The sequence below is a fragment of the Nestor notabilis genome, unplaced genomic scaffold (genome assembly GCF_000696875.1).
Source record: "Nestor notabilis isolate BGI_N333 unplaced genomic scaffold, ASM69687v1 scaffold11219, whole genome shotgun sequence".
In the NCBI taxonomy this organism is placed as follows: domain Eukaryota; kingdom Metazoa; phylum Chordata; class Aves; order Psittaciformes; family Psittacidae; genus Nestor; species Nestor notabilis.
This window is the reverse complement of record NW_009945060.1, coordinates 1-68,646: the sequence shown is the minus strand read 5'-3', so window position 1 is coordinate 68,646 and position 68,646 is coordinate 1. Positions and strand designations below refer to the sequence as shown.

General features: G+C 37.4%; 1 protein-coding gene across 1 annotated transcript; it reads right to left on the bottom strand.

The window, feature by feature from the left end:
- Positions 1-16,037: 16,037 nt before the first annotated feature.
- On the bottom strand, positions 16,038-61,010 carry LOC104401492 (gamma-aminobutyric acid receptor subunit gamma-3; the record flags this gene model as incomplete). The annotated part of the gene is made up of 5 exons (XM_010022713.1): positions 16,038-16,316; positions 19,724-19,753; positions 21,245-21,441; positions 28,761-28,913; positions 60,873-61,010. Coding segments are annotated over 5 exons (797 nt in total), but the record flags the coding sequence as incomplete, so codon positions are not given.
- Between the last annotated feature and the right edge of the window lie 7,636 nt (positions 61,011-68,646).

Sequence of the window (68,646 nt, the reverse complement as noted above, 5' to 3'; positions counted from 1 at the left end):
TATTTATATATTTATATTTATTTAGCCAACATATAAGAACTGAAGAACGACAGTGAAAATTCCCCATATGACTCCAGCTATGTGGCTCAAGTTTGACTTGAAGAACCTAAAGCAGAAGCGTAGAAGCCCTGGATATCCCTGTTGACTCAGGCAAGAAACATACCATTGATGCTGCTACCCACCTGTCAGGTGGCAGAAACAAGTACTTACACTCTCTCGCCTTTGCCTATCAATCAGGTTAATTTTGTGTAGAGAACGTGCAAATATTGACAAGAAGAGGGATTCAGTCCCTCCAGGGAAATGCATGAAAAAATATTTTTATTAATCCTTAAGGATCACTACTTAAACAAGGAATTTTACTCTTTTCCAAAAAGAGGAACGTCGTTCTTAATCCGTTTACTCCAGAGGACTGTCAAATTAAGTGTTGTGGTCTCCTCACATTATGAAGAAGAGGGAAACGAAAGTAGAAAACAGTCCTGCTGCAGCTGGATGTGGGAACAGTTACACTAGAGCTGGAGAACACGCACGGAGTGGGCACCCTTTTCGCAGGTGAGCTTTAGTGGGATAAATTAAAGTCACAAATTGCCACTGGTGAGTCACACTGAACCAGCATTTAAGCAGCAACATCCATTGTCTCTCTTATATAATTTATGTAGCAACTACGGCCAGACAGAAGTGCAGTGCTACTCCCTGTTATGCCGATAACAATGGTCACAGCCCTGTTTGTGAATGGAGGCCAGTGTCTGTCAAAAGACTGTTGTATGGTGTGTGAGAGAAGTATGAAAAACCATTCCAGCTAGGATTCACATTCATGTGGCTCTCCCAGCTCTGAGTTATTCTTCATTTGGCCAAGTACAGGATGCAATGCAAGTCAAAAAAAGAGGATGGCTTACCTCTCACAATAGGCCATATGGATGTGAGAATCTGCATGTTCTGTGGCTGTGCATGCTGATCACTTTGCCTCCATACTTCATTGGCAAGTGTTTTTCACGCTTGTATTCACAACACACAGGCATACCCTGTTATCCATTGACAATATGTTCCTGGAAAGTGTGATGGTTTGTTATTCTATAGGAGGGGAGACTGTATGCAGGGATTTGTGAAATACAGATGATTTAACCACACGGGGACAGTAATACACAGGGACAGTATGTCAGTATGTTGTGGCAATAAGGTCTTTCCCCTCATTCCAGTAATATTACTCCAAAAAGCAAGATCTCAATGGCATAAGTGAATGACAAAGACAAGAGGGATCCAGCTGTATAACCACACAGAAGGTTCTCAACTTAATTCTGGTAGTGTTTGTGTGATACACAAACAAAACTTCATTGAACTATTTAAAATACTGTGTCTATTTTCTCAGCAGTTATTTTAACACAAGCAGGTATTTGGCAGGAACACTTCAGTATGACTGGATGGCTCAGAGTATTCTTCATGGAAGGAAAAACAGTTATGATAGCATTTAGCAGAGCACAATATAAAATGATTGATGATGGACCTCCAAAATGACTGTAAAAAAATGACAGAATCTGGATTTGCTCCCCTGAAGTCTGATACATACTTAGGTGTGCTCTATGACATTCAGTACCTCACCCTACTTGAGTGCTTCTCATCTAAAAGAGCTCATTGCAACTCCAGTAAGTTACACTAAGTGCACAAGGTTGTGCATTTTCTCCAGAATATTACTTCCTATTCCATGTCATTTTGTTCTCCTACTTCTTATTGTCTTTTGACCCTCACTCTGTCTAGAAAGGCTAGAGGTCACTTACAACCTAACTGGAAAATGAGTTGGGACACTTGGTTGCTGTGTTACAGAGAACCAAACATGACTTTTTGAGAACACTGTGCTATATATTTCCTTATAGAGGTACCTTTGGGTATGAAAGTGCTGCATGTTGTGGTGAAATTTAGAAATATTTGAGCTGATTTTCTTCAGATGGCTTGAACTGGAGAAATAGTCCAAATCCATTAGCCCAGAGCTCCCTGCACAGTAGAGTGAGTTATCCCCCACACAGTTCCATGCTACCAGAGCAAAAAGGCTCCTTGTAGTAGTGGTATTGCAAGAAGGCTGTGCTGTGGTACTGCAGGTGCACAATGTGTACAATATAATATAGCAGGTACTGCAGACATATTTGCGATGGTATTTCCCTTTAGCCCTAGCAAGAACAGGGAAATCCCCACATTCAGCTCTGTTCCTTGTACCTGCAGTATTGCTTACCTGTCCTTCTTATGCTATTATTGTTCTGCATCCCTTGGTGTAGCATTCCTGTTCCTGCTGTTTAAAAGATAACATGGGTGGAATTCATCTTCCATAATTGTAAATGCTTATGGCTGGACTAGACTCCCTTTAGACTCCCTTTATAGATGCTGAAAAATAAATGAACTCGTTTGGAGTATGGTTTATGTGACTCCAATTTCAGATGTCTACTTTATGGTAAGATCAATTGTGTTCCAGAAGTGTCTGTGCCTCTCCATCAGCTGAAAAGGGAATTTAGATTGCTAACTGAGTGACAGTGTCTACAATATTTACATCTATATTTGGACAGATGAACTTTGCTTTGTGTATATTACTGACTTATAGGTTCGGGGGTTGGGTGTTTGGTTTTTTTTTCCATTGAGATTTGATTTACTGGACTCTTGCAATATATAGGGATTTATTTTTGCCTGATAGCCACCTTCAGTAAAAGTAACTCAAGCAACAGATTGCTTGGAATGGTCTTCTGGATCTATTCTCACACCATGGAAAGAGTTGTGAGGTTTCAGTTTTTGATGGAGGAAGGCTGAAGTGGTAGTGATACCTGTGGGCTTATAGAATAGGTAGAAAAGCCTGTGAATTTGCAGATTATCTCCCAGGATTACCAATGTCTTGGACATTTGACACTTCTAAGCCTGAAGGCCTTCTTTTCTGTCTAGGGTGCATTGTTCTCTATCAGCTGGCATTTCGGGTGGTGGAAGAACTGCACTCTCAGTTGCCTACATAGAGCTGTAGCAAGCAGTTCTCACCTGTGATTGATAGCACTTCATGTCTACAATCTACAGTTCGAGGTCTTCCTGGTTTTTGCATTTCTGGGAGCGATGTCTCGTGTAAGTGCTGGAATTCACTCCGTGACTCTAATCTGCTTTTCAGTACCCTAAATACAACGTAGATGAACTCATGCTGTGAATTCAACTCTCATTTGGATATATTCTGCATTAGCTTATTTGTGCAGAAGCCACCCCTCACTGCCTCATCTGAGATTCAGTGCCATGTGATGAGAACATTGAACAGTCCTATGGCCCAAAGCCTTCCACCCTGATATTTCCAGTACCTCTTCCCTGGAATGAACTATGTAAACCATCCCCTTCCTAGAATGAGTTGCATAGCAGGTGCTACTGTGATCTTATTTGCACAAAGCTGAGATTGTCTGTTTCAGTAGGTTTCTCTACATATGTATGAAATTCATACCTGTACTGGATAGTTCTTCATATGATCATTAGTTTCAATCTGGCTTTGTTGCACACATGCAGAACTAATGAGCTCAATGTCTCTATTAAGCAAGGGAGTGTACATACATAGCGCAGATACAGTAGCAACCTTTAGGCCAAAGACACTAGCTAGAAATATGCTCACTAACGAGCTCCTTAATCTTCCTATCAGCTTTCCATGTTCACCTATCCATACAGTCTCCCATTTGTGAATTGTTGGTATTTTACATGGCCAAAGGAGAAGAAAGAAGAAGAACTTTGTAGAAAACCCATCTTTTTCACCCTTTTGGATATAACTGCATACTACACATTATTTACAAAACAAGCAGAGAGAGGTTATTTTATTTGTATATGTAACATATATAAAGAGGTTAAAAATATATAGCTGTTGTCTATCAGTTGCTGAAATGGCTGCAGCTATTACCTTTGGATGATTTAGTGCAAACCACACTACAATAAGGGCTAAAAATGTCATTAATTTATTAGGGGGGTTGTTTGGTTTTTTGTTGTTTCTTTGTTTGGTTTTAAGTACATTGAAGTATCTTCCTACATTTACAAACACAGTTGAATCACACTGTAGATCCTTTGGAACAGTGAGCCTGTTACTCAATCACACATTTCAATGTTCAAAGTTAATACTTTCGCCTATTGCAGCCTGGGTTTGTATAGAAATGTAGCATGTAGGTTGCCAACTAAAAGCAGCTAGGGATTTTCCCTCATGCAACGTAATATGGAAATAATACAATCTACCAGTTTGCAAGGGAAAAATAAAATTGGGATTGTATCAGATGTTTCTTTTAAGAAGTTGCACAATAAACACATTTTTTTAATTTGACAAAACTGGGGCAGTAATGTACATTAAAAGAATTCATTGACACAAATGACATGTTCAAACTGGGGCTTCGCATAGTCATAAAAAAGAATCCATTTCTCCAGATGGCATTAAGAGGTCTCACTAGGAAAGCATAATTTGATTCTTGACATGGCTTATGTGCTATATAAAAAGAGAAATTGTTCAGAGAATGAACATTAGCAGCAATGCCAAAGCAGTTAGCTTGTATGTTGGTTTTAGTTATGTCATTGCTCACTATGTTTCTAGTTGAACATTTGTGGAAGACGTAACTGGTGAAAAATTCCTTTCACAAAATCACACAGATGTTGATTAGAGATTAGATGTTGATTAGTTTTTTTGGAGGTCATGTGGTTCAACTTTGTGTTTGAAGGGGGACTACCACTGACACCACATCAGGCTCTGTCCAGCCAGATCTTGAGAGCCCCTATGAAGGAAGCTCCCACAGCCCTCAGAGGCAGCCCCTTTCCTGCAGCACTGCATTGTGGAAAAGTTGTTCCTCATCTCCAGCCTGATCCTCCCAAGATGAAACTTGTTCCTCCTGCTATACTGTAGCAATAGTGAGAAGAGATTGAGTTTTTGGCTCTAATGTTTTTCTAACTCCCCTTCAAGTAACAGTAGTTTCCAGCTAGAACATCCCCTAGCCTCAGCTCCAAATGAGCTGTTTCCATGACTCCTCTAGTTCATCTGGGCCCCTGACCATCTTAGCAGCTGCCTAACGGTCCCCTCTAGTTTCTCAGTATCCCCCTTGACCTTGTGGATGGGGTCAACATGCCAAAACCAGTATATTTGTTCCTGCCCTGTACTCACCAGTGCTGAGCATAGGACAGTAAGAAATCCTTTTTATCTGCAGGACACAGCCATAGCATAGCACATTATATAGCTGCATTAGCTGTGATAAGCACACATTGTTACCTTACATACCTGGCAGTTGCAGCACTCTTCACTGGCTTCTCATGCTGCTCTTTTAGCTGATTACCAGCCTGTATTGCTGCATGGGGTTTGCCTGCTCTCATAGTGGTGTGCTTCTTCTTACTGAACTCTATGAGGTTTCTGTCTGTTTAATCCTAAGTGTAAGTGCCAGGAGTGGACCATTAAATAGTTTCTAGTTAATGGATTTGAAGGATATTCAGAGATACGTTGTCAATTGTATTGTTAATGTGTACTAATGACAGCATACACATAGTACGAATCCTGTAAGTCCTTGGGTGATTCTGAGTTAGATCCTCTGTGTAATCAATGAAGAAGTGTTACAGCTTTCATTTGCATTTTATCTAGCATTTATTCTAGAAAATAGGAGAGAGGATGGGAATTTTGCATTTAACTTTTCTAGCTGTCATTGTCTTGGCTGGTGAATTCTATGAAAAAGTGTTGATCAAAAAACATTGGTCCAGCTTGGTTGGACCAAGTTTTTGCCAAGATTTTACCAAGGTTTTTTTCTGGTGGAAAATGCATGAGTATCTTTAAACCAACAGTATTTCACAGTAAAAAATATTGGAAATAGAATGTTTCAGGCTTTGGGAGAGGTCAAGTTTTGGTTATGAACTTTGCCAATTCAGTTTCTATTGGGTTCTGTAGTGCCCTGACTAGACGTATTCAAATCTACTATTTTTTGACTAATCTTTCATTAATGTATTAATGCTTGCTTTCACTGAAGATGCCATATGGATGAACTATCACTGCCTTCACTTGTGTGCGTCTTACAGTCTGCTCCTTCCTGTATTTCACGACCATCAGACTAAGCTCTATAGGATTCAATGCTCTTTCCCCTCCTGGCTGTTAGGCATACGGGACCATGGTGCAAAGGCTTGTACAGGCTGCAGTGCCCTCACTCCTGTGAAGGTACATAGCAGCAATGCTCTGACTTACTTGACTCAAGCAGTGCAATTTAGATGTGGAAGGGAAAAAATGGATGTTCGAGGCAAAAAACCACACAAGACAGCAAGGACTGTTTACCGAGGAAAGGCAAGAGTTTCCTTTTTTCTTGATTTTTCTTATTTGTCTTATTTTTGATTCTTATCTGACAACTACAAGACCCCAGGAAACTTAACCTTATCAAAGGGTATCTTTTCAGCTTTACTATGATCCATGATGCTGTTAGACTATGACTTGCTCTATAAAAATCTGACTTCTAACAATTCTTTAGAATCTAGAGCCACTATAGTGTGTAAAAATGTGCACTGGTTGCGCAAAACTAGAAGGCAGGCTAATGAAGCTCCCATTAGCACAGATTTTACTTACATGACAAATTATTTCTTTTAAGGATAATTCTGTGGTAGTCTGGAGGAACATAAACTATGATAATATGGAGCCAAGTAATAAATAAAAAAACCACTGGCACATGTTGCTGCATGTGAAACTTCAGCATATATCAATTGTTTTGCATCGCTAGTGCAGATGCCTTCTATTTATAAACCAACTTTAAAAATGTGAGGGTTTTTTACTATGGCTATCAAGTGACAGTGGTCTTCTAATATCAGTCAGTAGGAACACTTTATTCCTTTTATTCCTTACTTTCTAGATAGCTTCCTGATGTTCAGCTTTGCACATTTTCCATTTCACAGACTGAGTTTACTTCAACTTAAACTGTCAAGCAGTAATTCAGTTCTTAACTAGATTTGTGGCGGTGAGACAGAGGGTAACATAAAAAGGCAGAACTTACTGGCACGATTCATCATCATACTTTATTGCACACTCAAGCCAACTGGGCAGGAAATGTTACTAAATCGGAAGATGTATCAGAGCCTTCTGAACTGGGCAGGATGAACACCTTAAGTCTCTGGAAGGACTGACGTGCTCAACTTACAGCCAGTCCCCATGAATGGTCTCAAGAATATAGGTGGTGTCACAGGTTAAGCTTTGCAAGGGAGAACAGCTGGCAGTGTTCACACTGAGACAATGTATGAGTTAAGGACTATTGTGTAACAGGCAAATAGTCATGGCAACAGTTACGCTTACCTGTTATTCTGAGGAGTGGGGCATAATCACATCAACTTGGTTACTGTGTGTCATAAGCTGTTATAACAAACATCAGGTCCTGTTAGGGAAGTCCAGAATCCATGCTTATTTTTGAGTAGACAGGTACTAGTAACTAATTGTATCAAACCACAAACGGGGGCAAACAGTGGAATTACATGTCAAACCAAGAAGTGAAAACACGAGCTTGTGAAGGGAAAAAGAGATTTTTTAGTGAAAGTTTAATGAAATAGTATGAAAGAGTTAGGTGTAATTGGGTTTTTTTGTGAAATAAAACATATTTTGGAAAAAAATGCCTTATTGGTAGGAACATACAGAAAGTATAAATATCACAAGCTCAGACAGGGAAATCTGTGAGATGATTGTGAGAAATCTGGGGAGTTTCTGCATTATCTGTGGCTCAGCTGTCAGCTCCAGTATTACCATGGACTGCAATCCTGAAAAGGAGTAGGGATTTCATAGTCAAACTGAATCAAGATTGGCAACTCTGTGGTCATGAATGTACAGAGGCAAAATTAAATTGCATTCAAAGAAGATAAACCAAGAAGACACTCTCTTTAAAATAAATGGCTGCCGAAGAAATTATAATTGTAAAAATGCAGAGTATAGTTGTATCAGTAAATTTCATTTTGTAAGCAGATCCAAAGAACTAGCTTTCAGTGTACTGAAAAGGTTGGGATTGGGAAAATTTTGAAAACAAATTTGATTGCAATTTTTAAATGATGAAGTCTTTATATTCATGCAGTTTATTCAAAAGACACATCTTATTCCTGGATTTCTCTTTGGATTTTGTACAATATTCTTACCACTTCATGTTAGCTCCACAAATCAACCTCAGTCTCAAATCTTTTAGTTTACTGGCTGCTCATACTGACTGTTGAAAATATTTTAAAGACTCTTCTAAAATTCCGCTGCAGAACACCCATCAGAAAGGTAATATGCTGTGTCTCTTTTCTTAGGCAAACTTTCAGATATCTGTTTCTATTTTGTTAAGCTCACAACTTCAGTAAGAAAATACAACCACCAACATATGCACACAATACTTGCATTTTCTGATAATGTGTATTTATTTGTATCCAGAAATACAAATGTTGGGATCAAAATACGAATATAAATAGTATTCTAGACGCACAGCCCTACTCCTTAACACAAAGTAAACTGGAATGGATGTGATCAATAAGGGAAAGTTGTTGTCTGAGAACTTGAGGAGATGAAGCACACGTGTGTTTGATTTTTCTGGTTAGGTCAGTCTGGGAGATCACTAGGATGGCTATCTAACTTAGAATGACATACTGGTACTAGTGCTACCTGTAGTATTCAAGGCACATTGGGCACAGAATTGTACTTTCATTTCACTATGACATCACAAGCTGCACTGCTAGCAAAGAAATCACACACCCCTAAGAAAAACTTGGGAAAGAAGGATAGTTAGAAATCTAAAATTTTTTGTGGTCTATAAGAAAGTTCAATTTGGCACATAGTTGGCAGTTTTATGTGATTCCTAAAATTGCACTAAAAAAAAAATCTGTACGTTGTCATGTTGTGAAAAAATGTTTTGAGAACCGTATCTGGAGAGTTTAAAACAGGATTATATGAGGTGTTTGATGATTGCCTTTGATAGCCTCTGACAGGGCTCAGAATCTCTCCAGCCTAGTGTTCCTACTTGCAACAGACACATGCTGGCCCATGATTTAGGTTAGTATTGCATGTGAGTAGAGATGACATTAAAGTCACAAGACTCTTTAGAGACTACAAAAGAGAATATAGGGGACTGATACTGTAATCTCTCTGCACAAGGTTTCCCACTATTGTTCAGAGGAGTACTCTTTTGTGGAAGCTTATTTCTTTTGGAACACTCCAGCAATGGCATACTTCCCTGGTTTGCCTGTGCAATAGTGTCAGATGCAATTATTTAACCAGTTTTCAGCGAGTTCAACAGCAGCTCAAATTTTAAGGATCCCATGTCACCTGTGAGTATCAGTGGACTCTAGTATGCTTTGTTCCACATTCATTTGTCAGCAGTTAAAGTATATTAGCAATATTGTTCTCTTCATCCATTTTCTATGTGCAATTTAGAAATTTTGGCATTTACCTATTTTAGATAAATAGATCATAAATCACAAATCTCACCTTAAGTACTTAAGTTACAAATCTGCTCTCCACAAGCTTTTAAGCCAGTCAACAGATAGTCAACACTTCAGAACATGACCTGATCAAGTGGAGGGTGTCCCCGCCCATGGCAGTGGGTTGGAAGTAGATGACCTTTAAGGTCCCTTTCAACTCTAACCATTCTGTGATTTTGTGATTCTGTGATTCTATGATCCAAAGCTCCTCCTGTCTGCTTGTAAGAATATTGTAACTTAAATCCCTCTTCTGGTCAATGGTCTTGATTGATGAGGGAGCTTTTGACTCAGACCTAGAGGCCTTTTCTTGAAAACTTGAAATCATAACATATTCTCAATAGTAAGCCACAGTGAAGCCATAACCAGCTTCACTCTGGATATTTTATTCTTCGTATTTTGTAATACAATATGTCCATACAGCTTCATTTCTCCCAAGCACTGCCATAGACTATAAGAAGGTAAAGAGACACGAGGAGACTATTTAGTGCTGTATTAAACACTAAATGAAGCACCTGGATTTCTCTATAAGAAGCTCCACAGGCTGGCTGAGGCCTCCAAGTAAAGCTAAGTTATGTGAGTGCATGACAGCAAAGAGGCTGTTCTGGCTCCTCTGGCTAGTGTCATTCATTACCTAGGTAAAAGAATGTCTGGCAAATAAGTGACTGTATCAGTGCCTTGTTTGCCTGGTTCAGTCCTAGAGCGAGTCTACCTCCAGACATGAATAAACATAACCACGTCTTCTGCTGTCTTACTTTGTCCTTCATAAATAGCAAATGATTAGAAGATCAAAATGCATGTTTTGATAGAAAGTAGAGAATTCTCAGGTGTCCAACTCTGAGGCACTGAACTTCATGATGAATTTTGATTTTTTAATTTCACATATATTCTAGGAAAGCCCTTGAGTACTCCAAATGCATATAGGCACTGTCTTGAGAACCCACAACAAAAGAGAAAAAATAAAATAAAGTAAAACTTGTAGGAATACATCATCACAGACCTTCAGTATCTCCCTTGAGGAATGTCAGTGGTCACTAAGCAAGTGCTTGAAGTCAGTCACAATCCGAAGTCAGTCACAATCCAAAGTCATTTAAAGAAACAGCTGCTAGGTAAATTGGATTATTAGGGCAACATTTATCCCTAATACAGGACTTTTTGTCCTAGACAGGTTTCTAGGATAGCATAAGCACTTTAAGTTACATCACAGGTATGGTGAACAAAAAAATTATTGTCAGAGCAATGCAATTCAAATGAAGATGATTTTTTTTTTCCTATTAAAACATCATTTCCTTTTAGTTATAAAATACATGGGTTTTTTTAGCATCAAATCCAGTGGTCTAAATGATAAAGAAAGTAGATTCTCTGTTTGCTTTCTGGGCAGACCATGGATCCCAGGGGAAAAGATAAAACTATTAAGGCAACTGAGTCTTGAAGGAAGGCTTTCATTTTCACATGCATACTAGAACCCTTTAAGAAGACAATCTGGTGAATCATAAGAAACTTTTAGACATATAAATATAGTATAAGATGATACTATTCTTTTTTTTCTGTATTTAAGTGTAAGTTTCAATGTAAGTTTTCAGTATGTGAGTGATTTTGTTCTTGCTAATTTTATAGGTGAAGGGAGAGAGGGAGGAAGATTGTAAAATTAACTCAGGAAAAAAAGTAAATCCATAAAGGAACAAGAACTTCACCTTTCAGCTGTGGAAATGCATTCCCAATGCATAGTTTCTTTTTCTGCCTGTTTTAAACAGTCTTCTGTGAAGTGACCTGGATGAAGTAAACATTAGCCTTGAGTATATGCTCTGCATCTCTTGGTGGAATGAAGCTGCTAAGTGAAGAAGGAAGGATTCTGCTAAACTGCTGAAATACCACTGGAGTTTCCTTGCTACGTGGAAATTAAGAAACCTACAGACTGCTTAAAAAAATAAATAAAAATTGGACAAATGCTCAAGGTAAACACTCAGTGTTTAAGTTGAAGACATCTTGAATATTGGTCACTCACTGTAGTGCTCAGGAAGAAGTCCAGCAAGGTCATTGTCCCTTTTTCTAACTCTTAGGCTGGGAATAATATATCCTTCGATATCAAGAAAAGCTAAAGGCACTAGTATAAGAGGCACAAAGATTTCACTGTAAGCAAGAAGAAGAAGAATATCCCTTGAAAAAAGTAATTTAATTGGGTAGGCAGCTAAGATTGTGGGGTATGGCTTGCCTTTTCTTAGTGCTTTATGGAAACCCAGTAAGAGCAGCCAATGGGGAAAGTACAGTCTGTTATGGACAGCCCTTATAAATTGTAGTGGGTGCTTTGTTTTACAGCTTAGAAGGTAACATCAACCTTCCAGATTGTTAGGCTAGTGAAATCTGTCTTAGATATGGAGTTCCCCCTGCCCACAAAGCAGTACAGCAACTAGGTCTTTTCAGAGCTGCACTTGATCACTTGGAGCACGGGCTGGGCAGAGCCACTTTCCTAGATGTATGGTGAAATTTGGTGTAAAAAGGAGGCAAGCATCCTTCCCTTCATGAAATGATCAAGTAAGGCGAGCTGTGATAAATTCATGCAGCAACATGAGGTGCTAGACTGAGACACATTAGGGCTGCAAAAGCGTTTGAGATAGCTATCTATCTATCTGAGCTATTTGGCATGATGCCTCCAGTTCCAGAAATATCATTTCCTATCAGCTAAAGGCTCATGTGTCACTGCTGTTCCAGCTGATGAATGCACAAACCACCAGTTGGATGATTTGGAATTAGCTGTGGGTAGTGCGTGGGAAGAATAAGAGGAGTAGGACAGATAAGAACTGCACAGCAATAAGAAATAATTTCTGCCTCCTCTTTTAGCTTCACTACTCATTGCTGTCTCTATGAAGACAGTTCTGGCTTTTTTGATTCTTCCTGCTGTGATTTTTAGCATTTTTATTGGTATGTACAATACGCCAACATGCAGGTGAGAATCAGTGGAGGAGAAAATTAGCATCTGAAAGAGAAGAAAAGTTATCAAAGTGCCTGAGGTGTTTTGTAATCTACAACCGTACTTCTTGATTAGAAAGTTACATTAAAATTGTGTGGTGTGTGGTGTACTCCAGTTCCACATTACTGCTGGAAATGGACACAGCATAAACTAGCTGCAAGTTTTCATACACTTATTCTTGGAAGAATCACTGTAAAGGAAGAAGTTGTCAATACGCTAGGCATCAGGCCGGGAGAACTGAAAAGACTAAATTAAGCAGACCAATATTTTTATAAATTTTTCACTATCTTGAAAATGCTGCTCTCAATGATGGAAAACATTGTCCATCAACTTTTAATTGAAGAGCGAGAATAAGAGGTTTGACTTTAGATCTTCCTAGGAAAGCTGGTTAGCTAAACAAATCCTTCACAATCTTTTCTGTAACTTCAAACAGGAAGGAGTCTAATGTGAAGACACTTGATTTGTGGTTTTACGTCCATATCCAAATTCATTCATTCTACTAGTAATTCCATTTTGTCTTTCTCTATTCCTTCCCTTCCTTGAAAGGCTAAAAAAAAGTACTAAATAACAAAAAGAAGTAATTGAATAAATGTAAGTCTTGAAAATGAAATTATCTTAGAAGAAAATGTTCCAAAATGCTAACAGGTGGTTCTTGCATTTCTTGGTGCACAGTGCACAGAACTGTTGACTTTTTTCAATTTGCAAAAGAATATCTGGAGGTTAATAAGGACATTCTTACTATTACAGAAGGATATGGCACATAGATATATGCAGACCACATTATCTAGGTGTCTAGAATAACAGCATTTTGAATGATGCAGAGCCTAGAAAGCTTATCTTCCCTGATCTCTGGTTTTTCAGTGGCTGCCAAAGACAGAGCAGTGAAGCAGAGAGAGTAAACCAAGCAACTAGGAATAAGCAGAGGAATGCATTCTGGAACCTGCCAGCCTGTAGCTGCTCACCTTCCATATATATCAATTTTTTGCACATGACCCTAGAATAGAATGTATTACACTGTAGACTATGTCCTCTGCTGCCAGTAAAAGAGCAGAAGCCTGCAGTGTCTGCACATTCTTTCTTCGTTAGGACCACGGCAAATAGAACTATATACTTCCAACTTCTGTTTATGAAAGCACCCACAAAACAGAGGCAGTATGAATAGACTTAGCAGAATCAGTCTTCCAAGGAAGGATCTGATGGGATTGCATGCTTTTAGCAAGAACAGATAGCCATGAGCAGAAGTGTAAGAAAAGTATATGCTCATCATTTAAAATGAGAACATTCCACTTCCACACTTACTCCCAGGACATTCACTCAAGTATGCAACTATTAAATAAACCTCGCATTAGCTTTTCAAGACCTAATGGTGGAAAGTATCTTCTGGTGTCTCATCTGTTTCAATACTTTCACCAAAATCAACTGATTGTGCAGAGGGTTTGCAGGATCAGGTCCCTAAAGGATACGATTCAATCCTTTTATTTAGTTTTGAAATATTTCTAGTATTCTTTCAAAATATGGCTGAAGGTGGTTGTTAGAGTAGACTAATTCATAAATAGAGACCAGAATATTCAACTTCAATTCTATGACCTTCTTGCACTGATGAAAATATAACCCACATTCTTAAATAAAATGCATACTTCCAAGTGCAGGATGCAGAGGTTTACAGGGTAATAGATTTTACACAGTAACTTGCTACTGAGAGTTAGCAAAATCTTAAACATGTATTTTTAAATTAGAAGGTTATCATGGATTTAGAAGACATCAGATGGGGCAGATTTTGCTAATAAACCCAACCCAAGTATTTATTCTCTGCGCTTCTAATTCGAATTTTTTTGGTCCTTAGAAAGGACTACCCCACTTAAATAAATTTCTGTCTGGTATTTTAGACAAGGGAAAAACAGAAGGATGTATTTTGAATAACTACAATTAACTTTAGCGTAATCATTTTTCAATTCAACCTCACTGGAAGCACAGAGCAACAGCAATAACAGACACTGATGTTTCAAAGAACACAACAGAATTTCTGTTCTTTTAGAATTACCACTGCATTAGTTTTTGCTTGTTTGCAGGATTTTCCTTCTGATGAGAGAAAGAACTGCTCTTTGATCACATCTGCTACTCGTTTTTTATCAAATACTGTGTGAAAGAGACACACATTTTTCTGAGAAGATACAAAAATTATCAGGTCCTTCAGAAGTGGAAAAAAATTAAGAATGTTGGGTTTAGGTATGTTTTAACTCTAGTCATTTGTAACCATTTGTCATACAAATGGTAGTAACAAGCCATTGCTATTTAGTTTTGAATCTGCTTTGTTTGCTTAATAACAATCATTAAGACTGTCTGTAAAAGATGTAATCTAGTTTAACACTGTAAAACTAGTTTTTGAAAAATGGGTAGTTTAAGAATTTAATGCTTGAAAGCTTAGAAAATACAAAACAGCTTTTTAGGTTAGTTGGTAGTTAAGGAAAAAGTGAAAACGACATTTTCCTACATGTGGTTAGTATTCCATGATTATTCCAAGTGAATTCTCATAATGCCCTTTTTAAGTGAAATGAAAAGTGTTCAGTCTTCAGCTCAGACCCAGAGAACAACTGCTGTGAGTAAGGACTGTAATATTTAATTTTATGGAAGGAACAAAAAATGTCCTTTGGCACACATGTTTTTCAATTTTGTAAAATAACTTTGAGAGAAAAAATAAGAATGCATGAGAGCACTTCTTAGCAAATTGTAATCTGAAGAAAGTCACATATTCCTAGTGCTATTATATAGTGATTTTTACTCATGGCCTATCAACTATGATCTGCTACAATGACACAAACAAGCAGGAATCTTGTCCTGCTTCAAGTACGTTAAAAATCAATGACCATCCTGTGTTTAACCAGTCATAAAAAAGACAGTTAAAAGCTTGAAAAATTTTAGAAGTTATGCCTACAGCTGCCTCAGTGATAGGCAAGTCTTTTATTTATATCAAAATAATAGCTTTCTCATAACTCTACCTTTTCACCTTAAGTTAAAACCAATACGTGTAGGTAAGTGGTTAATTCCATGAATCCCAGATCTTTGAAGAAAGTGACATCCATGTTTTGATCCCACCAGACACATTTCCTACTGTCATTTGGTGGTTTCTCTATAGCAAGGAGATCACCAATGAAACATTTCCCAAAATCTATGGGACATAGCTCAAGCAAGATTAAATACAAATGAATGGTTTCACCAGCTTTGGCTTATTTGCCAATGCCAGTGCATGTTGCTCTGAGCCTCAGGAATACGGCAGCATTCTGAAGAAGGTATGGGAATGAAAACCAAAAATTACATTTTTAACCTTTGCCTGAACTGTATATAACTTCTATGCCAAGGGAGAACAGTAGACATTCTAATATACAATAGTTATTCATAAACATCGCTTACACTACAAATTCAATTGAATTTTGTAAGGATCTTTTCTTTAAAATGAACAGCAGTAAGGAGAGAAATTCTTCCACGCTTTTCTTTTTCAGGCAATTACATCTTAAAATTCTTCATTGGGCTTTGTGATGGTGAAGGTTAATGTAGCTTTTATAATTTGAGATGAAACTGACAGTGTCCTTCACTTTTTCTCCACTTTCACCATCCCTCCGCAGTGTGAAAACATAGTAGTCTTCACCACTACAGGCAACATTTAAAGATAGAGGTATCCAACCCAGTAGACCAGGTTAAACAGCAGGAAGGATGTAGGAAAAAAGACCCTAGAGTAAGAGTCCAGTTCTAAGATGTCTATGTGAATCCGTCCTCTCCTCCATGAGCCTGATCTACACTCTTCGTAACAACAGAAAAAGCTCTGGCAGTCTTTCCCATCCAGACATTCATAGACACACGCATCTTCAAATTCTTGCCAATACATGGCATTGTTCAATGTGATGACTGTAGTTGGTGGTCTCATATCAAGTACAGAATAATTCTGAGGAGAGAAAAAGAAACCAGCAGTTTAATAATCTTCCATGGATAATGCAGATCAAAATTAAGAATCACAAGAAAAAAATCACAGGAGCTGAGAATAAGAGGTTGATACTGTAGGAATTCTAGATCGAGGGAGCATCTTTCCCTCAAAAGATGGCTTTTCAGCTGAAATTTCCATCGAGACATTAAGGAGTAGAAAGTTAAATAATTCTAGGTGTATTTCCTACTTGGGTAACTCAATCATTTTTTTTCACACTTAAGAGTTCATTTGCCTGTCAGAATGCTATTTTCAAGTTTCCTTAACCACTTGTAGCTACTACATTTAAGAGTGGATTCTGAAAAATAAGGAATGTCTCCCCTCATCATTTAATTAAAGAACAATCTCCACCTAGTGTAGTTCCATTTACTGCCTTTGAACTTTACCATAATTTATAAAAACAGATATGGTCAGTAACAGATAGTGATTATTTCAGTAGAGGATTTCAAAATGCCATCCCTAGGCATTCTCCCCTTAGTGCTTGTGGCACTAACCATCCTCAGAAATAGGACACTGATAGCACGCATCCTCACAGCATCACTCACTCCTACAGACTTTTCCTTCTTCAGTGTATACCCTATTTGCACTTTGTCAGCTTTTCTGTCACACCATTTCCTTTTCATGAAAGGTGCATTCTTACAACAGTCTCCTCTCTCATCAAGCCACCCGTTCCATCCTCACAAATGTCACCTCCTCTGCTGGCATCACTAGGAAAGGTCCCATCAGATTCACTGCCTGACAAAGCAGACTTCAGCCCTGCCAGTGCAGTTTTTTCCACCTCAGGGGACCTTCCTCTCCCTATGATTGCACTGAGCATTGCATGTGCCTGCAGAAGCATGCTGGGCATCCATTAACAAGCTAGTCATACCTCTGCTTCATGCCTGCTTGCATTCTGGAGGACGATCTGGGCCCTTGCTTCCACACTTACTATACAAAGTACTCAACATTTCCTGTTGAAGGTGTTGGGGTGTATCTGAAAACTTTCACTCTGGATGTAAAACAGATCAGAGATAGGACTGATGTGCCTTGGTGGAAATTTTCCTTTTTCCGTTGACTTCATTTTCTTTCTACAAGCCCTTCATTTGGCGCACAATAGTATTACCCATCTCATTAAAAATGCTGGTCCCTGAGCTAAGAATTTGTTGTGGCATCCTTCTGCTTAGATGTTGGCATCTCCAACGCAATTAACCACATCTGAACAACTGCCCTATGGTATCCAGCCAATTACTTCTAGGACTCAATTCATCTCATCATAAGTAAATGGCTAAAATCTCTCAGGTGCATTGTGCTGTGGACTGTAAACATATTGCTATTTAGAAGCAGCTTATTCCAAATCTATTTGTTGTGAATGACTTTATATCTGAGATTAGATGACAGAAATTACACCCTTATGGTCTTCTCTCTCATTTGTAAAGTTTCAGGTGGCTGGTTTCAGAGGTTTACAGTGTGCTGTACATGGAAAAAGGCTAAGATTTCTGTACAAGCAATCATTTTTTTACTAGCACTTTGGAGAGAGAAAAAGCTATGACTAAAGAGTACATGGAGTTCTGCTATACCACTGTGACACATACTGTTCATTTATTTCAGCCCTTTATGAAAGTTTTCTACCCAGGGACTGAAATTTTCTATGCTTGGCTACAATATTTATGTTAAAAATAGTAAGGTTAGGTTAGACCTCACCAGATGATTTTGGTAAGTGAAGATGATTTTGGTAAGTGAAGTGTCCTGTGTGACCTGCTGAGCTGGGGTTGGGAGGAAAGGGGTCCACAGACAGTGGGCACCATCCTAGTACCTAGCACTGAAATAAAATTATTTCAGACAAAATATAAGTGTGGAGGTTCCTCTAGGATTAAAACAAGGGATGGGATTACCTGAATATGGATTTACTAAGATTAATAAATTTCACCTTTTAGGTGGCATCACTACAAGGCTGGAAAAGAAAAGATGATATCTTGAGGGTCAGAGACACACATGCAGGTTGAGCTACAGCTTGAACACAGAAGTTGTTTATGTATAGGACAGGGCCCTGCTCAGTATCTGTCTTATACTGAAAAAAAAAGATAGAGGAAGAGGAAGAGGAAGAGGAAGAGGAAGAGGGAGAAGGATACAGAAAGAGAGCGGAGGGAAAAGGAGAAAGAAGAGGGTTTGGAGAGGGATAGGGAAAGGGAGAAGGAAAAGGGAGAAGGAAAAGGAAAAAGAGGGAGAGGGAGAGAAAGAGGGGGAAAGAAAGGGGAAAGGGAAGGGGAAGGATTTGCAAAGGCTGCAGATACCTTCCAAGGAGATCAAATTGACTAGATCTAAACAAAGACTAAGTGTTAAACCCTAGTGTCATTTTAATTGCGTATCTTTTTTTTTTTTAATTGGAAAAAGGGAAGTACCACTACCCAGTCAATGTGCCTTATTAACTTAATCTTTCAGATAAGTCTGTCCATGGAGTGACAGCAGTAGTGAGTGTACAAATGCAATACTTGCTGTAAAACCACTCATTGTCAATAAGCAGATTTTCAGTGCTATAGAGCTCTTTAAATACATCAGAAAACTCATGGTAAAAAAAACAACCAAAACTGAAAACAAAGTCTGTAACATTATTTGTTATGAAGCAAGTAGTTGTAAATGAAAAATTGCAGTATACTCCAACCAAGAAATGAAAAACCAATGTTTCTGTTCTGTCCCTGTTCTTATTTGGATCTGATAGCTGGGAATCAGGCCACCCAAGCAGCTAAATAAATGGCCATCTATATGCTTGTATATATATTAGTATATATTACAGTTTCACATTTCATGCAACTTGGAGACACAATTTTGTGCTCAGTTTCAATTTTATCACTTCTGTATGTATACATACAGTTATACAGAGGTTTCAGGAATAGAATTTATTTCATTTATAGATATAGTACAACTAACTGTGTTAAAGTTGTGTGCCTACATAATTTGAAAATCCACCTGAAAGCTTACTAAAGATTTTACAGATACGCATAACTGAATTATTTGTCATGAACCTTAGTTAAAACTCCATATAAGTTTGTGACAAAACTTATGCTTATTACATTTTTTATAAAACGTAGTGAGAAACTGTGGTATCGTATAAAGCAGACACACAGAATTTCTGGGGTAAGAAGAACAGACAATATTCTACACTTGACCCTTCCCCCTCCCAAATCATTTGATAAGTCCTTATCGAAAGAGGCAGCTATGTTCCTCTGCCACAGCCAAAACCAAACTGACCTTTTAACAAAAAAGCAAAGCAATTTACAGAAAAGTCAGGGTAAAGCACAACATAGCATTACAGCTTTCTCAGGAATTACTGCAAGTAAATGTCAACCATAAATTCATGCCTCCATTGCTTTCACTGAATAAAATAATTTACTTACCATCACATGGCCAAAACTGACATCAGGTAGCTTAAATAAACATAACAAAAGAATTATTCAGAAGGAAAAATTGCTTCATGTGCATCTAATGTTCAATAACATTCTTTAAACCAAACGTTTAGATGCATTTGTCCATAAAACAAATTTCAGGGTATTATCAGGGTATCAGATATTCAGGGTAATATCTATACACTTAAAAACTTCATGAAACTTCAGCAGAATGCACACTTAGTTTCCACCCATTTTAAATCCTTATTCTACTCATTAGATTTATTATTTAGCAAACAATAGCTAAGTATGTATTGATTCTTATGTTAATTTAAATCTTGTCAGTGTTGTATGCTTTCCCTCATCATTCACATGTCTAGGAATACATCCTGCTCACAAAGAGGCTCATGACTTTTTCATTCAGTCTTTCTATAATTTTAGTTTCATCATTAGCAAGTTCATTTTGATGGTCTCATACTTTTGGTAACAGTCTTTTACCTTTTGTGTGCAATGCATTTTTACATGAACCTGTTAGAGGTTTAATGTAGATTTCATTGACTAAATCAATGGTTTTCTAGGCTTTCTCTAATTCCACATTTATTTCAGCTTTCCTTCATTAGTTCTTCATTCAATTCCTTTGTACAGCTCTTCATTCAACCCCTTTTACTTCATGACCTATTCCCTGAAATTAGCCTTCTCTCTCTTCGATTTCCACCTTCACATTTTTCCTGATTCAAATGTCCTTATTTCCTCCATTACACAAAATGGCATCCAACGTCTCCCATTACTGATCTCAAACACATAATAGATTCCACTGCTCTTGAGTGGACAACTCGCTTCCCCTTCCCTATGTTTTCACTGAGACTTTTTTCTCCATTATCCTGTCCCCTCTCACTCTCGTAGTCAATTTTAAAGTACACCAGGCAATTCTTTCTGCATGATTGTTTTAACTGATTCTAAATAAACAGCATTTTGGGGGTGTCTGGGTGTTACTCCTGGAAGTGTCTTTTTGGCCCAAAATGCAGTTACTTATAAAATCTTCTTAAGTGGCCTCTGTTTCTACACTTGGGAATAAGCTCCTTTGTGTATAGGGCTAAAAATAAGTGCTGGTTCCCAGTGGAGATATTGAAATGCTGTTTGCAAAGTTCATAAATATTTCTAGACCTCTTAAGCCATGAAATAGCGGATGCATTTGAATATACATTGATCTGCATGTGTCTGTATAACAAGCGATGCAATCTCTTTCGGTGGGAGCCCTTTATGACTTCCGGATAAAAGACTTGTAGGCAGGGTTGCTGCCTCATGGTCAGCAGGTTGCTTCATTTAGGAACAGACCTCACTCAATTGGCATATAACTGATTCTGCTGTTACTGTGGGTAACTATTTTCTACCAGCTTTCAGGGCAGATCACACAACAAACTGAGAAGAGCTCGGAGCAGCAGAGTATCACGGGATCACAGGCTGTCATTGAATGGTTATCTGTTCTCTGAGCCATGCACATATTAGAAAAGAAATTTAATGCGACCATCTTACCGACTTTTTCTTCTTAGTACAGTTTGGTTTCCTGCAACTTGAGTAGTAGTTGAGGGCTGCATACTCCATCAGAGCAGCAAACACAAATAGAAAGCATACAGTAACAAACAAATCCATCGCAGTGACATAGGACACACGGGGTAATGACTTTCTTGCAATGGTGCTCAAAGTTGTCATGGTCAACACAGTGGTGATGCCTGCAGAGAGAAACCAGATTTAGTTGTATGCAACATCATTTTTCCATGTCGCAGACAAATCTTTGGAAACAAACAAAAATCCCCAGAAATCCAAACTGAATCCAAAGAATTCATTAATTTCATTTGGTAGTATGAAAAATAACATCAGTAGAGGCAGTAGTATTTTGTAAACAAAATTCTCCTCAGCTGTTTCTATTCATTTTTATAAAAGTGACATTCCCGTGCCTCTCAATGAGCTTTTCTTTATCTCTTCCTTTTTCTGACTCCGGTTAGGTTACAGGGAGGGGTGAGAGAAAAAGGAGACAATGAAGAAATTTTTGAAGAAAAACGTGAAGCAGAAAAGATACTAAATCCAGGGAAAAAGAAATTCCAAAAAAACAACCTAAAAACCAATGAGGGAAACATGGTCTTTTGCACAGCAGTACTGCTCTCGTGAAAAATCTTGTGCTCAAAATATTAAAAAGGAGGGAGGGCAGAGATAAGAAATTTTGCTGCAAGGTTCTGACCTGACTTTTGAAAATGTTTACACACTGCTGCTTCCTTGGGAGTCCTCCACTGCTATTTTCCTTCTGAGTAAGGGAATACAAACTCTCTTACAAACTTCGGGTGTAACCTTAATGGAAACAGCCTTTTTAATTCATAAAAAGCATCACATTTTATATTGACTTAGTCATAATAAATATAATCAGAATTACTTAGTGTGAAATATCCTGAAAAAATATAACCAGTCCTAGAATGAAATCTATAGGATGTTGGTTATTTGGCTGCTGGTACTTCATATCATTTCTCTTCATTCCTGAGAAATAGAAGTATTTTCATTCCCCCTTCGGACTGATACTTCATCATTTGTTATGAATGGCAAGCCTTCTGGTAGAAAAAAAAAAACAGAATTCCTCAATGGCTCAGGAAGAAAAATAAAGCTCTCACTCAAATATGTCTCAAGACAGATCCTGCTCTAAAACCAACATAACTGTAAGATAATCCTTCTATTTACAGTTAAAGTGATATTTTGCAACGATACAGAGTGTTTGAAATGACAGGGGATAACTGAAATTATGCCTTATAGTAAAATTACTTCCCACAAACAGCACTCTGGAGAGAAAAAAGTACCTGTGTATTACTTTTGACTACTTTATGTTTATGAAGGAATGCCCACCTCTGATTTGTAGTGTTTGATATAAACTACAGCGATTCACATGAATAACCCTCCCCATTAAAAATCTCAGAAAGTCCCTGAAAAAGGCAAAAGACAGATTATTGCCTGGGCCTCAATCTTCTTCTTCAATGATTAATAATTAATTGTAATTAATTGTAAACAAAACCCCAAACGAAGAAACAACAACAACAAAAAAAGTTGCTGCAAAAACCCACAACCAAGATGAAAGCAATGCTGACAGGAAGTAGGAAATGTGGACTTTGAATGTACTCTAAACTTTAAACACGTTTCCTGTTATCTGTACTACTTTCCAATATAAGCACATGTGGCTTTCATGATCAGGTATCCTCTCCAGACACCTCAACATCAGTTATGCCACTAGCTGATGCTTTGAAAAAGCTTCAGAGGCAAAGCCCCTGCTTAGACACTCATAGTAGTCACCTGAAAAGATGTCCAGGTGAAAAATGTGTTGACTCGCTAGCCTTGATTTGGCCTTTGCTAACTATAGGTCAATTTCAGTTAGTCATTCTGTATGACCCTGACTCAGGCCTTGGGAGTCACTAACTTCAGAAAAACTCTATCTAGACTATGACATAATCTACAATATGAAATTAAGTTCTTTAACACTTTCTAACACATATACATCCTTTTCAGAGCCGTGTGTACATTCACCTGCTCTCAGGTATTTCACTACCTCAAAAAAATTCCTCAAAACCTTTAGTTTTCTTCCAGCACAATATACAGTGTCTTTTTTATCTGGTCTCAAGGGAAAGCTTTTGTTTCCTGTTCATCCCATCATAGGCTCTCGTATTACTTTAGGACACTATTTTAATTAAAAGATTTACAAAGATCTACAATTTTTTACTGAATGCTACATTGACATTTAGTACTTTTCTGGAGGTATAACTTTGTATTATTTATGACAAGAAGTATTGTGCAGGTATCTGTAATGATGACCAGCTCCCAAAGTGACTATGGACAGAAAGGCAGAGAAGTGAAATAAAAATTACCATTAGTCTCTGTGCTTAAGTATAGAAGACATCAATGAGTCCTACTCCTGTGCCTTAAGCCTGAATATGAATGCCTGCCTGAATCATGCTTGAGAATGTGAATGTGTTTTAAACAAAACCAGCCCAGTAAGTCATGTTTTAAATGCCTCACTGATACAGAATCTAGGAGGTTTGAGTGGCTCTGACTAATTTTGGCTGATTGAAACAAAGTAGGTTCTATTAAATTTATAGAAACAACAATGGTATAAGATTTATTTTGGTTTTAAGATATTAATAGTGTCCATCCTCAGTGTCTTTGACAGCAAAACATATTTGCTACAAGAATATAAAACCTTGGGGAAAGAAAAGTTTAGCATTATCACAACCATTGTAGTTTCTGGACTATAAATCACATTTTGAATTATGGCAAGGGCATGAGATAAGATAGGTGAACACATTGTCAGAAACATCCAAGAAGCAAAGAGCAAAGAGAAAGAAGGTGCACCAGTTGGTAGATTTTTATTCCTATACATTTACCAGTTGGAATATAGATATGCATTTATGAATAAAATGCAGCACCCATTATTTCCAAAAAGAATATCTACATTCCATAACTGTAGCTCATTTTTTCTCTGATGCTAAAAGAATTCAGTTTGTTCAGTGGTTTCAAATGCAATAAACCTTGCCAGATGAAATTGTTAAGTCTCTCACCTTGGGGAGGCCTGTATAGCAAAGTGAGCTTTGTGTCTGTTACTGAAGTTTGCAGTGATCATGAACTGTCTCTTTCAACAGAATTTTAATATCAGCCAAGCACGGCTTTGAAGTAACCTGGCTTCAAAATTTTCAGGTAGACAAGTGTAAGTGGGAGCTTCCAAGTTTGTGTATAAACAGCATTTTGTGACATTTATGTTCTCTGAACAACTTCCATGCCAAAGATGCTATTTGATAAGTAAAAAAGGACTGTCTGGGAGGGAGATCAGTTTATGCAAGCATACATAATGCATGAAAACACTTTAACCTTTAAATCACTGGCCTAAACAGTTACTTAAAATTTGTTTGAAAGCTGCTTACTGGACAACCGTATGCAAAATGAGGTAGCAGGAGCTTCAGTGTTAGAAACTGTTTGGTCACTGAGGCTCATTTTTATTTATTTTCCTAAGGGCATATTTGTGAGACACTGGAGGAAAGGTCTACTGCTTTTATCCATGACCATTTGTTTATAAACCTAATTTCTCCACCAGCTCTGGCACCTGTGTAGAGCACTTGCTTGGTTTTCTAGTAAATGAGCTTAAGATGGAACGGTCATGAAGCAATGTTCATCTTTTATTAAGTATGATCGGTATCTTATTTTACATCAACACATTGCTGGCTTTGATATCCACTTTTTATTTAAACTGCATTTTGAAGTTGCTCTGTAGTAACTGCCTAGTCCTATTACGTATTATACCCATTTTGAAAAAGTAGGGGGAAACTGGGATGAAAGCTTCAGTTTAACTTAATTCCCTTCATTTTCAAGGAAAACAACCTATTATTATTTTCCATATCATGACTTTTCTTCAGATACTTGCCGGCTGCTCTTGACTATGAACATTGGGAGAATATACTTTTGATTACTAGAGACAAGCAGAAACAGCAGCAAGCCATTTTTTTTTTCTCTTTGAATGGAGGGCAGAATAAGCTGCAATTATAAAACACAGCTCTCATCCAATACTCAAATTCTATTTCCAGTTTCCCACTGACTCTTCAGGTGGCCTGGAATGAGTCACATTGCCACTCTGGGCCGCAGCTCCTCAAAGTGCATGTTAAAAAGGGACTATGATGGCAAGATTTTAAAGAACACTTTGATAACTCTGGACAGAGTTGCTGAAAGGATACTTATGGTCCCATTTTTTCCTTCACAGCCAAATACCCTGATTGTTGGGGGTTCTTTCCAGCACAGAAATAGCTTATTACTTAGTGTTATTCAGAAAAGGGTGAAACCTGTCCTTTGTGTAACTGTGAGTAGCTGCCAACAGCTTCAGAAATTACTCATTAATTTCAGAGAGTGAAATATTTCCCTGATGCTAGCCCTTTATATTAATGCAGCTACACTCAGAGCATTTCAACTAATTAGCAGAACAATTTCAGTGGTTTGCCCTTGGCTGTATTACAATTTCACCATGTGCCACTATCCAAATGCGGATGTGTGCTATTGCTGAGGCAGATTTGTAAGTTGCATTATACAAGCAGACCTACAGTAAACTGGGAACATCTGGTAACTGCTCCCACTTTGGGAGCAACAGGACTCTGGGCACAAAAAGAGGTGACCCATGTGCATATTATTTATTAAAAAATTATGTTTTAGCCCAGTAATTTAATTCTTCATCAAAGTCTTAGAAGGTAGTCACGATAGCCATTCAATATAACCTTGGAACATTTAATTTTAATGTTCATATTTCAGACTCATGACCTCTGCATATGAATACATTTTTTGCCTGAAGTTCCTGCTGGCTGATGGGGTGGGGCAGGGAGAGTCATACTGCAATGACCAGTGATCTAGCCTATTTCTGTGTCTAATTAATTGGAAAACAGAGCCGTGTGGTGTGGGGAACCAGCCCCAGGGACAGGGTATGAGCACTGCTTACAGAAAATCAGTAATGCAAACTGTTAGATACCTTTTCTCCCTTTTCTGTTATGCATTAAGAACCCAAATGGATGCTGTGTGACTCTCTGTACAAACACAGGGCTTCAGACTCTTATTTAAAAAGATGGAACATGGTCAGTCTTTCCTTATCTCCACTGGCTCACTGAATTTAAGAAGAAAGGAGTTCATCAAGAAGTATGCTAAAGGCCTATTGCTCAATTTTCTGGTCAGGGAGGCAAGTCTACACAGCTGGGAACAGGCAGTTGTACAGCCGCTCTGTCCTCACCTTCATATAGTCTTTGAGCTGTCCTGGAGGTAGAGGGGCGTCACAGAATAACTCTGTTTTAGGGTCTGCCATGTTGCTGGGGCCACAGTGTAAAGGCACTTTGGCACTCAGATGAAGAGAGTGAGGACTGAATATTCCTTTATTGGAAAATAACCTTAGAAAACTGGATCCACATGATGTTACATGACTTAAAATGGTCAGAAGTGCTACGCTTGTTAATTTTACAAACTTCTGGAGAAAATCCAGCAGGATTGCTGACCTCACACAAAATGGGTTTTAAGAAAGAATTATCTGTAAAGGGTGAACCATTGTTGGCTGCTTGCAGTTGTCTTGTTACAGGTTCTCTGAGACTTTTCTTTCTACTGATAGTGTTCCACAGCTCCAGGTCACTGAGCTACCGTTGGTTTGGAAGGATGCCCTTTGTCACTCACTAAGAATTAAAGCTGATAGAACCTTCCATTAGGAAGATGCCTAAGGAATGATAGTAGGAATGGCTGGCATTGCTTCATTGCTTAAATAAAGCTGTGGCTAGTGAGGAAGTTACACTTAGAGGATATTTTTGGTAACATACTTCTTCTATCATTCAGCTGACAGTTAGTAAACTATTGAAGCATTAGGAGTTGCAGGAGGAAGAATGTTTGTAACCAGGGCCTTAGTGCACCCTGAATAGATGATTGCATGATTTTTGCATGAGTGAAAAACTTAGAAAAAGGGATGAGACTTCCAGACAAGTTCAAGAAACTTAGCCACTAAAATCTCAATCAGAGTGAATGGAGTTTAGAGGGGTTTTTAGCACTTAACTTTTCTTTTCCCCTTCAGGGCCTTCAGGAGCTTTATGGTAGAAACCACAGCACCCTCAGAAAGGGTGGTTGCTAAGATTTATTAGTGCAGGAGAGGGACAGACAGAAATTGGACAAGTAATTTTGTACAACTATATAAAGGCTGTGTTGTCAAACAAGATGCCTTCTTCCTCCTGAGATCAAGTAGAGCACCTCTACATGGTGTTTGAAAGGCATTTAAGAGAAATGGATTCAGATATAAGTAACTACCATTTCTAGAAAATGCTTAGTTACTTGGATGAAAAAGGATGAGGAATACTGATGACTCTTGATCAGCTGTATAGGGGAGCGGGAAATAGAGGTGTTTTGTACATATGGCCTCTCCTATACTGTAGTTGAATGAAGGCTTGTTGGCACACAGCAGCACTTGAGAACATTGTGCTTGCTGCAGGCTGCCTCTGAAGAGGTATAGCCTGTTCACAGCCCTTGTCCTCCAGTCATTCCTTGCAGCAGTATCACCCTTTCAAACCTGGAGACACATTTGCTCCTACAAATGCTTCCTGTCTGATTTCAGTCCAAAAAGTTAGGCAGGTCAGTTTTTAATAATACGTTATTTAGAACTGAAATGATTTAGAAAGTCTAGCTGGTTAACTGGAGATGGTAACAAACTCCCGCAGGAATGAGGAAAGAACAGCTGGGAATGGTAACCTCTACACTTGAAAACAGACATATAAACCTTGACATAGTTTCCCCTTTTTCTTAGACTGGTAGCTTTCTGATTTAATTATTATTGGCAGCCCTGGCAACCACAATCTCGACTAAAATGTTAGTTTTCCTTTGGTTCTGCTGTATGTCTATTATATAGCTCTATGCCCTTGATGCTGTCAAAACCTACAGGTTTTCCTATAGGCATAAGAATAAATGGTCAACATTTTTAAATGCATCCTAAAGTATAATGCCAAAATGCACTCATTTGTCCTGACATATATCAGCTGCTGGAAAACCTATACCAGCATAAATCTCCACAGTCTATGAAAAATATCTATACACCTAGCATGAAGCTTAACTTCAAGAACACAAGCTGTAACACTTTGCTTGAGTTAATATTATTATATGCCACAGTTTTATATATATAAGACATAATGCCCTGTGGGGAAGAGTTTCAGAAGGGAAGGAAACCAGCAGTGCATTAATTTATTCTTCAAAAATGTCACTAAAACATCATAGTGAGAACAAGAAGACAGACATTAATTCTAGAATATTATGCTAGTGTCATTCCAAAAGGTCATAATAGTTCATTTTTAATTACCCTATTAAAGGCAAAAAAACAGAGGCTTCAGTGGTAAGTAGCTCTGGGTTTGCAAGATGTGTTAGCAATAATCCAAAGGATATAGCCAGTGGTGTCTTTGAAAGGAAGCTGATATTTTCAAATGACAGTGTAGGAACTGCACAAAAAGAGCAGGAAAGGGAATTATTAACAACTTACCTAATGCTGTTCTTGCTGGTGTGGCATCTTTTTTAATCCAAAAGGATACCCAGGAAAGAACAACTGTTAATATACAGGGAATGTATGTTTGAATAGTGAAGTATCCCATTCTTCTACTTAAGTCGAAGTATATAGTCATGACTACATAATCACCTGCAATAATAGCACAGAAAATAAATATTCATTTTGATGAGATACAGAAAGTTGTTCACTAACCTGCTAATTTTTTAAGCTTCATAAAAACACCAAATATGAAATATTTCTTAATGTTTTAAGAAATTTGTGCAGTAATGATCACGTGAAATATAGAATTTGAATAAACTTTTCCATTCTAATTTCATTTAGTTTTAGGTGTCTGTGGAAACATTGATCTATTTGGACAGGCAGAGTCTCTCACTAATCATTCTTGATGAGTAAAGTTTTGAAAGGCATCTTGAATTTCAAGACTCGATATTTCTGGATGGCTCCATAGTCACAGACATGGCCACATCATTTACCACATTCTGTATCCAAACTGCACAAAATCCCTCCTTCTGTAAGCTGTCTTCCCTGCCCTCATTTCAGGTTTGAGTGATTTCTGTTATCTTCTTTTGATATATGAATCAGGCAGTAGGGGTGTTTATGGCAAGTGTAGCATGCACATGAGTATGCCTCTGTATGTATCTTGTAAAAATGTACACATTCATCTAACAGAGGCATGATGGAAGCACCCACAGGCTTTTCAACCTCTTCCAAAAATATCTATCTCAAATCAATATACCTAATGCATAGGAAAATTTCCCTTTGACTCATTGTTCTAAGTTTCTTTCTCCACATCCCACTCTCAGATTTTTATTTACCTTTGAATTTGTATTTTATGGTAGTTCACTCAGTTTACAGTGGCCTTCAGAGATTCTCTGGATGGAAGAAGTTATTCTTACTGAATTAATTTCTTTTCTATGTAATATTTAGCTATAGTCAAAGTATCTACTGTATTAAATGCATTTGTTCATATGCTCTCTGTTACTAGAAGATTAAGCTTTAATTAGTCTCAACTAATGAACTTAGTATGCCTCTACTTGGGTGAGTTGTATGTACATTCCTTGGGAGATTAATCTTTCTGTGCTAATAATTTCTTCAGTCTCATGATGGTTTGCTGTAGTAGGACAGACTTACCTACATATTGCACATGACTTCTGCAAATATATTCTATAAAGTCAAGGCTTGTAACAAGAAGCAATATAATTTATTAGGTCAAGTCTGATATAATCAAACAAAACTCCATAAAAGTTCTCAGACATATAAATTCCTTTTCATATCTGAAATGGAAGTAACATACTTCAAGCAAAGTACAGAAATTGCTCTCAGTTCAGTTTCATTATTGTTAATCACTGTGACTGTCTGAGAGAAACGGATAGTTAACATCTATGAAGCTGAGGGAGCTGTTAGTAAGGAGAGAGGTGATAAGGTCAGTAGCCTCTACTGAGTAGAGAGAGAGGGACAGACTATTATCCCCTGTGGAGTCACAAGGGTTAGCAAAAGAGATACTATGAAGAAAATCATATAATGTGAAATAAACTAGCCATCTCACTGATTTCTTGATTTTATGATTTTTACTATTTTTAGTATTTTATTTTTTTTTTACAGTAGAATAATAAACTTCATATCCAGACTCACTTTCTGAAGGTTTTGGATACCAAAAGTGACAACTGCTTTGAAATGGAGGAATGCTGCCAAAAAGAGACTCTTGATTTGTAATTATGAGTTCTTTCAAGCATGCAGTTTCACCAGCATTAAGGCACTAGTGCCTACAGATGACATACATACATGGTGAAAGCTAAATAGTGTTATTTCTGTGAGGATGCTTAAGGCTATTTTACCTAAATATAATAACATCCTTAACCTTTTGAATGCTGTTTTAGTTATTTTCCTCCTTTATTTCATGGTTAAACTGGATGCCTTCATCCTTGAGGACATGCACAACTACTACGCTTGCTCCTCTATTTTCCTCCATCTTCCTTCCTTCCTTCCTTCCTTCCGTCCGTCTGTTCGTCCATCTCTCCCCTGCCATTTATAGCATCAAAACTTTTCATCTCTGCAGAACATCATTCCATCAAGTTAATAAAGGAACTGTGACTTGGTCAAATTTTACAAGGAGCTGAAAATTCCCAAAGTATCCAACAAAGACCCATAGATGTCTTACAAGCACCCAATGAATATGAATTCCTAGGACAGTAAGTAACTGGCTACATCAATTTAGCCACTAACCTATTTTATTGTCTGAGATCCATACAAAAATTCTCACAGTGAAGAAGGCAGATCCAGTCATACAGGCAGCAGCTGTGCATACAGACTTACGTACTGTACCCTCTGTGCTGTACTCTAACTTATGGAAACACACTGACGGATAATACAGAAAGAAGTTGGGAGAACAATTTGGTTCAGTGGAACTACTGATGCAAAGTGGAAGAGGAGAATTTGCTGGTTCTCCTACAGTACTCTAACCATGCTTAGAGAGGATACAACTCAGAGACAACGAATGTTTATGACAATGCTTAGTGAGAGGGGGAAATTACCACTGATGAAATGCAGAGCCCCAGATGGAAGCACCAGTGTTGTGACTGCTCTCAGAGGCAAGCATGCTTCTGTACAACATGTGCTGAATGCACTTTTTAATAGCTATAGTAAATTACAATTTTTAACTGTATTACCACTTCAGTTCTATCCTCAGCCTAGTCAACTTCTGGTTAGATTCCTGAATTGTCTCTTTGCATACAGAACAGCCTACATGTATGTGCTGTGGTTATTTTCCTCACTGTACTATTCCAAACTGCATTATTATTATTATTACTATCATCATTATAATTGTTGTCTAAAATGCTCCTTTCAGAAATAATTATTCTCTATGTATCTAAAAGCACTTGTCTGCAGCTTAAAGGAAAGTAGGCATGGTACATACATTTCTGACTTTCTGTATAAACACAAAATAAATTTGTACAAAGAAGATCTCCTCTCATCTAAAAGACCTGACCTACAATTTATTTATTCTATATATGTCCTGCAGGCATGAGCAACCAAAGGAAAGGAAAAGCTTTCAAGAACTCTGAACAGTGCTTCCTTCCTCTGTTGCCAGACTTCAGAGCTCCATCTGCCATCACTGTCACTGCTAGAAGAGGAGCTGGGACTGATTGTGTGACAAAGCCCCACAGTGCAGAAAGATGAGAAAACCTCCCTCCACACTGCATATCACCAAATCGGTGTCCTGGGTTTAAAAGTAATCACACGGTGATCACCCAGCAAGGGACCACTGGAATAACTAACACCACTTTGAAACCCAGAAAGGAGATCTATTTTTTAACAGCTTAAATAATTTCCCTGGAAGGCAAAATAATGCAACTGAACCATCAGGCCATCAGTTCACTGAAATAAATTAAAATTACTCTGAGGCAAAATAATGCATGACAAGTCTTCTATAATGCGAAAAAAAGATATAACTTGAAGTATCAAATCTGGAGTAATTGGAAGAGTGTAGCAATGCTTCCTATGAAACCATGATGACTGCTGTCTATAACCCATAGGACTTATATTAGTTTAAGTTTCTAGTTTGAAAGTAGGGCACTATGTAGAACAATAACAATTTTTAAAGGAATAACTGCTGTGGATTCTAATGAACAACGATAAACTGTAGCCTATTTATTTCCTTTGTCTTTGAAGTGTAAGGGTATGGTTGACTGAATTGCCAGAATTTCACCTAAATTGCACCAAGAACAGTCCCCTTAAAGGTAAAATGTTTGAGCAGGATGTGACAGGTTATTTTATTTTAAGAAAATCTTTAAAAAATATAAAATTATATACTGTAATTTATTTACTCAAACCATAGTATACTATCTTATCATGCATTTTCATTTATACTCCCATTATACTCTGTGCTTAGCAAGTGCTGTAATCCCAATTATTTTAGGAAAAAGTTAAACAAAGAATAACTTTACAAATAGTAAAATCATTCTTTGCAGTATAAAACTAGAATATAATGCACAGAGCTTTCAGCATCTGGATTAAGTTTACATGCTAATTGTCCATCAGTAGAACTGCAGAATAATGAGAAGTGGCAGAGTTCATCCATGTTGTTATGAGAGTTTTATTAGAGAAAAAGTCCTAGTCATTTAAACAAGATCTCACACAGTGTGCAATGATCAGCGAGACCACAGAGTACACTGAGGTATCTATCTTCCTTATTATCTTAATCAATCCAATTAATTTAATAGTAAGCAAACAAAGTTTATAATCTTCAGTGCTTTTTTTTTTTTTAATTTTATTTTTATTTGGAAGCCAAGATAAGACCCTATTTAATCCTGCCATTTACTCTTCATTTTTCCCCAACCTGTTTTTTTATATTTTCTTCCCAAAGCTAATATTTTTATTTCCTGCACTAGGTTTCTCTGCTTTTTTAGGAAGCTGAAATGTTTCTGCCAGTTTGACCATAGTCTAGCACTTATCCAGGACAGTGTCCTTGCATCATATATACCTTCATTTTCAATTCTACTCTCTGCTATCATGGTGGAACTGTAATACTTAAAAGCAATCATCTCAAGCATGAGACCACTCCTGATGTTGAATATATTGGTCAGACAGCTGACAAATAAAACCACTGAAATAAAAAAAATTCATCAAACTTGGTATCCATAGAAATTTTTGCAAAATGTTCACCAGAGAGTGTTTTGGTTTTTTTTTTGGAAGTGACGCATGCTATCATGGCAGTGCTGGTGTCAACTGAGGATATGCAAGTTTAAGGTTCAAGAGGCAGTTTCAGGTAACAGATTTAGCACTATCTAGAAAGCATATCTCAGCTCAGAGTCAGGCAGAAACAGAGACTGTGGTGCAAACCCCAACCTTCCTAATTCAGAGTAGAAATTTTCTTCAAAATCAAACAGAAGAGTCATGTAAACTAGGCCTTTTCACATCCCAGGCCATCATCCCAATCCCTCAGGGACATGTCCAGTGGAAGTTCAAGCTATGTTCTTACTAGCATTACTCAAAATAAAACAGATGGATCAGGATTTCTTAACATACACTATTACTAATGCTTCAGCAGCTGGTCTGTCTACAGAGCTGGTATCATCCCATCCTAACATGACTTTCCTAGGTACTTGGTCTCCAGTATGTCCACATACAGAGAAGGTTTGAACTTTGGAAGAGCCAAAATCTAAGCAAAATGGTAGAAGAAATAGCTGAATGCCCTCATAGGTGGTTAGGACTACAAAAGGAGGTATTATTCATAGAACTATAGAATGGTTGGGTTGCAAAGGACCTTAAAGATAATCATGTTCCAGTCCCCTTGCCATGGGCAGTTACACCTTCCACTAGACCACATTGCTCAAAGCTCCATCCAAATATAAGGGTGAGGTTCTCTTGAAGGAAAATGTAGAAGGAAAGAGAGTAATGAAAGTATCATTAAAAATGCCTTAATCTTCTTCAGCATCTTTATAAGGAATGAAGAAAAGCTGAGGATTCACTGCAGGCTTATTCTGACTTCTCCAAAATATGTCAATCAGTATGCTTCAATAGTTTTCATTACCAGGATCAATTTTTGCTCCATAGTGTTCTAGCACAAATGGTTACAAGCCAAAAAGATCAAAATGATCAAGGTCATGATGGACTTGTCTGAGACTTGTCTGAGAATTAAGTGTTCTTGGAGTGGTAACAGTCACTCATTAGATACATGATTTCTGCATAAGATGCATGTTTAATCAAACAAGAAATGCATACAGGTCTTCAGAGGTCTAATTTCTATATATATCACCATAGCAGCTATGAAATGCCCAGTCACAAGCAAGGGTTTTATGTAACAGATATTGAACAGAGAATAAAAAAGCTTTCTGCGTCTCTGTCTTTGAGTTCATAATTGCCTTTGCCATTATCAGGATGTGCATCTGTGTGTGTCTGTGTGTGCATGTACAAGTACAGTGAGCCCAGATTTGGCTTTCAGCACTTACACTTGAAAAGCAAATTTTCCAGAAATTAATTCACACCATGAATGCCAAATTATTGCTTAAGTTTTTCATTATCATAAACATATTTCTATACCAGTATACAGTGAAAAAAAGAAACCTAATGCCAACAGCATTGTTTTTGCTTGTAGAAATCATGTTCAATTTTAAGTATATACATATTCATAAGCATACATAATAAAAATCAAATATTGACAGATTAGCGTGAAAAGCAAAGACCCAATCCCAGGCTGTCTGAAGGCAACAGATTTCTTAAAGCCAAGTAAGACCAAGATTTTGCCTGACTTATCAGAATGAGAAGACAATGTGTTTTGTTATTCTGTGTGATAATAATAAGAATATATTATTGAGGAACGTATTTTAACTGGGGGCTATCCATTTTTTTCATCACTATAAAAAATTTGCATTTATTTTGTTTGTTCTTCCTTAGGTAGTGAACTTTCATTTTCTTTGATGCAAATAGCAAAGATTTGTGTAAAATGACAGTTTTGTTAAATCAACTACTGCCCACTTTTAAAAGTTAATAACTATGTTTCCAATACACAAAGTTATTTTATCGTCTGATTTTGGCATTTAGGATTGAATCTGGAAAACCAATGAATTTGTTCAAAGATCAAATTTCTTTCTATTGATATTTTTCCCCCCAGAATTATTGGCATACACAGGTAGCATGCTGGAACTTCTCACAAAGAACTGAAATTAAATAAATAAAATATCCTTTTTTTGCAATTTTTAAATTCACTGTGTTCCATAGTAATTTGAAATCTACTAGTCAATATTTCTTGTGCCCTAACCTATTCATTATATGCCATCCTGGCACTTCCAAAGGCAGTTACTTTTTGATTCAGTTGTAATCATTTCACTGTCTGTGAAATGATCCCATAGCATCTGTTAATTGTGTGGAGTGGTTTGAATGTATTTGGGAGATGGATCAACATCTATGAACACAATTGACCTCCGATATTCATAAATTAATTCTAAAAATACAAGCTTTTTAAAGTAAAAAAATATTCTGTGGCATGTTCAAGAATGTTTTACTTACTTATTTATATACTTACGTGTTTATACACTTACACAAGCTGTCCTGCCAAATACACCTATTCTTTCCCCTCAGTCCTACTATTGTATATAAGGTACTCCTCTACCAAAAACTAAGTGAAGTTACAGCACCTTATGCATCTATGTGGTATTACAAGCACCAGAATTATTCTCAGGATGTTCAGGTCTGTTACTTTTAGGCATAATGACATTTTCATTTTACAACATGAAGTGTCATTTTGTATGTTCTTTCAAATGGGGTACTAATGAAAACCACAATTTTAATTTGGCTGTTCTAAGGTACAAGTAATATTGGAAAATCCTCCAAAAAAATTTAATTTCATCAAGCCACATAATAGCAATAAAAATGTGTAATACCATAAGCAAGACTTTGATCTACCAGTCCAAATCAATTTCTGCCTTAATAGTAGAAAAGTTACCCACATAATCTCAGTTTGCATTCATGCATCAATCTGAGAGAAAATCAATACACAAATATGGTGTAGCATGTATGACCCATTACTCACTACTTCTAAGAAGTGCTCCTATTTACCATATATAAGGGGTTTTTTTGTGCTTGAAGAATAAAAGTGAACAATAGCAGATGAAGTAAAACCAATAATAAATTAACACTGCTGCCTATGTCAATGAAAATAGATCCAGGATCAAAGTGAAAATGAATGTCATTTATGTAGGAATCTTCTTCTGAGAGGGTTTATTGATCAGGAGCTGTGCAATGCTTGTCAAACACAACATTCTTCATGCTTCACAGAGCACCAAATACTACAGGAGGTCTGAGAACATGCACTAGTGGCTGCTGCATTCACTTTGCTCTTAAGAAGCACCAAATCATGCCTAGGAACCCCCAGGTTTATGTCATCTATCAATGCTGATCACTTCTCATTTATTTCTAGGACTGAAATTCTTATTAAGAAGAGCTGTGGGAGGAGGCCCCTTTGTACTGAAGTTTGTTATTTAGTCCCACATGACTGGATTTGGTGAGTTTGCAATTCCAAACCCAGCTGAAATAATTTTCAATTAACTATCAAAAAAATTTCCTTTTCAACATTTTAAAATAGAATTCTCTCATTATCTTCCTCAGAATTTAATTTTACATATTTAAAAAGATAATAATAAAAATTCTGGAGCAGTCTGTTCCTGAAGGACTGCACCCATGGAAGGGACCCACACTGGAGCAGTCTGTTCCTGAAGGACTGCATCCATGGAAGGGACCCACATTTTCTTTCCCTAAAGGGCTGCACACACGGAAGGGACCCATGCTGGAGCAGTTCATGAAGAACTGCAGTCTGTGGGAAGGACTCACACTGCAGAAGTTCATGGAGGGCTGTCTCCCATTGGAGACACTGGAGCAGAGGAAAAGTGTGAGGAGTTCTCCTCTGAGGAGGAAGGAGCAGCAGAGACGATGTGTGATGAACGGCAACTTCCGTTCCCCATTCCCCCTGTGCTGCAGGGGGGAAAGGAGTAGAGAATTAGGAAGTAAAGTTGAGCCCAGAGAGAAGGAGGGTAGAGGGGAAGATGTTCTGAGATTTGGTTTTATTTCTCATTATCCTACTCTGATTTTATTGGTAATAAATTAAATTAATTTCCCCAAGTTGGGTCTGTTTTGCCCATGGCAGTAACTGGTGAGTGATCTCTCCCTGTCCTTATCTCAAATGAAGAAGGGGAGTGGTAGAGAAGCTTTGCGTTGGCACCTGATGTCTAGGGTCAACGACCAAAAATCTGAAATCCCTTTTTCTAGGGAATAATATTTCTCTGAATACATATTCAAAATCTGTGCTTGGTATTTTAGACACACCTTCAAACAAGGAGTATATTTTAAAATAACTGATAATTGAAAAGAAAAATTCCACTGACTTTAGACCTGCAGCACCTAGAATGGCAGTTCTCCAGTTCTGGGAAAGAAAAATCCATAGGCTTCAATCCTAAATATATTCTTCAATCTTAAATGCCTACTGGCATTTGAATCCAGGCTACTAAGCTATCTGAACTATTTTCTAACCTGACTTGCATCTGTTATGGACCTCCCTCAGCTTTTGTGTCACTTATAAAGTTAATATTATGACTGCTTCTCCATCATTAACAAAAAGTATTAAGTGGTGCCAAGCCAGAAGACATAGTATCTCAACAAGAAGATCCTAATGAAAGTTTTCTTCTAGCTCTGTTGCAAATCTTACCATGTAGTCAAAATTTAATAATTTGATGTGTGCCACAATGATTTTCTTATCACTGTATCTTCTTAATCAAAATGTCATACTGCATCAAGTGAGATGTCTTACAAATGTACATTATATCACCAGAAATGTATAAGCTCGGAAGATGATATTGAGTTAGTTTGACAGGAGCTAGTTTCTATGAATGAATGTTTATTGGTATTAGTTTTATTATCCTCTGCCCTTGCACTAATCTGTTCCAGGATCAGCTGTTCCATAACTTTGCTTGAAACCAATGTCAGGATGAAAAGCCTGTAATTAATTTGGTCGTTTCATTTATTTGTTTATGAATTTTTAGAAACGGGGGGGGTGGAGGGTGGGGGGGGAAACAACCCAAAAAAAGGTGGATTTTTCCCCCCTCAAGCCTTCCTTCGGGACTTTTTACAAATAGGCTTTAGTGATTGCTGGCCAGCTCTTGAACCTATTGTTACCAAGTTATCAAAGGGTATGTTAAGTGAAGAAGGAATTAATGAAGAGGTTGTTTTGGGGAAGTGGCTGATAACAGAGCACAGAACACAATAAAATAGAGTGGAACGGAGTGGAAAAGAATAGTATTTCAGTTACAAGGGATCTACAACAATCATCTAGTCCAAGTACCAAGTTAGACAAAACCAAAATCCTCAGAACCTCTTTATAAGACATTCTTCCCAGCCCTTTCACCAGCTTTTTTGCCTTCCTCTGGACACATTCAAGTACCTTCACATCCTTGTTAGATTGATTTCTCTATTTTCCACACATACAAACAGTAAGTCATTACTTGCACTCAAAAAAACTGTAACAGTTATTCTATCTTTTACAGTCTAACTTCCTATCTCATACCAAAGTCCTGCATGCTGGAGACAATGCTTTTTTAATTAAGAAATTGTAAGAGGTAAGGTTGAGAAATTACAAAGAATACTACTAGTATTTGCAGAAGGAGTTTTCTTGCATGTTAAAGCAATCTGACACAAGTATGTCTCTACACATTATAGGCAAATTTTTTTCTTTTGCTACAGAGGTATTTGGTAGTTTGCAACAGAGGCAAGCTTGCATTCTGTCTGTTGTTTTATCTGGTAGAATAAAGAAAAATATTGATCTATATGAATGCACACTTATTTACTTGAACATGTTTGACAGCTGGAAAAAGGTAATGCCACTTCTGATTGAGTGTTATTTTAGCTCCTTTGCCTACTCAAGCATTTCTAACTAGATTATTATCAGTCTTTCTCACATCACTTTCTCTCAATGACTATTTTGTCTTTGCAAATTTCATTGATATCACCTTTCCAAATATATATTCAGAAACAAGCCATAACTGTTGCATTTTTAATTTCTTAAGTTTGCAGGAAGGCATATGCAACAAAGGCATACAAAGGAAATATCTTCATAGCTACTGCCTTTATTGCAATGTGCTGTTAACAAATCAATTTTATGCGTGATAAGATTTCTTTTTTTCTACTTTCTGTTTTTACTAGCCCTTTTTCTTTAGTGTACTGCCCTACTGAACTGTCTTGTGAGTCTGTTCAGTACTTCCTAGTTCTTTTGTGGTGAATGAAAAAGCCAGCCTAAGTCTCATCCAAATTCAACTACTTCTCATTTGTTCATTTCCACTTACGAACAGTATTTTCTGATGCTGAACTCCACGCTCGAGCTTTCACTTGTTTTTATTAGAAGCATTTTCTTCTTTTATGTCAACTAGCAATAAATTTGGCTTTAACTTGCCAATAGCATTAGCTGAAAATTGTTAAAGACATAAAATCAGAAATTTAACCCAAACCTCTTGATATTGCTCTCCTAGCTGTCTCGGGGGGAATTGCTTTTGCTTATTGATGAATTCTCTTTATCTGATATTCTGGAGTGTGAAACATTTAAATTGCAGGAGAATAACATGCACTGAGTTTTTAAGAGAGTCTTGTTAAATTACACACTGACAAAAAAACCTACCAATGCTACTCCTGAGCTGTTTTCCCTGAGTACCTTTCAATAACGCATTTTAATAATTCTGTTGATTCCTGGGCAAGAGCCCACGTCTTTCTACATCTTCCCTGACTGATCCAGAAAAGAAGAAGTGACCACAAAGAACTGCAGAGAGAAGAAAGAACTCCTGTAAAATTCTGCAGAAAGGGACAAGCAAGAAAAGTTTTTCAGCGTCATGAAGGTCACTGAATGATTCACAAAGGATTCATTCACAGTTCATAGTTAATCGTAGAATGGAACAACTGTACTACAGGAAAAGATCAACATCCACTGATGCCAGAAGTTAATTAGTTTTTGGCAAACAGAAAAATGGTTCTGTGTTATGAAGCCAGACCAAACTATGGATTTATTTTCAATTATGCTAACTTTTTGAAAAGCATATGGTAATATCTTTGATTATTAGTTTGTAGGTTCTAGTTTTCCTCACTTACAAATACCCATGCAATTATCTAAAAATACATGAGTTTGGGGGGGAGTGGCCTACTGTACTTCAATGCATGAATCATCATTAACTGCCTATTCACATGGCCCTGCGTGAAGAGGACTGTGTGTCAGATGTGTGCAAATTAAAAGGGCACTGAGATAAATTCTAACCAACTGTAACACTAGAAAGTCTTTGAAAATACAGCAACTTCAACTATTTATGAGAGGAGAATAATTTGGGAATAGGTAAATATGGGAGAATCTATTTGTTTTTTAACTACTTAATGACTGTGCTGCTGTGGTGGCTGAAGCTCCAGTCTACAAACAGAAGCAAAGAAGAGATATGTGATTTAAAGTTATTTTTACCCAAATGCCTTTAAAACATTATTGCGTTTTCATGCATTTTGATTGAAAGGGCAAACTCTGGTTCATTCATGTGAAAGGACTCAATTAAAAATTTCAATTAAAAATTTGAAGAGCTACACTGGTGGAACAGAGTAACTCAGAAAGGCTGTAGTTTGTAATTCTTGCATACTTCTAGTTGCACACCTTGTTTTCTGCATGAATAGCCTTTGTTGCTGGGCCTCACAGGCCTGGGACTTGTAACAATGCCCTGCTTTCATTAAACAATTGGTTGTGAACTCTAGCCTGGTGGACTTCTGCTGACTACTGACTAAATATTAGTGGTAGCACTTTCATAAGCACTTCACGTTAATGGAAATCAATGAGGTACATGTTTCTCAGTCACTCATGCCACATGCACACAAAGTAATTGGGGGAACATGAGGGAGACTTTAAGCACAGCATGCTCTGGCACCATGCAGCTATATGAATACCTTCGCAATACTGGTGGATTGCCAGTCTTAGTGGGGTCACTTTGGGACCACTGCTAGTGGGCACCCACACAGTATGCAAGTCCCTCATGACTCCATGCACTCCACAGGTTGACCAACAGGCACTTTTGAGAGTTTTCTCCTATGTACATTAGTTTTAGATTTGCAAACAGAATTTGTCAGTACTGGCTATCTATTGAAAAGAGTAAGGGACCTACATTCTGTGTATTTCACTAAAATTACGTTTTCTGAAGAAGAAAGCGTAGGAATGTTTCCATTTCTGAAGGCTTCAGGACTGTAAAAATGAAGTGTTTAATAAGGTACCCAAGGGGCAGCCAAAAAAACTCCACTGGCAGTCTTAATTTAAGCTTCTGGGTTGTTTGTGCTTGTTGTGGGATTTTTATTTTTTTTTTTTGTTGAGGCTGGGGTTTTTTTGTTTGTTTGTTCGGGTTTTTTTTGTTGTTTTGGTTTGGATTTTTGGTTGGTTGGTTGGTTGGTTGGATTTTACACAACCAGCAGTCACTTTGCCCTGTGCTTTGCTTCCACAGATGAATCTGAATGCAACACGCAGAGAGAAATACCACATGTGCAAAACAGTGAAAGGTTAGAAATAACTAGCTGAGGAGATTCAGCCCTGTGAAAAGGAAACTCAGGAAATTCATAAACAGTTAGGGTCCCATTTAAATAGCATGCACATGTCTGCAACCAGACCAGATACGCAACAGCCATTACATAGCACGTTTGAGCCCTGGTTTGCTTTAGATCTACCTGAGCAACAATCTACTTTGGAAAAAAAGCATAAAAAAGATTTTCATATTTCTCCCCAATGACACTACTGATTTTAGAAATCACCCGATGGACTGGAGAATGAAGCACCTTATTTACACAGGTTGGTCACAGGGCAGCAAGATGATTAATATTCATGACACCTAGTAGACAACAACCTGTGGGGAAGATTAGGCTTGAGGTAGAGCAGTCTAGACTTAAATTTCAGTCCACGAAGACTGCAGTGAACAAGTGCTACGGCTGAAGCTGCGTTAACAGTACCTGGTTACGGAATGCTATCTTTCGGCAGTTCAGTGATTCGCAACATACACAGTATTTCTGAAGGGCAGAGGATCGCACTGTGTAAACAGGGGCTTAAAGAGTTTCTGTCAACAAGGAGTAAAGTTTGCTGTGTCCATTTGTTCCCTTGAAATATTAAAAAATAGGGAAGGACCAAAGCATTGTGCCTATCCCTTTTTCTTCTTTATTTTTTTTCCTGTTACTGCTCTTTACAAAGTGACCCTTGACCCTATTCCTGCATGACAATTATAGCTTATAGAATGAGAAGTGACTTCCAAAACTGAATTACCACCAATAAATTTCTGTTGCATTTATTGATGAGCCTGACTATGACACAATGATCCACATGACACTTAATACCGTAGACAAACATCTTGAGGATTTGCATAGTAAGATTCGTTTTCCCTGAACATGTTCTTTCTTTGACTACATAATTTGAGCCTTGACTACAGGTAATTTTATTCTACATCTAGACCTCTGCTGGGCATTATCTCAAATTTGTACTAGGCTGTGCAGTAGGTTTGCATTAGGAACAATGGGAATAAACACACTTGTTCCCAGCTTGGGTAAAAGGCTATTGTGCTAAGCCCTTACATGGTTTAGCCCCTGGAATTAGGTTTCTATGGCACCGCCAATCAGCTATGGTAAACTTTGGGTGTTTGTACATAAAAAATGTTAATGAAATGCTAATGGTAGGTATAAGCCCCTTAAACTATCAGAAAATGAATAGGAGAGACTGCTAAAATTGAAAAGCTTGGAAGGGCCTGAACAATCACTTGTGATGCAAGTAGGTTGCTTTTCCATTAATATCTAAAAGTATTTTTAGGACATGGACAGCAATATTGATACATACCAAATTGAAAATGACAGATCACCTATGAGCACTGCCTAGAGTTTTTATGTGTTTTATGTATAGCTGCATTTGGTCAGCATTTCCCAGAGATTTTTGGGTGTGCATGGACCATCTGTGAAAATTTATTCAGAACTGAATTTTGGCAAACAATAATGCAGCCTTGGAGTTTTTTACTTTCAGAACTTTCAGAAAGATTACTCAAAAAAAAAAAAAGTTGTTCCAATAGTTAAAGATTTTTTAGTACAATTTGTAACCTAGTTTGACTTAAACCATTTAAAGATTTAATTGGCTTGACTATTTTGGAAAGAGCTCATTTAAATAATCACAATACAGAAAAAAACCCCTCAAATAATCCAAACCAAATCCCTTCTTATTCTGAGAATATCTTCAAATCAATTCAGTTATGAAACCTTTAGTCACTTCCTCCTTGCTTTTCTCCTTGAATTAACCTTCTTCTACATGGTTTACTTCAGCTGGAGCTACTTATTCTCAAGCAGTGTTCATTTCTGTTTCATTATTTCCTTATTATGATTCTTTTTCTATTTTAAGCAAAGAGATATACGCAATTTTGCTCCATTTTAACCTATCATATACTTTTTTTCCCCTGTAGTACACAACCTTTTAGTCTAAGATTTACTTTGAAAATTATCACTTCGGCATTTTTCTATACGTTTAATTTTTAATGTCAAAACCCACAATTTGTTCTTTAAATAATTAAACATGGCTTTTTGATGAAGCCAATTGCACTGATAAATAATGTTGTAATCTAAATCCCAGCCATAGTGACCTGTAGTTTTACAAGATAACATGCATGTCTCCACCAGAAATGGCAAATGTAATTAGTTCCCATGAGCACTCAGAAATATCTTCCTATTCTTGTGATATCTTTTATGATACTATCCCTGAATTATTAATTTTAAGTGGTTTAATCAAGGCCTAGATGATTTAATGTAGTAGAAAGTATTATAAAAACATTTCTGATGCTGTTCCTTAGATGTGAAAATACATAAACATGAAAGGTAACTCATTGGACTGAAGCAATATATGAAGTTAGCAGCTCAAGACTGTAAGAATATGATTTGGTGAAACTTGGTGTATATATTCGTTACTTGCCATCCTACCCTCTGAACCTTGCAGTTGTTAAATGATATACTTAGTTTGTGGTTATATATCTACTCCATCCTTGAATGGATTTTTACATAACCTCATAATTATTCAGATTAAAAATAAAAATAAAATTAAAAAATAAAAATAAAAAAAGAAAGAAAATAAAAATAAAAAAGACAGGGAGGCCAAGACAGCCAGGATTATTCCTTATTACAGGCAGGCAACCCAGGATCTGGAGCTTCTAATCTACCTACAATATTTTAATATAATAAAAGGCTTGGATGGATATAAGCAAGAATAGCTCTAAATCTAAAACTTAATCTAAAGCTCTAAATCTGACATGATCTCTTTTCAGTTGTTAGTTGTACATCTTTTCCCTTGTAAGACTTCTCTTGCAGGTAAAGTGTCATTCTCGTATATTAGCATGTCCTGCGAAAAGGGATTCTTCGTGTTGCCTCTTGCAGTGATTACATAGGGTAACCCCTTAAACAAGTTCATGTCAAAACCGAAAGACTACAATGCTAAAAGCTGAAACCTTCCTTTTTGTTCCCTGTGTTTTGCAGAGGTCTTTCAGTACAGAGCAGTGCATTGTTAATGCAGACTGCCTTGATTTTCCCTGCAGGAGGCTATCAAGTCTTACAAAGCCTGAAGCCCTGCCAACAGGGAATATTACATTTTTGGAAGTGCCTTCCAGATAGCAATGAATGACAAAAGCCAAAATGGTCAAACCTTTGTGGCTGTTGCATTTAGGATGTTGGTTGGTTGTGATAAAACAAGCAGCCTTGTTTCTTGACTTTCACCCAATGTTTTACTATATTCAATGGCCTGTATTGAATTTATCCATTTCCTGATGGAATAAAAAGGTTCTCTTCAACATTTTCTTTCCTTACTGTATTTGTAGGCCATCCTGCAGCCTTACTGACACCTTAGCTCAGTGACTGATACTGTCTGTGATCATTTGGTACCTAATTCCAGAAATGGACAAAACACAGATATTTTGCAATGGGTTCATAAGAATTTTGTTGACAATGGATAATTAGTGAGATCTGAGGGTCTTGGACTCCCTTCCAGGCTCTGAACAGCAACATTAAGCAAAGCTTAATATATTCTGCCTTTGTCCAAAGCCTTTTCTCATTAACAGCTCTGATTTTCTAGCTAGTTTGTGCAAACAGCTCCAGCACCAGCTCACCAGCTTCTCATCCCAGTCCCAGCCTCCTCATCCCTGCCATTTTCTTTCTTTCCCATGTCCCAGTCTTTCCTACAGTGCATGGCTTCATTTCCTATGGCAGAAGTTTTCTTGTCCAGCCTTCCTCAAGCTCCTTCTGTTTTCCTTTGCCATCCTCTCAAGAGCTGTTAGTCCCAGCTTTACCACTTTGCCTCTCCCTGGGTATTAGTGTCCAACCAGTCCCAGTCCCCTGATGTGAGCTTTTAGATCTTCATCATTTCCCAGCTCTGTCTTCCTTTGTTTTTTTTTTTTATTTTTTTTTTTTAAGGTTGTTTAATGTGTTTATTAATGGACTGTGAACAGTAACGAGGCAAAATCACCAAATGAGGCATGCTTTTAGGTTAATCAAGTTTGGAGAAAAATATGACCTGGAAAAGTGGATTTCTTTCCTTCTGGCTCTACAGGGTGTTTTTTATGTTTGTCCTTCAGTGCAATCTCTTGACCAGACGGAGCCTGGTCTGGGCCCACAAACTCTTCAAGCACAGAATGAGGTAAGGTATTTTCCCTGGAAAGTTGTTACTCTGGATTTATTATCTCTAAGGTGCAAGATCTTCCTTGCATTTCTTAATTCACAAAGGGACCTCATCGGTGGAGTGAGGACATTTTAAACTTCATTAGGCCTCTTCCTCAAAATTATTCATTTCAGTATAAATCTACTTCCATAATTTTGTATTATTTCAACTCTTTCTTGTTTTACTTATGGAGTCAAATCTTTTGGAAACATAATTTCTTCCATTGGTCATGTGCTTTGAACAAGAAGCAATGAATTCTAACCAAAACTGCTTAGAATGTAGCTATTTAAATGGACAAACAGAAGACTGGACCATAGCCTTGTAAATGTCAGAACAGGCTGGTTTATGATTTACATTTTTGGATTGCATAATTAAAGAAAAAGGGAGAAGTGGGTTGGATATCTTCTTGACACTTCACTTACCATTAAGCCAATATTTCAAAGAGGTATTTCCAGGTGTTCAAGCATTTGCACTATAAGTTTATATCAAGTTTTAATGATGTTTGGGTGGCTGAACATGTTCGATTAATAAAACTGCCACTTTTCATTACTAAGGCTAAGGCTGTCAACTTAGTAAAAGTTCTGGAAATTATCAGATCCTGTAATACTAGTGTTTGAGGCTGTATTGACATGGAATTGCAGAGAAAAAAAACTGTGGTTTATCATCAAGAAAAATAGTCCATGTTTATTTCCACAGACACTGTTATAAAGAGGTTTTCCTGGGCTTTTTGTTTGTTTGCTTGCTTTCCTCTGTCTTTTATTTAAGCATATTTAAGAGGAACTAAATGCAGATCTTAAAGTTTATATATTGCAGCTGAGCAAGTAAACCTTTCCTTTCTCTGTTTCTTCCAGCCTCCAAATATATAGATCTTTTCATGCTCAGTTCTTTCAATAAAAAAAAAGGCATAAATATAGCTATAGTAGGTAATCAGTACATTTAAATCCTAAATAGTTAGAATGTTCTCTTACCTTTTTATGAAGTCATGTAAACTTTGATAAAATAATTTTAAGTAAGTATTACATACCTGTTAGCTATTCTTTTTACATCCCCCTTAAACCGAAGTTATCACACTAGATTCAGGGGAAGAGAGAACACGTTCCCCATCTCCACTCTTTCTTCTTGTTTTCCTGATTGTAGGTTGTGTTCCTATAATATATATCTATCCATAGATCACATTCCACAAAGGTCCTTACAAGTTGTGTGAACATAGAAGACAGTCTACCTTTTCAGCAGTTTACCAAACTCATGTATTGATTTTATAGCATGAAAAATTGCAGGCATCAGAAGACAAAAATAATAATTAAAAGAAACCCCAACCAAACATTCTCCCTCAAAAAAAAACCCCAAAACAAACAAACAAACAAAACAAATAAACAAGAAGAAAAAAATAGAAAGAGGAGGGAAGAAAACCTTAAAAAGTTCACTTTCTAATGCAATCCTTTAAAAGTAGGTTTGATTTTCTTTTTTTTGATAGAAAGTGATTTAAATATCCAGTGTTGATAACTGTTCCATAATATGAACAGGGTAGGCAAGGGGAAAAACAAAGTACCCTGACGAAAGTGAATCAGGTTGAAATATTGCTATTTTTGCCTATTGTCAAACTGTGAGTAGTTTGAGTCAGTTCTGATTCAGAATAGCAGTAACAGCAGTTCCCTAGCAGAAGAGAATTGGAAATAGGTAAGGTAAAAAATAAAGAGAATTTCTAAACTGAAAAAAATAAAGCCTTTCATGATGCATATTACCACACTGAATTTTGACTCCTCAGTAGGATGCCTTCTGATTGCTTTCAGAAGAAACCTCATTGATAGACAAAAAGGAATCACTAAAGTTATGTCAGTTTCTGACTTTGTTGAATCCACATGAAGATCTGTGGCCTTAACCCTTGCTTGACACAGCAGATTGCCAAGGGAAATATACTACTAAGTAAGGAAAGACATATGCATCGCTGAGTTTGAGGCTGGTAATGCTTGATTACCATCACTCTGCTGACTGCAGAGTGCAGCAGTCTGTGTCTGGATAGACAAGAGCTACCTATGTGATTCAAAAGGTGACATCTGTTTTTCCTAAGGTTCTTGGTTGGCATTACTATGTTAATGATGGACACAAAGGAGAGGGAAGTCTGCTGATCCTGCTGTTCCTGAAATGCTGAAATGAGTTAGTTTACAGGGACCTGATTCCTGAGAATTTACTCAATCTCTGCAATTGTCCCTGTTCCAATAAAGATCTGCTAACTATCTGAGAATCCCATTTCTTCCTTAGAATAGCAGAATTAGGATTTTACAAAAGGGAATCCTAGACACTTTGTTGATGTATTTCTGTTGCATTCCAGAACTATTTTCTCATCCTTCGAAGACTCCTCATTCCAAACACCAATATTGTGACTCTTTCATTAATAGTTCATTAATGAGCTTTCTTTGAGACTTTCCTCAGGGCCCTGGCAAAGGTCTGACTTAAAAAAAAAAAAAACAAAACCAAAAACAAGGCAGGAGGTCTGTGTCAAATGATCACAGAAAAATAATGTTCTTATTCCAGCATGAATTCAAATGAAAGTAAAAGCAAAGCCCCAAGCCTGCATTAATGGAAGGACAGTAGTACTCAGAGGAAATAGTCTTTAGGACAAAGAAGAGGGAAGTTACAAAAAGAAACAAGAGGAGAGGCCAGAAGGTTATAGGTGAAAAGGCAAGCTGGCTCTGGCATGTTGCAGTCAAACTGGCATAAAACTGGTCAAAGCAGAGATAACCCAATATTTTTGATGACATCTAAATGAGTATAGTGAGATTATAAGTGATTACTACTATTTACAGTGTGTCTGTGGTGGTTTTGATCCAATACCAAGAGCCATAAACTGTACATTTATTTAACCTCATCCTATTATAAAAATTTTAAGATTGTAATTAAGAAATGTGATGGGCTAAAAAAACTTCATCCCCTTTTGATGAATGTATCATTCTCAAACTGACCTTGAGTATTGCCAAATGGATTGCTGTTATTTGTTTAGTACTTGTTGAATAGCTTCAATAAATAATTTAACAACACAATTATTAAAAACCTCCTAATAATATATTGGCCACAACTGCACTGTCTGTGCTTTAACTGGGTGACAGCTTTCCTAAATAGGAGAATAACAAATGACTTTAAGAACAAAGCAAAACCAAGGTAACAAAAATGACAAACCCAGGTGTTAAAGTACTCAAATATTTATGAACTACATGAATCAAAAGCATAAATGCAATAAAAAAATCTTCAACATTCTTCTTTTCATTTTCTTACTCATTTCTACTCTGAAATGACTTATGGCCTTCTTTACAGAAATTCAGATGGGATAATGAGATGAAGGTGTTTCTGAAATACATAATGCTAAAACTAGTTCATTGTCACTGCCTTTCACAACAGCTTTCTGAAGAAAAGCTGAAAATGGTAACAGCATCTTATATTACTTTAGAGGACCAGCTTGAAGCTTACAATAAGCAGACAATAAATTCATTTTCTGTCTTTTTTTCTGAGCCAGCATCAGTACCAGATAACACTTCCAAATACTACTTATAGGGCTGTACAAATATCTTACAGTCAAAGAGAGATTAACTCAGGAAAATGGTGGACTGAAGTCTTCAAAACACTCTATTTTTTTCAGCAGTAGGAACACCAGTTTTCCTTAAGTATGCAAAGTTATGCTTACAATATTCTTCAAGAAATTATTACTTCCAGAAGATGTAGCACTTGAGATCTGATTTTTTTCTTGTCAGTTTGTTAAACACTTCGGGAAACAATGGAGGAAAATGGATATTTATGTATGAATTTGGGAACTATTAAAAAATGTTCACAAGTCACCTTAAAATGCAGTGCTTAATCCAGTATTAGTAGGATTTAAACTTTCAGTATGTTATTGTTGGTTCAATCTTAGATAAAACTACAAGTGCAAATTTTTCTTTCCCCAGTACAACTGGATGTAGAAAAACTGCTAGAAGCGCTCATATTTTAGAAATGTTTTTGAGTGTAAGGTAAAAGGGGGTATATTGCAGTTCAATATCAAAGACAATTAGAAACTACCAAAAAGAGGAACAATGAATAATGTATTGTTCGCTGTAATTTCTGAACTTCCCTGGAGCTTCTCTGTCCTAAGAAGCGGGGATGAAGTTTCATAAAAATGTCAGTGTTTGCACAAAAAATTTAATCCATTTAAAATGCAATTTTATTTTAAGGTTGTGAGAATGGGAAAACTTTGTATTAAGTTTTAAGAAACCCTCCATTCCTAGATGATAGGGTATTTATTAGCACCCTGTAAGCCTGTTCTCTGTATATCTCAACATGTGTCTGACTTTTAAACACGTTAGAGGATGGGATTAAGCACCATTTGCAATGGGCCTGAAATGAATTATAAGACTAATGCTGAGCTAAAAGGGCTTCTGTAATCTTAGCTGAGATGGCTAAACCCAGACTTTCTACACCTGTAAGTCACATTATAGAATGTCTAGACCAAAACAGTTTCCAGATGCTTTATTTGTGTGACGTCTCTCTGTGTGAACACAGTTTGCTAGTGGTCCCTGATTGTGATGGAAGGAGCTTTTGTCAGCCCAGTATTAAGAGTACTCCCCAAGGATGTGCTTCAGTGCAAAGAGGATGGTCCCAACACACAGTGCAGCTTTCCTGCTTCAGTATTTCTGGTGACTTCAAGCAGAAAACATGGCCCAGGATTGCTCCTTGAAGGTTTCTGATAATGTCTGACCCAAGAACAGACACAGCTTGGAGGCAGCTTGAGTTAAGGAAAAAAATCAAAAAATCAAAAAAATCCAGGTGTGCAAGCCAGGAGTGACCTGAAGTTCAGAGTTTGCTGAGGGGATTCTTGCAGACACTCTGGAAACCTGTTCAAGGACTCAGGTTTTTTCACATGTGCTGCTCAGGATGTATTCCTAGAAATTAATCTCTCTATTCATATAAATAAGAAGCTGCAATAAAGTTTTCTTCACATTTGACTGTGGTTCTGTCTTTATTCTGTTAAAACAGGCAACATTTACAAGTTTTCCTCCTTTTGAATGAAGCATTGAGAAAAACAAACAGGCATGCTCTGTCTTCAGTGGAGGAATGGAAGAATAAGGATTAAATAGAGAGTTTAGAATGGGAATGCTTAAACTAGTATTACTACAAGTCACTTTAATCAATGTTTTATATTACTAGACATGTGTTTAACGGGTTCTTTTTCTGGGAGGTATCCTTATATAAAAATTGACTAGCTGGAGAGAAATTCAAACCAAAATGGACCAAGCCAGATTAAAATTATGATCTGCAAGTATGGCCTCAGCTTTGCCTAAAGATATGTATTATTTTGACAAGTGTCCAACTACAGTAGGAAGATGTATGGGAATTTCAATACACTTTTAACATCTTTACCTGCTTCATAGCAACCTGCATCTAGTGAACAATGTATGAGGTAAGTATACTTTTTTCTCTTCAAGCTGCTTGCTAATTCTTCTATGATTCTCCTATTTTATTACTCTAAGAAAATTTCTGTTTTGAACCAATTGTACTGAAGGAATAATTTGGCACACCATTTACAGTAAGCAAAAGACATGCCTGAAGCTGTGGACATGAACAGCATAAAACTCTCTAGATGTCTTTTTCACTCTGCTCCTACTTGTAGGAGGTCTGCAATTAACTTTAATACTGACTTGAATTAGAATGTGGGTGGTGGCTCTGTACTTCTCAGATGAAAATCTGTATTTCATACTTATCTAAAAATAAGCTTTGGTATAACATCATACATGGTTTTGTTTGTGGGGTACTGCGGGGTGTCCTCAGGTCCAAGACAGACTTGAAAGACTTGTATAAGCTAAAGGGAACTTACTGCAGTTTCAGACACTTAAATCAACTAGAATAGAAGCAGCTGTGGACTGTTTCTGTTAAAGAAAGATAATGTAGATGGTACTGTGAAACCACTGGATTGCAGAGCAACATTAGTCTTCAACATAGCTAAATGTAGTCTTCCAAACTCCAGTCTTTATGGGTCATGCCAGAATGAAAATTTTAATTTTCCTCTCCACAGAGGAAAAGCCGTGGAAAAGGGTGCTAAAGGCAAAGAGCATCCGTGGCTGTGTGGAAGAAATTTGGAAACATCACCCCAATGTGAAAGAGTAAAAGCTAAATTTAGAGAGATCTGTGCTGCACTTTTCCTGAAGTATAGCAATTAAAATCTAAAAAGACACTTAGCACCTTTCTGCGACATGTGAATAGTCATCCCATTCTGTATCTTTAAAGTCTCATTAAGATTGTAGATTCAGCAGTGAATAAAATACAAAATATCCTGTGCAATACTGTGAGTTTTAAATTAAGTGCAATTGCTGCCTGTGAAAGACTTTTAGATAACATTGTAGCAACCCTGGGCAAAGGCCAGAACTTCACAGTTTGCATTAATATAAAACTTTTCATTGAGCCAACTGTAAATCACCAATAAAGAGGTGTAATGACACAGAAGTAGGAATAAAAGCCAGGGGTGCTGGAATAGAAAATTCTAGAAACCTGTTCTCAGCTGTTTAAATCCAAAGAAGCTCACAGTTCTTATGTAATATGTCTTTCCATCCGCATTATAGTGATATTAATACCACAAATATTATCATCCATCGGCACCGTAGGCAGTAAAATATAGATATATTTCATAATTTGTGTCAAATGTTCTGTCTATGTACCTTTTTAGGAGTAAATACAACTTACTGATCCAATTCTACTTTGTATTTTGTGTATTAACGGCACTTGTAAAGCTATTTTTACTGCAGTCATGGTGTCTTTCCTATGGAAATACTTCCCTCTCTCCCTACTGCTTTTGCCATCACAGACAGCATGTTACTGTCTTTATAAATGTAGCCCAGCAGACCAAGGCTTGTACCTCTGAGGACCTGGTATCACCTATGTAGCAGTGCAACTTCTCACTTGGCAAGGCCTGGCCACACACTCATCCTCACAGTTTTGCCCTGGTTCTCTGCAGCAAGTGGGAGAGCTGGGCATCTTGGAATGAATCCATGAAAGCCAGCAGCTTTCCATGGTGTCATCTAAGCTGGGCAGGAAAAAGTATAGATGAGAAGTGGCTGCTAGGAAGGTCTCTGTTGCTATGAAGAATTCATTACTCTGTTCTTTTGAAATAAGGAACCAAAATATTTTTCCTAGCAAAACATGGAAACAATACCAGCCTTCTGCTTTTTACCTTGTGTCCTACTGGTTAAAGCACCAGGACATAAGAAATCGAAGTCCCTACCTCTCAAGTGAGTGATTTGGCGAGCCTCCATGCTAAATTCTGAGATGGGTTCGTGTAGTTCTTGGTATTGTTATTAAACATTCAACCGCACTTGCAAACTCAGAAGAGAGCTCAGATCAACAACCCCAAGCTCTGGGTTATGGTTACTGGGGAACAGAGTCAACCCTGTCATCTTCCTCTCCTGGTGAATTATCCTGGAATGGAAGACAATGCAACTCCAGCAGAAGGGAGCAGGAGATCAGCACTCCATGTACAAAGAGGAGTGATAAATACAACATTGCCTGAGGATGAGTGAATGAGGACACCATTCAAGAACTTGTTAAAGTTATACACATACAAAATTTCCAAAACATGGAAACTATCAGATAAGAAACTAATGGAAGAAGACTGTGGGTTTTTTTTCCATGCAATATGAAAATCTTTAAAAAGGATAACTTGAGGTCCTCTAATGAGGACAACCGGATATATTTTTTAGGCAAAAATGGCTTCTTACTGAAGTTTTCCCTTCAGAAGAAAATGCAGGTGAAGACCTGCCTCCGTGTCTTCCTCTGTCTGGTTGGTTTTTTTTTTTACTTTTGCTTTTACCACAGAGTAAAGTTACTTTATTTCTAATCTCTCTCACCATTTGCAACAGTACAGGTCTATACAAAGGACATTGAGCATTTTTCTCCACAAGGCAAAGCGTAAGAAAGAAACCAGCTACATGTGCGGTTCTGCCAAACTTGCAAAATACAAAGAGGAATAATATCCACTCCACTGCTCTTGTTCTAATCATCTTTTGTACTACTCATGAACAGAAGAAAGGTATTTTCAGAGCATCTTATACTTAGCCCACTGGTATATCATTAAGCTGAACTTTGTCCAGTTTTCTAGGGACTGAAAAGTTACATTAAATAGCTAGTATCAGGCTTCTACATTTCAGGATCTGATCCCAGGCAAGCATCAGGGAAAAGCTTCATTAACTGCAGTAGACTATTGATCAAGCTATAAATAATTCTCTTCAGAAGACGTCTTAATATGAGCTTTGTGAGACATCTTGTAACAAGATGGGCAAGTGCTGGATTTGCAGGGCAATATGAAAGTTTTGATTCCTATAAATGTCAGTCTAACTTGTAACCAACATAGGAAAACATTTTAATAAATAGAGGTATTATTAGTAATCAACTATTTAATTATTACATTACTAACCTAAGTAATGACAAAATTATCAAAATCTATTATATGAAGTTTACATTATCAGTGCAAGATGAATTACTGTTAAAAATAAAATTTGAAATTTCTCTTAGAAAAACCATCTTATTCAAAATATTAATTCTAATTGATTATCATTTGACATATGAATATCTTTTAAAAGTCAATACAGACACTATTGAATATCTCTGCTAAAATGTATTTGATTTATTGTAAATACTATATCAGAAATAAAAATTTCTGTCAACAGAAAGATTATTGCTAAATCTTCTTATAATCAGGCTAATTTTCTGCTTTCATGTAAATTGGTGTTTACTGTGAAAAACTAAGTCCTACAATACTCCCCTATTCCAGAGATTATTGCAGTGGCAAGGACTTTAAGTATTACTCTGTTCCACTGAAAGTAGCCAAGGAATGATAGCCAATTCAAATCCAGGCTGTGTATCTGGTCCTGCACACAAAGTAATTTTAAGCTGTATAAACATTGTGGATTTAAAGGTGTTGTTGGAGTCATATTTCACAATGAACTATGAAAAATGAACAGGGAAAAGATATTGTATTCATTTTTGCCATGAGTCAGTTCTGTGGATCACTACTAGGCATTATTGTCAAGTACTAGGTAGTTTTTGCAACCTATATAAAGCCCTAGGTGGGATATGTTCTTGTACTGGGTCTGATGGATTTCATTGAGGACAAAGTTGTGGGAAGACCTGCAGGTAAGAAAGAAAAGATGAGTGAAACTCATCTGCAATTGCTAGTACCATATGCATGTCTGCCTGTATGAGGGCAGCAAGCAGAGGTTTCAGCATGGGAGCTGGAGAGTTGGGCTTTGAAGGGTGTATTCCTGGTACCTGCTAGTTTGTCAGTGCTGGAGCTACTGGGGATGAGGGCCAATGGGGCAGAAGATGCACAAGGACTCTGAGAATTTGTATGTGTGTGTTTGTTTAGATAAGGTGAGAAAGCAGAAAGGAGTGTGATGGAGCAGCATAATCTGGTGAAAGGTGGCACCTCAGGCATCAACTGTCCCTGTATGGTTCTGTCTACCATCTATAAAAATAAACTTATACACAGCTTCAAGACTCAACACAGGATTGTAGAAACAAAGGATTTTAGCTTGATTCCTAATTTCTTAGGATTTCCTTCTATATGACAGAAAGCCCAAACCTGGTTTAATGAACCTTGGAAGCAAATGCAAGCACGGTTTGTAGGTTTCCAAGTACTAAAATTCAGTCTGCAAATTTCAAGAACCTAAGGACAGCTACAAGGATGATTACATTCACTCGATACAAAGCAAGACTCAACAACTGTGAGAATGGATTGTTATCTGGAAGTGTTTAAAGGCCAGGGGAGGTGTGTGTGAACTGAAAAGGCAGAGAGCAGAGCACAGAAGAATTCTCCCACCAAAAACCATTTTCTGTTCTCTCTCTCTGGGGAGTGTTAGACAGACTTTTTTCCACACACAAATGCCAGACACACAGAAGATACTGTCTGGCATTAGAGGAAAGCAGGTTCTGAGATGTTGGAATCCAGCCACTCCTCCATTCATGCCAGGAAAAAAAAATGTTCTTTTTCTCTCCTTCTGCACTCACACTAAACATCAGGCAGGACAGGATAAGGGCACAAGAGGACAGTATTTGGAAGAGGTGGGGACACTGTCCAGAATCAATAGGAAGCCAGAGTATGTCTGCTGAGGGCTGTAAACCAAAGGCTGACCACTAAAGCAACTGTGACATACCCTTGCTGAAAGGGGCAAAGCTCCTGCAATGCCAGGTAGGTAAAAATAGGCATTGTTTTCAAATGATGTGGTGCAGTTTATCTGAGTCTCCACTTGTCTGCTTCAGGATGCCATCTGATTAAAGACAGTCTGTGCAGCACAGCTGACTGAGGTAGCGTGTGCTGGATCCCACTGAAATTGGTATTTTGGGGAAAAAAATAATAAAAAAAATCACATTTGCCCTGGGAAGAACACACAAATAACAAGCACTCTCTGATGTGCCATCAGGACTCCGTGGGACATTAGAAAATGTCAATTACTTTAAAATCCCAAAGTATCGTGAATATTCATTAAACAAATGTCTTCAGATCAGTTATCTGGTACAGAAGAGGGTGTGACTGAAGCAGATCCTTAAAAACAAACACGCACAGACACAACCACATTCAGCAGCTATGGCATATTGTGCACTGTCTTCCACTCACTGTCCAGGCAGTCCAGTTGCCCTGATCAGCTTGTGACCATCCTTCTCTGGCACTTCTCTTGCAACCCCTTTTCCCAAGCTGAGGGGCTTAGCTGCATGCGGACATCCCTGGTTTTGCCTTGCAAATCCAATGTCTGTGCTGGGTGGTGGTCCTGTCCCATCAGCACGGATCTCTGGAGTGATGGCTGGACAGCTGCGTGGACCTTGTGTGGGACCTCGTTGTTCCCTCTGTGCCTATAGCTAAGTTAAAACACTTAACAGCAAAAAGGAAGCAGAAGCCAATTTTGAAATGGTTTCTCAAGCCAGATGTTCTTTGCTAACCTAGTAGAAGAGCTAGGTGCATGAGTGTCTTTCCCTCTGGGTAAATCTCTGGGAGTGTGCTGGTCTTCTGACAAAGTCAAGGAGCATTTGCTAATTGCTCTCTCCATGTGACCCATCCCATGACTCGATGGGGGTTTCCCCTAGTGAAATCTGGCCTCCCTATAGCACATGTCTATTCCTTCCTTCTTCTACAAATAGCTACTTTTTGTAGGTCTTCACATCTTCTTAAAAGACAAACTTTCTTAATTTTGTTCTGTGGTAGTTTGTTTTACTTGCATTTACCAAATCCTCTGCAACAGAGTGTGGACTTTAAATTGTGGTGCTATTAAGCATTGTCCCAAAGAGCTTTACCTGAATCTGAGACTACAGATATTAACCTTGCTTTGCAGCCCTGTGAAATAGGGCAGAGAGCATCATGTAAGCTGATGAAACAGCAATTTCAAACTACAAAGCACAATTTAGAAATCATATGACAGGCAGACTCCACTAATCATCACCCATCCATTATATGTATGCAAGCATGTACCTTTTTATGACAGTAGTTATGGCTATTTATTAGGTTTCAGTATTTATGTTTCAGGGTTATTCACAATGCATGAAATGGTACTTTCCCTCTGGTACACTTAAGTTGAAATTATTATGGTTTTTAAAAAGGGCACTTTTATGGTGTTTTCTATTTCTGATTAATTATCTTGAACTTATTTATGCAGAGGCTCCTTTGGACTGCAAAAATCTTCTGGGCTAAAGGTGTCTGAGGAAGAACAAAAACATGATTTTTGTACGATGCAAAGCAGTTTTCAGGTAAACAAAAATTAGGTTCAGTAACTACAAAGTCTTTGTGTTTATCTAGCAGTATTTAAGCTGAGTGAGTGCTTTAAAAAAGAATAGACTTTTCCTGGGGAAAATGTCAGCAGAAAATTGCAAGAAACACTGGAGTTCACTCCTTGAGCTTCACTCATGAAGTCCTCTACGCTTTATGAGCCTGTTTTGGTGGCTTTTGGTGGGTCTTGGGTTTTTGTTGGTTTTTTTTTTCACTCCCCCCAAGTGTACTTGGGAAGTCTAGGACTTGGAAACTTCAATTTTCCTGCAAATGCACACAGAGTACTTTTAAGGATGATGTTCTTCCTCTCTCCTGTTTTCCTGGTCACCCTTCCATTGGCTGATTTGCAGTTTTAAAATTTGAGGATTTTCTCCTTAAATGCAATTCCTCCTTTCCCCCCCACCCCCGCCAGATCACTGACAGGTGGCTTGGTATTCCCTCTACTTTAATTAGCTTTGTCAGCCTTATATGACATTGTAGCAAGATAGTGCTCTTGCTATATTATCTGACTATCTTGCCAGATGGCAACAAGGGAATTCTTCAGTACTTGTGAATTAGTTTGCTATCACCTGTCAGTGAGAGCTTACTTAGGGTGTAAGATAAAGGTTCATGACCATGGCACTGGCACAGTGATTTCTGCTGTGTATTCCCTGCAAACACCATATGCAGTAGATGTTTATCTGCTTGAGTTTGTATCTTAGCATGAAATTAAAAAAAAAAAAATCGTGAAGAAAAAGTGAATACCTCTTCCAGATGGCAATGAAAAGATTCTCTCGCTGCCAAAATTTGTAAAAGAGGATACTTTTCTTGCAAGAGTAAAGCACACCTCTCTGGAAATGCTTTAAGCTACTGCTGGTTCAAGATAAGAGATGACAACATTTCTCATCTTGCTCAGATTTCAGGAATACACTCCTTGTGACAGCTGGCTTCCTACCTCTGAAATTGCCCTAGATTAACATAAAAGTCATTTAGATGTCTGAAAAAGGTTTGGAAAGACTGAAAGTAAAACAGAACTCTGCTGAGTACTAAATCTAGTAATTTTGTGGTGAGAATTACTACCAAGAAAGGACTAACAAATTCTGGAAAAACAGCAGTGTGTTGCCGTGTGGTCAGTGCAACCTCCCTTTATTATAGCCAGAACACTGCTGAATAAAAAGCTGTGGCAGCTTTCATGTTATGGGTGAACACACAATTCAGTGAGAATACTGTCACAAATCATCAGAAAGGTGTAAGTCAGAAGCAAAAGAAGATGTTAGGGGTTTGAATCTATCTCCTGTTAGTGGAGGATTGCTGTTTGCAGCATGTGTATTTTGCAGCTCTTGATGTAAACTCACAATGGCATCACTCCAGATGAACAAAGCAGGGAGAGCAGGGCTTTGTCTCCTATTTCTACCATTGCTTCCAATGAGTTCCTGTGATGGTCGTGACTGGGATAGAGTTAATTTTCTTCACACTAGCAAGTATGGGGGGTATGTTTTGGATTTGTGCTGATTTTGTTACTGCTGAGCAGTGCTTACACACGGTCAAGGCCTTTTCTGTTCCTCACCCCACCACTGAGGACTGGGGGTACACAAGGAGCTGGGAGGGGACACAGCTGGGACAGCTGAACCCAACTGAACCAAGGGATATCCCATACCATTTGGGGTCGTGCGCAGCACACAAAGCTGGGGGGGAAAAGGAAGGGAGGATGTTTGGAGTGATGCTGTTTGTATTGCCAAGTCACTGTTATATGTGACGGAGCCCTGCTTTCTTGGAGATGGCTGAACACCTGCCTGCCCATGGGAAGCAGCAAATTAATTCCTTGTTTTGCCTTGCATGCATGCATGGCTTTTGCTTTACCTCTTAAACTGGCTTTATCTCAACACATGAGTAATCTCCTTTTCAATTTTCTTATTCTCTTTCCCATCCCACTCTAGAGAAGTGAGCGAGTGCTTAGGTGGGGCTTAGTTGCCAGCTGGGGTTAAACCACATACACAGATACTTTAGTGATTTGGTATCTTGTGCTTGACTGCTATCCACCAACTCCTGGTTCAACTTATGGGTAATTTGCATTCCTGAGAAACTTACAGACTACAAGGATTTTTATCCATAACAGAAGACAACTTCTACATGTGAGCTGTTTGCAACATTACGTGCTGCTAAACCATGAGCCCAAAATACCCACTAAAGCTTTAGTGACTTTTCATTACAAAAATTGCTATCCAGTCCTGAGAACATTGCTGATGTTAGTGGGTGGGCCATGACCCAACAGCATTAGATTCAGAGATTAATAATTTTTTTATTATTGCTATTATTCACAGTATTTCCAAAAGAATAACACAGCTCTGCTTACATTTTGAAGAAAAAAAATAATTAATAATTTTCAAACATTCACCAGCAGTTAAACAGAAGGTTGCTTCTAGGAGGTTCCTTCAGCAGCTGGGAGAAGACTCACAAATGGTAATCATGGAGCTTACTGTAGAGTCATGGATTCAAAATTGCTTGAATTTTATGATAATTTATCCAGTTCAAATAATGTATTCTATTTATATACCTTTTTTCCCTATGTCGCTGTTCTTGAAACAGCAAGATTTCTGAAGAAATAAAATAGGCATCATTAGATGTTAACTACAATCAATTGGTAAGGTTGGTAGCAAAGGCATTTATCAACTGAGAAACGAAGAGTGTCTTTGAACTATTCAGAAAAATACTAAACTTGTGGCTGAATAATTAGACACTATTGAAAGTGTCTCATTTTACTTACCCTACCATTGTGCTCAAAATCTTTCTCTTTAATTTATGGTGAAAACATATAGCTCAATGCAGGAATGGTTTAAAAAACTCAGCTCAGGACTGAGAATCATACAGTAACTGCAAGTGTCTAACAAGCAGCCATGTCAAGTTAACATTTATTCTTCAGTTTGTGAAATTATTAAAAGAGTACAGAAAAAGATATCAAAAATCTAGAGAAAGTCAATAGTTTTGAAGTTTGTAATTCAGAGGTTTTAATACGAACATTGGTATGCATTGAAATCAAGCTGCACTTGAATGAAAGCAAAGTTGGAACAAATACTTCGAGATTTTTATTTTTTTTTTTTTTTTCCAAAACAAGCACTACCATTTGTATTGTTCTTACCTGCAGAGGTTTTCACAATTTCTGAAGTGTTTCTGAGACCCATAAAGTCAAACTGATAGAGTCTCCAAGATTTCTGGTCAGCAGCCTCCACAGAGTTCTTCCTCCATCTGTATATCATTTCCTCTTTAGGGTAGCCATCTAGAAATTAATATATATATATGAATACATTGCATGACATAGAAAAAAGTACTGTAAAACAGTATCTGGTCACTGATTGAGCTATTTGGGAATACCTAATCTGATGCTTTCTCAGTGAGTTTGGCTGCATAATTCATCTAAAGAGTTATACGGCACATGAAAAAAAATAGACTCATAATACTGGCAAAACTGTGATTTTTCACAATTGTTGTTTCTTTCCAATTGAGAGAAATTCCGATCAGTTCTATCAGAAGCAGATCTCTTCAGAGATACAGTTGATTGCACTAACTTGAGGTCCAAACAGAGAAGTATAGTACTTTATGCATGCTCTGAAGAAGCTGTGCAAACAATTGGAATATGAAAAAAAGAGGAGGAAGGCAGGGCCAGTGTAAGTTGTAAACAATTGAAAAGGACAGATTGTTTTAAACATGACAATAGGTCTAGTGTTATGTGTGCCACTGTACTTCTGAAATGAGCTCAATATAGTGCAGAAAAGCAAAATTTTAATTACTATGGGATTTTTAAAGTGATCAGCCACCATATTACTTCTAAAGGCTGCGGTATTTAATGAGACATCACCCGATCTCTACAGCTGAAATAACTTCTGAAAGTCTTCATTTATCAATTTAGCTCTCAGTAGTCATAATTAATCCTTATGCCAATATCTAATTTCCTTTTTGTTAGAGAATGGCATTTTCCAACAGAAGTCTAACAACGAACCTTCAAACAGCCTAAACCATAATAATAGACCACCTAGAAAACAACAGTGTGTCCATGCTAGTTAAAACAAGATTGTTCTCTAATGCATAAAACAATAAATTCTTATTAATCTAATAATTAAAATAGTAGATGTAGATTACAAGGAAAATTAAAAACCTGACAACAACAATAGCCAGTTCATAGAACTGTCTTGTCAGTAATTTTTTTTCCCCATTAGATACTGATTTTTTTTATATTTGCATTGCAAAACAACTTCTCTGTTCACGGTGCAATATCCTTGACATTTTCCTCCTGTGACTGTCTTCTTCATCTTGTTTAAGATTCCATCCTGCTGGGGCACTGCTGTAAGGTGTGCATGGCCTCATTTATCCCTCTCACTAACGCAGCATGAAAAGTACCCACAAGTCCCTTAGTTCTAATCTGTAGAAAATGACTATGTGTTAATCCAAAATGCCATGTTCATATATTTCCCATCAACGTAAATACAGAAATAACCCGCGAAGGACCCAACTGAGTAACAAACACAAGCCCTGCCGTTCTCCATGAGAACTCTTGCTGCCAAGTACATTTGCTGCCAATTCTGCTGTGCCAATCTGTAAGACTGATTTAAAGGTTAATTTTTTTTGGCTGGCTGACTATGTCAAAGGATGCAGAGGCACAGTGAAAGAAGTCAAACTTTGCAGGGCCTTTGAGCCTTAGCCATGCATTCTCTGAAGTCCTTTTGAGCTTGGTTCCTATTTGACTGAGCCCTCTGATCACGTTTCTGATCGAATAATGTCTCCTTCTAATGGAAAGCCCTACATTTTACCTCTGAACCTTCTCAGATTGGCTTAATTTGTAGAGAATTTGATATCTTTTCCTAACAGTTCAGGAGGGAAGAAGCATCAGACAGACTCCTCACCACGCTGCGGCTGCTGTGCCCTCATTCTGGACAGTGGTGGCAGAACTGTACCTTACCCACAAAGCAGTATCAGGACCACATGGGGGGCTGCTGTGTGGTCCGAGTCCTGATTGTACCTCCTGATTTGCCTCCTGATGCAGAAGAAAGGAAATCCTTGCCCTGTTGCATAACTCCCCCTGCAGAACTTGTGACCTTAAGTGCTAATTAGCAGGTTTTGTAGCAGGCAAAGGGGCCCCTTTTCTCAGGTAAATTTCACCATAATCATTGTAAGTAAAAATATTTCAATTATCTTGGAAATAACAAAGATTTTCTTTTTTAAAATATTGATACAAGCTGAACTTTTTAATTTTTTTTCTCCAAAATTTTACTGAAAGAGTTGTGACAAGTATTGAATTCAATTTCTTCCTGATTTTTTTTTTTGCCTTTTTTTTCATCCCACGGCCACCCCACCAAAAATCCATTACACTGTCAGTAAGCTTGAAAGGTTGATATCGTATTATCCAAGGCATAGCTGTTTATCCTCACATGAGCTGCATGTATTCAGGAACAAGTTCATAAGACACTCATCCTTCAGGATTATTCCTATATTTGTGCCTAAGAAGAAACAGGTTCAATTTCAGAACAACTACTTTCTGTATAATTCATCATCATTAAACAGTAAGCAACCGACTTCAGGACAACATCCTGTCCTTTCAGTAGTAGTTCCCTCAATCTACAGTCACTAACATCTGCTCCTACAATAGTTGGGTTACTTACATCAAAGGAGATAAGTACTAGTGATTCGATGGGAGTTGTTTCAATCTGTTAAATAACTGCTATTATGTTCTGCTCCAGTGCCAGATGACTTCACTTCTCAATTAATTTAAAAGATATAATATTTCTTATGGAATAATGACACATTTATTTGGACAGCATATCACTCCTAGGATTCATTTAACTTATAAAATGGACTATTTGTGATGGTTCTTCTTTCAGCGACATAAAATATTTCCTGTATATAGACTAATTGCTTCTATCCCTCATTATAGAAATACATCCTTCACTATAGAAAATATCAGAACTGGAGAATTCATTACTTCCACAAGCAAATGCAACCTCTGCTGTTCAGCCCACAACATAACTAAGTATATTATCTATAGAAATATCTGGTTTCTTTCACTTCCCCAGCATGACAAATGGCAGTAAATTATCTTAAATTCTTGACCTTGTGAATTCAAGCCATCCACATTAAACAATTTGCTATCAAGTGTATTTACTCTGTCAGGTTGCTTTAGGTCCAGGAGGTCCTGGAGGTTTTCCAGCAGGTGTTGGTAAGACAGCTAGGGGAATGGCTTGGGAAGGAGACAACCAAGTGTGTGTTCTGCATTACAGCCACCTAAGTTCTGGCAACCTGTAATTCAGGATCTTCTCAACCAAAGTCTGTGTCAACAGCTTCATTATCCCTCCCCATGAATTTACTTGATTGCCTTTAAATTTTCCTACTTTTTGTCCTGATTGCTATTTTGTAGGCTGTGCTGTAGCTATTCACATCTTCTGCAGGTTTTAGATTTATATACCACCATGTCTAAGACTTTTAAAGAGCACCTTGACCATTTGGCTTTTTGCAAGACTGGTACTACAAATCTGGTTGAAAATATTTCTTTAAGAGCCCAGCAGAAATTTTCTATTTAATGCCTCATGTTTACATGATACATAATGTGGTAGCCTAGCTTTTGGAAGGAACTTGCGGCATCATGTATTATTCCTCTGGTAAGTAGAACACCAGATAAATGTTCAGATTCCTCTCATATAGCTATACTGCATCCCCATTCCTAACATCATTAATGGCAAATAGACTCATCTCTTTCCACGCCTATTGTATATAAACTGAGAGAGTTCTTGCACAGATCAGTATACTTAGGACATATATATAAACCTTACCTAGTCATGTGCAGTCATCTTCATGCTTTTTACAGAATGGATACTTCACCCAAACCTCCTGTTCTCTTACGTATTGAACAACGTAAACATTTTACCCTTGCTTCCTTGCAATAGCAATGCCTTGAGGAGAAAAATTCAAGTCCCAAAATTGGTTTTCTTATGTCAAGTTCTCTCCTGACCTGAATGATTCTGGAATATGTATTCATTCTATTTTCCACATATTTAGAAGTTTTCTGCTTACAAGCAAAGATGCCAGACTGAACTTTTCTACCTCCTTGGACTTATTTTTAATTGTTAACATAGCTATTTCATAATGATCTTACGATGCTTCAAATTTGTGTGTCATTACAGAGAATAGCCCAAGACCTTATTCACAATGTGGTTTAGATAGTTTTTGGTACTGTCGACCAAGTCTCATGTTTCTACTGGCTGTGAGACTGCAGAGGGTGGTTCCCATAAGAGAAAATTTTCAGAGATGTATGGCAAAGAGATGGCCTTCCAGAGTTTGCTGGAATCCTGTCCTGCTGCTTTGCTCTACCTTAGATATTATATACCATGGCCATCTCTGCATAGACATGGGAGGTTTCACCTGAGTACTTGCTGTTTTCTGGAGGATTTGGTGTGAGGTTTGACTAGCTGGCAGTCTTGTCTTTTCTCCCTTCTTTTACATGGACTTCATGTAGCCTGCAACAATGGCTGACTGATGCTGAGAATTCAACAGCTATGTGCTACTGCCAAGAGATTTGCCTCATTTTTGTACTTCTAAATATGTATATTGAGTTCTGTAATAGAAAACAAACAGCAAAAAATTAATATTTTAGCAGCTAAAATTTTGTGTTTGGCTGACTGCGTGAACTAAAGTGAAAAGAGAAAAATCACTTCTCTTCACAGTTTGTAACTGACTATTGAAGAATATTAAGCTGTATGCAAGTTTTTCTCACGTCTATTTAAACATGAATTTTGTGATGGATGTGCTAAGGGCAAATTTTGAGGTGCTTCCCAGGATTTTTGCTTAGATGTGCGAAGTCTGAGTAGCTGCATTCTCAAGCAGTATCTCAGGAAGATGCAGGTCATAGCACTCACTCACAATTTTCTGTATAGAAGTTGATTTTTAATTTAACCTTAAAATAGGAGGAAGCCAACAGCGTAACAATAGAGCAGATTAAAAATATTTGGATAAAGCAGAGCAAGTCAAAGATCCTGGCATCACAATTTAAAACCAAGCATAGTAGGATTTCTTTGGACAAAGAGGAACATAAACCTCTCAGTGTATTAAAGCAATTATCTATCAAATCTGCAATTCTGTAGTTTCCTGACATTCTCTATAGTTGGGATGCAGTCTTCCTTTTCCATTTATTTAAATTGCAGTTATATTGAAAGTGCTTAGTAACATAGCCCTTCTAAAGCAAGTGCTGAAATTCCTTATAACCAGGATGGACAGCAGTGTCACCAAAAGAGGCTAGCCACCTGAGTTCAAACACCCCAGCACAAGTGGAATATCATTCTCCAGAGGGCTCTAAAAACACTAGTTTTTTTCTACTGACTATGCTGGGCATCTCAAATTTGAGGACAGCATAGTTGTGTGAATTAAATGGAGCACATTTCATCGAGGATCTTTTTAACACAAATAATGTGAATTGAGCTAAAAATAGCTCATAAATGCTCAGTATAAATTTAAACTGTACTAGACATTACAAGATTTTTACTCATTTAAAGGCAATAACTAACTGTATCCTTCTTGTAGGACTACTAAGATCTCCTTAAGACTATCCGGATGAGAAAGATAATGTTTACTTCATCCATTGCTTTGTTAGGCAAAGTGCTGAGCAAATGTGTTTTGGCTCATCTGTAAACATATAATGAACAAGCAGAGTTTCTGATGGAGACTCAGAGCTCAGTAAACACCACAGCCATAATTTGCACACGAAATGACAGAACACATACTTGTGAAGTTTTTCAGTTGATACAAGTGGGGAGGAATGAAAAGAACATAATTTACTCACAGGTTTCTCGCTTTCATTGACAAGTAATTTATCTAAGCTCTTTATTTCAACACTTGATATGAAAATTTTTTAGCAGTAAGAACTCATCTTGTGTTTTTTCACAATGACTTGACAGTATTTACTGATTATGCTAAGCATGTTTAGTTCTTATCTTCATTCTGCTACTTAATAATTAGTAGTATATGTTAAGAATGAGTGCAATTAAAAGAGGGATATCCATGAGCAGTAAAATAATAGAATATTATGATTAGAAATATACTATTATCAACATGTAAATATAAGCTATTTGTTGTATGAAGTATATAAAAAAGGACTGGTAAGGAATAGCCTGCATTTCTAAAGACAGGCAAGAAGACTGTATTCTCATACAAAATAGTAATAATAATAATAGAGTAGATTAAAAAAAAAAGTTCACAACTTGAAGGTAGCTGTTACAAAGAAATAATAATGGCATCCACAGAAGTATTAGCATCTACCTATTTATCAGTGCCCAACTTTTTAGGTTAGAAATATACTAAAACTTTTCCACATTTTCCCATGTACAGAAATTTTCTATCCAATTTCAACTATAACTACAAAAGTCATTGTAGTTATACATTCAGCTTCCATAGTCTGTAGCCTGAACTGTACATTTTCAGATCCATGAAAATGAAAATGTAGGTAACAACAAGCTTTTTCTGAATTGCCGTGAAACCCATTTTAAGCTTCACAGGAGCTACACCAGCAAAGCCTATGTGTTTACAGAAGTGGTCAGAAATGTACTATGCTCAGTCAACATAGCATTAATGGAAGCAGGTTAGGAGTTAAAGATTTCCATAAAAGATTATTATGACTTTTTAATAGGTCTTCTAAGAATGCATCATGAATGGATGATAAAAGGTAAAACAACCGAACACTCAAAAGTGAAAACACAGCATCTGAGTATTACCATTTCATAGAGTAAGTCAAGAATTTGCAACATACACTCAGAACTAAAGAGAAAATTTCATTAAGCCTGAGATTAAGCAGGTTTAGCTTTTAGAAGATTTGTGAAATTGCATTGCTGCTGTTGAAAAAAAAAAAAGCCCATATAAACATTTTTTTTGTTGGGAGACTCATTTCTCTGTTCTACATCACAGTGTAACTTCACACATGAAGTGACAACGGAAAATCAAAATTAGTTATTTTTGACTAGGTTTCTCTAGTAATTTTTTTTCAGTCTATCAGCATTTACCAGGAAATGAGTGGTGTCTGCTTATTCATATAGTTCTTATCATTCTGTATGTAGATTTGTTGTCATTTGCACACATTTATAGTACTTTGCACACACACTAAAATTCACGAAAAATAATTTTTTGCAGTTCTACGAAGCAAACCAACAAGGAGATTTCTATTTTTTTGAATATTTTGCTGGTTTTCAATTTTAGCTCCCTAGGATTTGTCTGCACCTTATTGGCTTAGCAAGCAAGACTAGGCAACCGAAGATAAATGTTAACATACTTTTTTGTGTCTAATGCTCACAAAAAGAACAGTTCCTGAAAATGTCATGGCCAAGACGTAATCTCCTTTTTCTTAATAACAGCTCATCAGAAATTATCTGACAAAATGAAGTTTCAGTTAAACAGGTCACTTTGTTGACTGACATATTTACAGTCACACTCAATTAAATTAGTTTTAAATTAAATGTTTTCATTTAAACATCAGCAACAGTGTTATGATGAATTGGTAAATATATTAATTTTGCATTCACTATATTTGGCCTTCCTGTTCTCTGGAAGCATTTATCAATGTCTTGGTTTGTCATTTACTTTCCAAGCATCTCATGACTGTCACTTCTCTAGTTAATGTTTCCCTCCCCGGCCTTCCCCCCTCATCCCCTGCCCAGATTCTAGCACTTGTATCTCATTTGGTCTCAGGATACTGCTGATGGATATTAGCTGATGTTCCTGTGTAGTACACCAGTCCAAGTATTCTTCGTGTCCTTTTCCTACTTTTTGAAGTACATGTATTAATCACAGCAACCTTTCTGTGGTGTGTCTGCGTATCTCTATGTCTTAATATCTTGTTCAGGTATGTTATTTCAAGCACATTGTCCTGGGTTCAGCTACAGCAG